The 70107-nt window shown below is 46.7% G+C and overlaps 1 protein-coding gene across 3 annotated transcripts; it reads left to right on the top strand.

The window, feature by feature from the left end:
- Positions 1-25827: 25827 nt before the first annotated feature.
- On the top strand, positions 25828-56098 carry LOC125446618 (hepatic and glial cell adhesion molecule-like). Of its 3 annotated transcripts, none has more exons than XM_048520324.2 (5): positions 25828-25968; positions 50670-51014; positions 53954-54229; positions 55310-55444; positions 55749-56098. In XM_048520324.2, the coding sequence occupies exons 1-5, from the start codon at positions 25917-25919 to the stop codon at positions 55853-55855; spliced, it is 915 nt and encodes a 304-aa protein (XP_048376281.1). In that variant the 5' UTR covers positions 25828-25916; the 3' UTR covers positions 55856-56098. The 3 variants fall into 3 exon arrangements, with proteins under 3 accessions (XP_048376281.1, XP_048376280.1, XP_048376279.1); XM_048520323.2 differs by lacking the exon at positions 25828-25968 and adding an exon at positions 46297-46560 and having other exon boundaries at positions 55313-55444; XM_048520322.2 differs by lacking the exon at positions 25828-25968 and adding an exon at positions 46297-46560.
- The last annotated feature ends 14009 nt before the right edge of the window (positions 56099-70107 follow it).

Raw genomic sequence — 70107 nt, 5'->3', positions numbered from 1 at the left:
CAGCCCATCTGTTTCAGCCCCTCTGTTTCAGACCCTCTGTTTCAGCCCCTCTGTTTCTCGCCCTCTGTTTCTTGCCATCTGTTTCAGCCCCTCTGTTTCAGCCCCTCTGTTTCAGCCCCTCTGTTTCAGACCCTCTGTTTCAGCCCCTCTGTTTCTCACCCTCTGTTTCAGCCCCTCTGTTTCAGCCCCTCTGTTTCAGGCCCTCTGTTTCAGCCCCTCTGTTTCGGCCCCTCTGTTTGAGCCCCTTGTTTCTCGCCCTCTGTTTCATCTCCTCTGTTTCAGCCCCTCTGTTTCAGCCCCTCTGTTTCAGCCCCTCTGTTCCAGCCCCTCTGTTTCTCGCCATCTGTTTCTCGCCCTCTGTTTCAGCCCCTCTGAATCAGCCACCAACTTTCAGCCCCTCTGTTTCTCGCCCTCTGTTTCAGCGCATCTGTTTCAGCCCCTCTGTTTCAACCCCTCTGTTTCAGCCCCTCTGTTTCTCGCCCTCTGTTTCAGCCCCTCTGTTTCAGCCCCTCTGTTTCAGCCCCTCTGTTTCAGCCCCTCTGCTTCTCGCCCTCTGTTTCAGCCCCTCTGTTTCAGCCCCTCTGTTTCTCGCCCTCTGTTTCAGCTCCTCTGTTTCAGCCCCTCTGTTTCAGACCCTCTGTTTCAGCCCCTCTGTTCCAGCCCCTCTGTTTCTCGCCCTCTGTTTCTCGCCCTCTGTTTCAGCCCCTCTGTTTCAGCCGCTCAGTTTCAGCCCCTTTGTTTCCCGCCCTCTGTTTCAGCGCATCTGTTTCAGCCCCTCTGTTTCAGCCCCACTGTATCAGCCCCTCTGTTTCTCGCCCTCTGTTTCAGCCCCTCTGTTTCAGCACCTCTGTTTCAGCCCCTCTGTTTCAGCCCCTCTGTTTCATCCCTTCTGCTTCTCGCCCTCTGTTTCAGCCCCTCTGTTTCAGCCCCTCTGTTTCAGCTCCTCTCCTTTAGCCCCTCTGTTTCTCGCCCTCTGTTTCTCGCCCTGTGTTTCTCGCCCTCTGTTTCTCGCCCTCTGTTTCAGCCCGTCTGTTTCAGCCCCTCTGTTTCAGCCCCTCTGTTTCAGACCCTCTGTTTCAGCCCCTCTGTTTCTCGCCCTCTGTTTCAGCCCCTCTTGTTTCAGCCCCTCTGTTTCAGCCCCTCTGTTTCAGCCCCTCTGTTTCAGCCCCTCTGTTTCTCGCCATCTGTTTCAACCCCTCTGTTTCAGCCCCACTGTTTCTCGCCCTCTGTTTCAGCCCCTCTGTTTCAACCCCTCTGTTTACGCCCCTCTGTATCAGCCCGTCTGTTTCAGCCCCTCTGTTTCAGCCCCTCTGTTTCTCGCCCTCTGTTTCAGCCCCTCAGTTTCAGCCCCTCTGTTTCAGCCCCTCTGTTTCAGCCACTCTGTTTCAGCGCATCTGTTTCAGCCCCTCTGTTTTAGCCCCTCTGTTTCTCGCCCTTTGTTTCCCGCCCTCTGTTTCTCGCCCTCGGTTTCAGCCCCACTGTTTCAGCCCCTCTGTTTCAGCCCCGCTGTTTTAGCCCCTCTGTTTCTCGACCTCTGTTTCTCGCCCTCTGTTTCTCGCCCTCTGTTTCAGCCCGTCTGTTTCAGCCCATCTGTTTCAGCCCCTCTGTTTCAGACCCTCTGTTTCAGCCCCTCTGCTTCTCGCCCTCTGTTTCTCGCCATCTGTTTCAGCCCCTCTATTTCAGCCCCTCTGTTTCTCGCCCTCTGTTTCTCGCCATCTGTTTCAGCCCCTCTGTTTCAGCCCCTCTGTTTCAGCCCCTCTGTTTAGCCCCTCTGTTCCAGCCTTTCTGTTTCTCGCCCTCTTTCAGCCCCTTTGTTTCTTGCCCTCTGTTTCAGCCCCTCTGTTTCAGCCCCTCTGTTTCAGTCCCTCTGTTTCAGCCCCTCTGTTTCGGCCCCTCTGTTTCAGCACCTTGTTTCTCGCCCTCTGTTTCAGCTCCTCTGTTTCAGCCCCTCTGTTTCAGCCCCTCTGTTTCAGCCCCTCTGTTCCAGCGCCTCTGTTTCTCACCCTCTGTTTCTCGCCCTCTGTTTCAGCCCCTCTGAATCAGCCACCAAGTTTCAGCCCCTCTGTTTCTCGCCCTCTGTTTCAGCGCATCTGTTTCAGCCCCACTGTTTAACCCCCTCTGTCTCAGCCCATCTGTTTCTCGCCCTCTGTTTCAGCCCCTCTGTTTCAGCCCCTCTGTTTCAGCCCCTCTGTTTCATCCCCTCTGCTTCTCGCCCTCTGTTTCAGCCCCTCTGTTTCAGCCCCTCTGTTTCAGCCCCTCTGTTTCTCGCCCTCTGTTTCAGCTCCTCTGTTTCAGCCCCTCTGTTTCAGACCCTCGGTTTCAGCCCCTCTGTTCCAGTCCCTCTGTTTCTCGCCCTCGTTTCTCGCCCTCTGTTTCAGCCCCTCTGTTTCAGCCCCTCTGTTTCTCGCCCTCTGTTTCAGCGCATCTGTTTCAGCCCCTCTGTTTCAGCCCCTCTGTATCTGCCCCTCTGTTACTCACCCTCTGTTTCAGCCCCTCTGTTTCAGCACCTCTGTTTCAGCCCCTCTGTTTCAGCCCCTCTGTTTCATCCCCTCTGCTTCTCGACCTCTGTTTCAGCCCCTCTGTTTCAGCCCCTCTGTTTCAGCCCCTCTGTTTTCGCCCCTCTGTTTCTCGCCCTCTGTTTCAGCCCCTCTGTTTCTGCCCCTCTGTTTCAGCCCCTCGGTTTCTCCCCCTCTGTTTCAGCCCCTCTGTTTCAGCCCCTCTGTTTCTCGCCCTCTGTTTCAGCCCCCCTGTTTCAGCCCCTCTGTTTAAGCCCCTCTGGATCAGCCCCTCTGTTTCAGCCCCTCTGTTTCAGCCCCTCTGTTTCTCGCACTCTGTTTCAGCCCCTCTGTTTCAGCCCCTCTGTTTCAGCCCCTCTGTTTCAGCCACTCTGTTTCAGCGCATCTGTTTCAGCCACTCTGTTTCAGCCCCTCTGTTTCAGCCCCTCTGTTTCTCGCCCTCTGTTTCAGCCCCTCTGTTTCAGCCCCTCTGTTTCAGCCCCTCTGTTTCAGCCCCTCTGTTTCTCGCCCTATGTTTCTCGCCCTCTGTTTCTCGCCCTGTGTTTCTCGCCCTCTGTTTCTCGCCCTCTGTTTCAGCCCCTCTTGTTCAGCACCTCTGTTTCAGCCCCTCTGTTTTAGCCCCTCTGTTTCTCGACCTCTGTTTCTCGCCCCCTGTTTCTCGCCCTCTTTTTCTCGCCCTCTGTTTCAGCCCCTCTGTTTCAGCCCCTCTGTTTCAGCCCCTATCATCCAGCCCCTCTGTTTCTCGCCCTCTGTTTCAGCCCCTCTGTTTCTTGCCCTCTGTTTCAGCCCCTCTGTTTCAGCCTCTCTGTTTCAGCCCCTCTGTTTCAGCCCCTCTGTTTCTCGCCCTCTGTTTCAGCCCCTCTGTTTCACCCCCTCTGTTTCTCGCCCTCTGTTTCTCGCCATCTGTTTCAGCCCCTCTGTTTCAGCCCCTCTGTTTCAGCCCCTCTGTTTCAGCCCCTCTGTTTCTCGCCCTCTGTTTCTCGCCATCTGTTTCAGCCCCTCTGTTTGAGCCCCTCTGTTTCAGCCCCTCTGTTTCAGCCCCTCTCATCCAGCCCCTCTGTTTCTCGCCCTCTGTTTCAGCCCCTCTGTTTCTTGCCCTCTGTTTCAGCCCCTCTGTTTCAGCCCCTGTGTTTCATCCCCTCTTATTCTCGCCCTCTGTTTCAGCCCCTCTGTTTCAGCCCCTCTGTTTCAGCCCCTCTGTTTCTCGCCCTCTGTTTCAGCCCCTCTGTTTCAGCTCCTCTGTTTCAGCCCCTCTGTTTCAGACCCTCTGTTTCAGCCCCTCTGTTCCAGCCCCTCTGTTTCTCGCCCTCTGTTTCCCGCCCTCTGTTTCAGCCCCTCTGAATCAGCCACCAAGTTTCAGCCCCTCTGTTTCTCTCCCTCTGTTTCAGCGCATCTGTTTCAGCCCCTCTGTTTCTCGCCCTATGTTTCTCGCCCTCTGTTTCTCGCCCTGTGTTTCTCGCCCTCTGTTTCTCGCCCTCTGTTTCAGCCCCTCTGTTTCAGCCCCTCTGTTTCAGCCCCTCTGTTTTAGCCCCTCTGTTTCTCGACCTCTGTTTCTCGCCCCCTGTTTCTCGCCCTCTTTTTCTCGCCCTCTGTTTCAGCCCCTCTGTTTCAGCCCCTCTGTTTCAGCCCCTCTGTTTCAGCCCCTCTGTTTCAGCCCCTCTGTTTCAGCGCATCTGTTTCAGCCCCTCTGTTCCAGCCCCTCTGTTTCTCGCCCTCTGTTTCTCGCACTCTGTTTCTCACCCTCTGTTTCTGGCCCTCTGTTTCAGCCCCTCTGTTTCAGCACCTCTGTTTCAGCCCCTCTGTTTCAGCCCCTCTGTTTCACCCCCTCTCATCCAGCCCCTCTGTTTCTCGCCCTCTGTTTCAGCCCCTCTGTTTCTTGCCCTCTGTTTCAGCCCCTCTGTTTCAGCCCCTGTGTTTCATCCCCTCTTATTCTCGCCCTCTGTTTCAGCCCCTCTGTTTCAGCCCCTCTGTTTCAGCCCCTCTGTTTCTCGCCCTCTGTTTCAGCCGCTCTGTTTCAGCTCCTCTGTTTCAGCCCTTCTGTTTCAGACCCTCTGTTTCAGCCCCTCTGTTCCAGCCCCTCTGTTTCTCGCCCTCTGTTTCCCGCCCTCTGTTTCAGCCCCTCTGAATCAGCCACCAAGTTTCAGCCCCTCTGTTTCTCGCCCTATGTTTCTCGCCCTCTGTTTCTCGCCCTGTGTTTCTCGCCCTCTGTTACTCGCCCTCTGTTTCAGCCCCTCTGTTTCAGCCCCTCTGTTTCAGCCCCTCTGTTTTAGCCCCTCTGTTTCTCGACCTCTGTTTCTCGCCCCCTGTTTCTCGCCCTCTTTTTCTCGCCCTCTGTTTCAGCCCCTCTGTTTCAGCCCCTCTCATCCAGCCCCTCTGTTTCTCACCCTCTGTTTCAGCCCCTCTGTTTCTTGCCCTCTGTTTCAGCCTCTCTGTTTCAGCCCCTCTGTTTCAGCGCATCTGTTTCAGCCCCTCTGTTTCAGCCCCTCTGTTTCAGCCCCTCTGTTTCTCGCCCTCTGTTTCAGCCCCTCTGTTTCAGCCCCTCTGTTTCAGCCCCTCTGTTTCAGCCCCTATGTTTCTCGCCCTATGTTTCTCGCCCTCTGTTTCTCGCCCTGTGTTTCTCGCCCTCTGTTTCTCGCCCTCTGTTTCAGCCCCTCTGTTTCAGCCCCTCTGTTTCAGCGCCTCTGTTTTAGCCCCTCTGTTTCTCGACCTCTGTTTCTCGCCCCCTGTTTCTCGCCCTCTTTTTATCGCCCTCTGTTTCAGCCCCTCTGTTTCAGCCCCTCTCATCCAGCCCCTCTGTTTCTCGCCCTCTGTTTCAGCCCCTCTGTTTCTTGCCCTCTGTTTCAGCCCCTCTGTTTCAGCCCCTCTGTTGCAGCCCCTCTGTTTCAGCCCCTCTGTTTCAGCCCCTCTGTTTCTCGCCCTCTGTTTCAGCCCCTCTGTTTCAGCCCCTCTGTTTCTCGCCCTCTGTTTCTCGCCATCTGTTTCAGCCCCTCTGTTTCAGCCCCTCTGTGTCAGCCCCTCTGTTTCAGCCCCTCTGTTTCTCGCCCTCTGTTTCTCGCCATCTGTTTCAGCCCCTCTGTTTCAGCCCCTCTGTTTCAGCCCCTCTCATCCAGCCCCTCTGTTTCTCGCCCTCTGTTTCAGCCCCTCTGTTTCTTGCCCTCTGTTTCAGCCCCTCTGTTTCAGCCCCTGTGTTTCATCCCCTCTTATTCTCGCCCTCTGTTTCAGCCCCTCTGTTTCAGCCCCTCTGTTTCAGCCCCTCTGTTTCTCGCCCTCTGTTTCAGCCCCTCTGTTTCAGCTCCTCTGTTTCAGCCCCTCTGTTTCAGACCCTCTGTTTCAGCCCCTCTGTTCCAGCCCCTCTGTTTCTCGCCCTCTGTTTCCCGCCCTCTATTTCAGCCCCTCTGAATCAGCCACCAAGTTTCAGCCCCTCTGTTTCTCGCCCTCTGTTTCAGCGCATCTGTTTCAGCCCCTCTGTTTCAGCCCCTCTGTTTCAGCCCCTCTGTTTCAGCACCTCTGTTTCAGCCCCTCTGTTTCAGCCCCTCTGTTTCAGCCCCTGTGTTTCATCCCCTCTTATTCTCGCCCTCTGTTTCAGCCCCTCTGTTTCAGCCCCTCTGTTTCAGCCCCTCTGTTTCTCGCCCTCTGTTTCAGCCCCTCTGTTTCAGCTCCTCTGTTTCAGCCCCTCTGTTTCAGACCTCTGTTTCAGCCCCTCTGTTCCAGCCCCTCTGTTTCTCGCCCTCTGTTTCTCGCCCTCTGTTTCAGCCCCTCTGTTTCAGCCCCTCAGTTTCAGCCCCTCTGTTTCTCGCCCTCTGTTTCAGCCCCTCTGTTTCAGCCCCTCTGTTTCAGCCCCTCTGTATCAGACACTCTGTTTCTCGCCCTCTGTTTCAGCCCCTCTGTTTCAGCACCTCTGTTTCAGCCCCTCTGTTTCAGCCCCTCTGTTTCATCCCCTCTGCTTCTCGACCTCTGTTTCAGACCCTCTGTTTCAGCCCCTCTGTTTCAGCCCCTCTGTTTTCGCCCCTCTGTTTCTCGCCCTCTGTTTCAGCCCCTCTGTTTCTGCCCCTCTGTTTCAGCCCCTCTGTTTCTCGCCCTCTGTTTCAGCCCCTCTGTTTCAGCCCCTCTGTTTCTCGCCCCTTGTTCCAGCCCCTCTGTTTCAGCCCCTCTGTTTAAGCCCCTCTGGATCAGCCCCTCTGTTTCAGCCCCTCTGTTTCAGCCCCTCTGTTTCTCGCACTCTGTTTCAGCCCCTCTGTTTCAGCCCCTCTGTTTCAGTCCCTCTGTTTCAGCCACTCTGTTTCAGCGCATCTGTTTCAGCCCCTCTGTTTCACCCCCTCTGTTTCAGCCCCTCTGTTTCAGCCCCTCTGTTTTCGCCCCTCTGTTTCTCGCCCTCTGTTTCGCGCCCTCTGTTTCAGCCCCTCTGTTTCAGCCCCTCTGTTTCAGCCCCTCTGTTTCAGCCCCTCTGTTTCTCGCCCTATGTTTCTCGCCCTCTGTTTCTCGCCCTGTGTTTCTCGCCCTCTGTTTCTCGCCCTCTGTTTCAGCCCCTCTGTTTCAGCCCCTCTGTTTCAGCCCCTCTGTTTTAGCCCCTCTGTTTCTCGACCTCTGTTTCACGCCCTCTGTTTCTCGCCCTCTGTTTCTCGCCCTCTCTTTCAGCCCGTCTGTTTCAGCCCCTCTGTTTCAGCCCCTCTGTTTCAGCCCCTCTGTTTGTCGCCCTCTGTTTCAGCCCCTCTTGTTTCAGCCCCTCTGTTTCAGCCCCTCTGTTTCTCGCCCTCTGTTTCTCGCCCTCTGTTTCTCGCCCTCTGTTTCAGCCTCTCTGTTTCAGCCCCTCTGTTTCAGCCCCTCTGTTTCAGCGCATCTGTTTCAGCACATCTGTTTCAGCCCCTCTGTTTCAGCCCCTCTGTTTCAGCCCCTCTGTTTCAGCGCATCTGTTTCAGCCCCTCTGTTTCAGCGCATCTGTTTCAGCCCCTCTGTTTCAGCCCCTCCGTTTCAGCCCCTCCGTTTCAGCCCCTCTGTTTCAGCCCCTCTGTTTCAGCCCCTCTGTTTCTCGCCCTCTGTTTCTCGCACTCTGTTTCTCACCCTCTGTTTCTGGCCCTCTGTTTCAGCCCCTCTGTTTCAGCACCTCTGTTTCAGCCGCTCTGTTTCAGCCCCTCTGTTTCTCGCCCTCTGTTTCAGCCCCTCTGTTTCAGCCCCTTTGTTTCAGCCCCTCTGTTTCAGCCCCTCTGTTACAGCCCCTCTGTTTCAGCCCCTCTGTTTCTCGCCCTCTGTTTCTCGCCCTCTGATTCAGCCCCTGTGTTTCTCGCCCTCTGTTTCAGCCCCTCTGTTTCTCGCCCTCTGTTTCAGCCCCTCTGTTTCAGCCCCTCTGTTTCAGCCCCGCTTTTTCAGCCCCTCTGTTTCTCGTCCTCTGTTTCTCGCCGTCTGTTTCAGCCCCTCTGTTTCAGCCCCTCTGTTTCAGCCCCTCTTTTTCTCGCCCTCTGTTTCAGCCCCTCTGTTTAAGCCCCTTTGTTTCTCGCCCTGTGTTTCTCGCCCTCTGTTTCAGCCCCTCTGTTTCAGCCCCTCTGCTTCAGCCCCTCTGTTTCTCGCCCTCTATTTCACTCCCTCTGTTTCAGACCCTCTGTTTCTCCCCCTCTGTTTCGCGCCCTCTGTTTCAGCGCATCTGTTTCAGCCCCTCTGTTTCAGCCCCTCTGTTTCAGCCCCACTGTTTCTCGCTCTCTGTTTCAGCTCCTCTGTTTCAGCCCCTCTTTTTCAGACCCTCTGTTTCAGCCCCTCTGTTCCAGCCCCTCTGTTTCTCGCCCTCTGTTTCTCGCCCTCTGTTTCAGCCCCTCCGAATCAGCCACCAAGTTTCAGCCCCTCTGTTTCTCGCCCTCTGTTTCAGCGCATCTGTTTCTGCCCCTCTGTTTCAGCCCCTCTGTTTCAGCCCCTCTGTTTCTCGCCCTCTGTTTCAGCCCCTCTGTTTCAGCCCCGCTGTTTCAGCCCCTCTGTTTCATCCCCTATGCTTCTCGCCCTCTGTTTCAGCCCCTCTGTTTCAGCCCCTCTGTTTCAGCCCCTCTGTTTCTCGCCCTCTGTTTCAGCTCCTCTGTTTCAGCCCCTCTGTTTCAGACCCTCTGTTTCAGCCCCTCTGTTCCAGCCCCTCTGTTTCTCGCCCTCTGTTTCTCGCCCTCTGTTTCAGCCCCTCTGTTACAGCCCCTCAGTTTCAGCCCCTCTGTTTCCCGCCCTCTGTTTCAGCGCATCTGTTTCAGCAACTCTGTTTCTCGCCCCTTGTTCCAGCCCCTCTGTTTCAGCCCCTCTGTTTAAGCCCCTCTGGATCAGCCCCTCTGTTTCAGCCCCTCTGTTTCAGCCCCTCTGTTTCTCGCACTCTGTTTCAGCCCCTCTGTTTCAGCCCCTCTGTTTCAGCCCCTCTGTTTCAGCCACTCTGTTTCAGCGCATCTGTTTCAGCCCCTCTGTTTCACCCCCTCTGTTTCAGCCCCTCTGTTTCAGCCCCTCTGTTTTCACCCCTCTGTTTCTCGCCCTCTGTTTCGCGCCCTCTGTTTCAGCCCCTCTGTTTCAGCCCCTCTGTTTCAGCCCCTCTGTTTCAGCCCCTCTGTTTCTCGCCCTATGTTTCTCGCCCTCTGTTTCTCGCCCTGTGTTTCTCGCCCTCTGTTTCTCGCCCTCTGTTTCAGCCCCTCTGTTTCAGCCCCTCTGTTTCAGCCCCTCTGTTTTAGCCCCTCTGTTTCTCGACCTCTGTTTCACGCCCTCTGTTTCTCGCCCTCTGTTTCTCGCCCTCTCTTTCAGCCCGTCTGTTTCAGCCCCTCTGTTTCAGCCCCTCTGTTTCAGCCCCTCTGTTTGTCGCCCTCTGTTTCAGCCCCTCTTGTTTCAGCCCCTCTGTTTCAGCCCCTCTGTTTCTCGCCCTCTGTTTCTCGCCCTCTGTTTCTCGCCCTCTGTTTCAGCCTCTCTGTTTCAGCCCCTCTGTTTCAGCCCCTCTGTTTCAGCGCATCTGTTTCAGCACATCTGTTTCAGCCCCTCTGTTTCAGCCCCTCTGTTTCAGCCCCTCTGTTTCAGCGCATTTGTTTCAGCCCCTCTGTTTCAGCGCATCTGTTTCAGCCCCTCTGTTTCAGCCCCTCCGTTTCAGCCCCTCCGTTTCAGCCCCTCTGTTTCAGCCCCTCTGTTTCAGCCCCTCTGTTTCTCGCCCTCTGTTTCTCGCACTCTGTTTCTCACCCTCTGTTTCTGGCCCTCTGTTTCAGCCCCTCTGTTTCAGCACCTCTGTTTCAGCCGCTCTGTTTCAGCCCCTCTGTTTCTCGCCCTCTGTTTCAGCCCCTCTGTTTCAGCCCCTTTGTTTCAGCCCCTCTGTTTCAGCCCCTCTGTTTCTCGCCCTCTGTTTCTCGCCCTCTGATTCAGCCCCTGTGTTTCTCGCCCTCTGTTTCAGCCCCTCTGTTTCTCGCCCTCTGTTTCAGCCCCTCTGTTTCAGCCCCTCTGTTTCAGCCCCGCTTTTTCAGCCCCTCTGTTTCTCGTCCTCTGTTTCTCGCCGTCTGTTTCAGCCCCTCTGTTTCAGCCCCTCTGTTTCAGCCCCTCTTTTTCTCGCCCTCTGTTTCAGCCCCTCTGTTTAAGCCCCTTTGTTTCTCGCCCTGTGTTTCTCGCCCTCTGTTTCAGCCCCTCTATTTCAGCCCCTCTACTTCAGCCCCTCTGTTTCTCGCCCTCTATTTCACTCCCTCTGTTTCAGACCCTCTGTTTCTCCCCCTCTGTTTCGCGCCCTCTGTTTCAGCGCATCTGTTTCAGCCCCCCTGTTTCAGCCCCTCTGTTTCAGCCCCACTGTTTCTCGCTCTCTGTTTCAGCTCCTCTGTTTCAGCCCCTCTTTTTCAGACCCTCTGTTTCAGCCCCTCTGTTCCAGCCCCTCTGTTTGTCGCCCTCTGTTTCTCGCCCTCTGTTTCAGCCCCTCCGAATCAGCCACCAAGTTTCAGCCCCTCTGTTTCTCGCCCTCTGTTTCAGCGCATCTGTTTCTGCCCCTCTGTTTCAGCCCCTCTGTTTCAGCCCCTCTGTTTCTCGCCCTCTGTTTCAGCCCCTCTGTTTCAGCCCCGCTGTTTCAGCCCCTCTGTTTCATCCCCTATGCTTCTCGCCCTCTGTTTCAGCCCCTCTGTTTCAGCCCCTCTGTTTCAGCCCCTCTGTTTCTCGCCCTCTGTTTCAGCTCCTCTGTTTCAGCCCCTCTGTTTCAGACCCTCTGTTTCAGCCCCTCTGTTCCAGCCCCTCTGTTTCTCGCCCTCTGTTTCTCGCCCTCTGTTTCAGCCCCTCTGTTACAGCCCCTCAGTTTCAGCCCCTCTGTTTCCCGCCCTCTGTTTCAGCGCATCTGTTTCAGCAACTCTGTTTCAGCCCCTCTGTATCAGCCCCTCTGTTTCTCGCCCTCTGTTTCACCCCCTCTGTTTCAGCACCTCTGTTTCAGCCCCTCTGTTTCAGCCCCTCTGTTTCATCCCCTCTGCTTCTCGACCTCTGTTTCAGCCCCTCTGTTTCAGCCCCTCTGTTTCAGCCCCTCTGTTTTCGCCCCTCTGTTTCTCGCCCTCTGGTTCAGCCCCTCTGTTTCTGCCCCTCTGTTTCAGCCCCTCTGTTTCTCGCCCTCTGTTTCAGCCCATCTGTTTCAGCCCCTCTGTTTCTCGCCCTCTGTTTCAGCCCCTCTGTTCAAGCCCCTCTGTTTAAGCCCCTCTGGATCAGCACCTCTGTTTCAGCCCCTCTGTTTCAGCCCCTCTGTTTCAGCCCCTCTGTTTCTCGCCCTCTGTTTCAGCCCCTCTGTTTCAGCCCCTCTGTTTCAGCCACGCTGTTTCAGCGCATCTGTTTAAGTCCCTCTGTTTCAGCCCCTCTGTTTCTCGCCCTCTGTTTCAGCCCCTCTGTTTCAGCCCCTCTGTTTCAGCCCCTCTGTTTCAGCCACTCTGTTTCTCGCCCTATGTTTCTCGCCCTCTGTTTCTCGCCCTGTGTTTCTCGCCCTCTGTTTCTCGCCCTCTGTTTCAGCCCCTCTGTTTCAGCCCCGCTGTTTCAGCCCCTCTGTTTTAACCCCTCTGTTTCTCGACGTCTGTGTCTCGCCCTCTGTTTCTCGCCCTCTGTTTCTCGCTCTCTGTTTCAGCCCGTCTGTTTCAGCCCCTCTGTTTCAGCCCCTCTGTTTCAGACACTCTGTTTCAGCCCCTCTGTTTCTCGCCCTCTGTTTCAGCCCCTCTTGTTTCAGCCCCTCTGTTTCAGCCCCTCTGTTTCGCGCCCTCTGTTTCAGCCCCTCTGTTTACGCCCCTCTGTATCAGCCCCTCTGTTTCAGCCCGTCTGTTTCAGCCCCTCTGTTTCTCGCCATCTGTTTCAACCCCTCTGTTTCAGCCCCACTGTTTCTCGCCCTCTGTTTCAGCCCCTCTGTTTCAGCCCCTCTGTTTACGCCCCTCTGTATCAGCCCCTCTGTTTCAGCCCCTCTGTTTCTCGCCCTCTGTTTCAGCCCCTCTGTTTCAGCCCCTCTGTTTCAGCCACTCTGTTTCAGCGCATCTGTTTCAGCCCCTCTGTGTCTCGCCCTCTGTTTCAGCCCCTCAGTTTCAGCCCCTCTGTTTCAGCCCCTCTGTTTCAGCCACTCTGTTTCAGCGCATCTGTTTCAGCCCCTCTGTTTCAGCCCCTCTGTTTCTCGCCCTCTGTTTCAGCCCCTCTGTTTCAGCCCCTCTGTTTCAGCCCCTCTGTTTCAGCCCCTCTGTTTCTCGCCCTATGTTTCTCGCCCTCTGTTTCTCGCCCTGAGTTTCTCGCCCTCTGTTTCTCGCCCTCGGTCAGGCCCTCTGTTTCAGCCCCTCTGTTTCAGCCCCTCCTTTTTAGCCCCTCTGTTTCTCGACCTCTGTTTCTCGCCCTCTGTTTCTCGCCCTCCGTTTCTCGCCCTCTGTTTCAGCCCGTCTGTTTCAGCCCATCTGTTTCAGCCCCTCTGTTTCAGACCCTCTGTTTCAGCCCCTCTGTTTCTCGCCCTCTGTTTCTTGCCATCTGTTTCAGCCCCTCTGTTTCAGCCCCTCTGTTTCAGCCCCTCTGTTTCAGACCCTCTGTTTCAGCCCCTCTGTTTCTCACCCTCTGTTTCAGCCCCTCTGTTTCAGCCCCTCTGTTTCAGGCCCTCTGTTTCAGCCCCTCTGTTTCGGCCCCTCTGTTTGAGCCCCTTGTTTCTCGCCCTCTGTTTCATCTCCTCTGTTTCAGCCCCTCTGATTTAGCCCCTCTGTTTCAGCCCCTCTGTTCCAGCCCCTCTGTTTCTCGCCATCTGTTTCTCGCCCTCTGTTTCAGCCCCTCTGAATGAGCCACCAACGTTCAGCCCCTCTGTTTCTCGCCCTCTGTTTCAGCGCATCTGTTTCAGCCCCTCTGTTTCAACCCCTCTGTTTCAGCCCCTCTGTTTCTCGCCCTCTGTTTCAGCCCCTCTGTTTCAGCCCCTCTGTTTCAGCCCCTCTGTTTCAGCCCCTCTGCTTCTCGCCCTCTGTTTCAGCCCCTCTGTTTCAGCCCCTCTGTTTCTCGCCCTCTGTTTCAGCTCCTCTGTTTCAGCCCCTCTGTTTCAGACCCTCTGTTTCAGCCCCTCTGTTCCAGCCCCTCTGTTTCTCGCCCTCTGTTTCTCGCCCTCTGTTTCAGCCCCTCTGTTTCAGCCGCTCAGTTTCAGCCCCTTTGTTTCCCGCCCTCTGTTTCAGCGCATCTGTTTCAGCCCCTCTGTTTCAGCCCCACTGTATCAGCCCCTCTGTTTCTCGCCCTCTGTTTCAGCCCCTCTGTTTCAGCACCTCTGTTTCAGCCCCTCTGTTTCAGCCCCTCTGTTTCATCCCTTCTGCTTCTCGACCTCTGTTTCAGCCCCTCTGTTTCAGCCCCTCTGTATCAGCCCCTCTGTTACTCGCCCTCGGTTTCAGCCCCTCTGTTTCTGCCCCTCTGTTTCAGCCCCTCTGTTTCAGCCCCTCTGTTTCTCGCCCTCTGTTTCAGCCCCTTTGTTTAAGCCCGTCTGGATCAGCCCCTCTGTTTCAGCCCCTCTGTTTCAGCCCCTCTGTTTCAGCCCCTCTGTTTCTCGCCCTCTGTTTCAGCCCCTCTGTTTCAGCCCCTCTGTTTCAGCCACTGTGTTTCAGCGCATCTGTTTCAGCCCCTCTGATCCAGCCCCTCTGTTTCTCGCCCTCTGTTTCAGCCCCTCTGTTTCAGCCCCTCTGTTTCAGCCGCTCTGTTTCAGCCCCTCTGTTTCTCCCCCAATGTTTCTCGCCCTCTGTTTCTCGCCCTGTGTTTCTCGCCCTCTGTTTCTCGCCCTCTGTTTCAGCCCCTCGGTTTCAGCCCCTCTGTTTCAGCCCCTCTGTTTTAGCCCCTCTGTTTCTTGACCTCTGTTTCTCGCCCTCTGTTTCTCGCCCTCTGTTTCTCGCCCTCTGTTTCAGCCCGTCTGTTTCAGCCCCTCTGTTTCAGCCCCTCTGTTTCAGACCCTCTGTTTCAGCCCCTCTGTTTCTCGCCCTCTGTTTCAGCCCCTCTTGTTTCAGCCCCTCTGTTTCAGCCCCTCTGTTTCTCGCCCTCTGTTTCAGCCCCTCTGTTTCAGCCCCTCTGTTTACGCCCCTCTGTATCAGCCCCTCTGTTTCAGCCCCTCTGTTTCAGCCCCTCTGTTTCTCGCCATCTGTTTCAACCCCTCTGTTTCAGCCCCACTGTTTCTCGCCCTCTGTTTCAGCCCCTCTGTTTCAGCCCCTCTGTTTACGCAACTCTGTATCAGCCCCTCTGTTTCAGCCCCTCTGTTTCAGCCCCTCAGTTTCAGCCCCTCTGTTTCAGCCCCTCTGTTTCAGCCACTCTGTTTCAGCGCATCTGTTTCAGCCCCTCTGTTTCAGCCCCTCTGTTTCAGCCCCTCTGTTTCTCGCCCTCTGTTTCAGCCCCTCTGTTTCAGCCCCTCTGCTTCAGCCCCTCTGTTTTAGCCCCTCTGTTTCTCGCCCTCTGTTTCTCGCCATCTGTTTCAGCCCCTCTGTTTCAGCCCCTCTGTTTCTCGCCCTCTGTTTCTCGCCATCTGTTTCAGCCCCTCTGTTTCAGCCCCTCTGTTTCTCGCCCTCTGTTTCAGCCCCTCTGTTCCAGCCTTTCTGTTTCTCGCCCTCTTTCAGCCCCTCTGTTTCTTGCCCTCTGTTTCAGCCGCTCTGTTTCAGCCCCTCTGTTTCAGCCCCTCTGTTTCAGCCCCTCTGTTTCAGCCCCTCTGTTTCAGCTCCTTGATTCTCGCCCTCTGTTTCAGCTCCTCTGTTTCAGCCCCTCTGTTTCAGCCCCTCTGTTTCAGCCCCTCTGTTCCAGCCCCTCTGTTTCTCACCCTCTGTTTCTCGCACTCTGTTTCAGCCCCTCTGAATCAGCCACCAAGTTTCAGCCCCTCTGTTTCTCGCCCTCTGTTTCAGCGCATCTGTTTCAGCCCCTCTGTTTCAGCCCCTCTGTTTCAGCCCCTCTGTTTCTCGCCCTCTGTTTCACCCCCTCTGTTTCAGCCCCTCTGTTTCAGCCCCTCTGTTTCAGCCCCTCTGTTTCATCCCCTCTGCTTCTCGCCCTCTGTTTCATCCCCTCTGTTTCAGCCCCTCTGTTTCTCGCCCTCTGTTTCAGCTCCTCTGTTTCAGCCCCTCTGTTTCAGACCCTCTGTTTCAGCCCCTCTGTTCCAGCCCCTCTGTTTCTCGCCCTGTGTTTCTCGCCCTCTGTTTCAGCCCCTCTGTTTCAGCCCCTCAGTTTCAGCCCCTCTGTTTCTCGCCCTCTGTTTCAGCGCATCTGTTTCAGCCCCTCTGTTTCAGCCCCTCTGTATCAGCCCCTCTGTTTCTCGACCTCTGTTTCAGCGCCTCTGTTTCAGCACCTCTGTTTCAGCCCCTCTGTTTCAGCCCCTCTGTTTCATCCCCTCTGCTTCTCGACCTCTGTTTCAGCCCCTCTGTTTCAGCCCCTCTGTTTCAGCCCCTCTGTTTTCGCCCCTCTGTTTCTCGCCCTCTGTTTCAGCCCCTCTGTTTCTGCCCCTCTGTTTCAGCCCCTCTGTTTCTCGCCCTCTGTTTCAGCCCCTCTGTTTCAGCCCCTCTGTTTCTCGCCCTCTGTTTCAGCCCCTCTGTTTCAGCCCCTCTGATTAAGCCACTCTGGATCGGCCCCTCTGTTTCAGCCCCTCTGTTTCAGCCCCTCTGTTTCTCGCACTCTGTTTCAGCCCCTCTGTTTCAGCCCCTCTGTTTCAGCCACTCTGTTTCAGCGCATCTGTTTCAGCCCCTCTGTTTCAGCCCCTCTGTTTCAGCCCCTCTGTTTCTCGCCCTCTGTTTCAGCCCCTCTGTTTCAGCCCCTCTGTTTCAGCCCCTCTGTTTCAGCCCCTCTGTTTCTTGCCCTATGTTTCTCGCCTTCTGATTCTCACCCTGTGTTTCTCGCCCTCTGTTTCTCGCCCTCTGTTTCAGCCCCTCTGTTTCAGCCCCTCTGTTTCAGCCCCTCTGTTTTAGCCCCTCTGTTTCTCGATATCTGTTTCTCGCCCTCTGTTTCTCGCCCTCTGTTTCAGCCCGTCTGTTTCAGCCCCTCTGTTTCAGCCCCTCTGTTTCAGCCCCTCTGTTTGTCGACCTCTGTTTCAGCCCCTCTTGTTTCAGCCCCTCTGTTTCAGCCCCTCTGCTTCTCGCCCTCTGTTTCTCACCCTCTGTTTCACGCCCTCTGTTTCAGCCTCTCTGTTTCAGCCCCTCTGTTTTAGCCCCTCTGTTTCTCGACCTCTGTTTCTCGCCCTCTGTTTCTCGCCCTCTGTTTCAGCCCGTCTGTTTCAGCCCATCTGTTTCAGCCCCTCTGTTTCAGACCCTCTGTTTCAGCCCCTCTGTTTCTCGCCCTCTGTTTCTCTCCATCTGTTTCAGCCCCTCTGTTTCAGCCCCTCTGTTTCTCGCCCCTCTGTTTCTCGCCATCTGTTTCAGCCCCTCTGTTTCAGCCCCTCTGTTTCAGCCCCTCTGTTTCAGCCCCACTGTTCCAGCCCCTCTGTTTCTCGCCCTCTGTTTCAGCCCCTCTGTTTCTTGCCCTCTGTTTCAGCCCCTCTGTTTCAGCCGCTCTGTTTCAGCCCCTCTGTTTCTCGCCCTCTGTTTCAGCCCCTCTGTTTCAGCCCCTTTGTTTCAGCCCCTCTGTTTCAGCCCCTCTGTTTCAGCCCCTCTGTTTCAGCCCCTCTGTTTCTCGCCCTCTGTTTCTCGCCCTCTGTTTCAGCCCCTCCGTTTCTTGCCCTCTGTTCCAGCCCCTCTGTTTCTCGCCCTCTGTTTCAGCCCCTCTGTTTCTTGCCCTCTGTTTCAGCCCCACTGTTCCAGCCCCTCTGTTTCTCGCCCTCTGTTTCAGCCCCTCTGTTTCAGCCCCTCTGTTTCGGCCCCTCTGTTTCAGCCTCTTGTTTCACGCCCTCTGATTCAGCTCCTCTGTTTCAGCCCCTCTGTTTCAGCCCCTCTGTTCCAGCCCCTCTGTTTCTCGCCCTCTGTTTCTCGCCCTCTGTTTCTGCCCCTCTGAATCAGCCACCAACTTTCAGCCCCTCTGTTTCTCGCCCTCTGTTTCAGCGCATCTTTTTCAGCCCCTCTGTTTCAGCCCCTCTGTTTCAGCCCCTCTGTTTCTCGCCCTCTGTTTCAGCCCCTCTGTTTCAGCCCCTCTGTTTCAGCCCCTCTGTTTCAGCCCCTCTGCTTCTCGCCCTCTGTTTCAGCCCCTCTGTTTCAGCCCCTCTGTTTCAGCCCCTCTGTTTCTCGCCCTCTGTTTCAGCCCCTCTGTTTCAGCTCCTCTGTTTCAGCCCCTCTGTTTCAGACCCTCTGTTTCAGCCCCTCTGTTCCAGCCCCTCTGTTTCTCGCCCTCTGTTTGTCGCCCTCTGTTTCAGCCCCTCTGTTTCAGCCCCTCAGTTTCAATCCCTCTGTTTCTCGCCCTCTGTTTCAGCGCATCTGTTTCAGCCCCTCTGTTTCAGCCCCTCTGTATCAGCCCCTCTGTTTCTCGCCCTCTGTTTCAGCCCCTCTGTTTCAGCACCTCTGTTTCAGCCCCTCTGTTTCAGCCCCTCTGTTTCATCCCCTCTGCTTCTCGACCTCTGTTTCAGCCCCTCTGTTTCAGCCCCTCTGTTTCAGCCCCTCTGTTTTCGCCCCTCTGTTTCTCGCCCTCTGTTTCAGCCCCTCTGTTTCTCGCCCTCTGTTTCAGCCCCTCTGTTTCTCGCCCTCTGTTTCTCGCCCTCTGTTTCAGCCCCTCTGTTTCTCGCCCTCTGTTTCTCGCTCTCTGTTTCAGCCCCTCTGTTTCAGCCCCTCTGTTTCTCGCCCTCTGTTTCTCGCCCTCTGTTTCAGCCCCTCTGTTTCAGCCCCTCTGTTTCATCCCCTCTTCAGCCATTCTGTTTCTCGCCCTCTGTTTCAGCCACTCTGTTTAACCCACTCTGTTTCAGTCACTCTGTTTCTGCCTCTCTGTTTCAGCCCCTCTGTTTCTCGCCCTGTTTTTCTCGCCCTCTGTTTCAGCCCCTCTGTTTCTCGCCCTCTGTTTCAGCCCCTCTGTTTCTCGCCCTCTGTTTCTCGCCCTCTGTTTCTCGCCCTCTGTTTCAGCCCCTCTGTTTCATCCCCTCTTCAGCCATTCTGTTTCTCGCCCTCTGTTTCAGCCACTCTGTTTAACCCACTCTGTTTCAGTCACTCTGTTTCAGCCTCTCTGTTTCAGCCCCTCTGTTTCTCGCCCTCTGTTTCTCGCCCTCTGTTTCGCGCCCTCTGTTTCAGCCCCTCTGTTTCTCTCCCTCTGTTTCTCGCCCTCTGTTTCAGCCCCTCTGTTTCAGCCCCTCTGTTTCTCGCCCTCTGTTTCTCGCCCTCTGTTTCAGCCCCTCTGTTTCATCCCCTCTTCAGCCATTCTGTTTCTCGCCCTCTGTTTCAGCCACTCTGTTTAACCCACTCTGTTTCAGTCACTCTGTTTCAGCCTCTCTGTTTCAGCCCCTCTGTTTCTCGCCCTCTGTTTCTCGCCCTCTGTTTCGCGCCCTCTGTTTCAGCCCCTCTGTTTCTCTCCCTCTGTTTCTCGCCCTCTGTTTCAGCCCCTCTGTTTCAGCCCCTCTGTTTCAGCCACTCTGTTTCAGCCACTCTGCTTCAGCCCCTCTGTTCCAGCCCCTCTGTTTCTCGCCCTCTGTTTGTCGCCCTCTGTTTCAGCCCCTCTGTTTCAGCCCCTCAGTTTCAATCCCTCTGTTTCTCGCCCTCTGTTTCAGCGCATCTGTTTCAGCCCCTCTGTTTCAGCCCCTCTGTATCAGCCCCTCTGTTTCTCGCCCTCTGTTTCAGCCCCTCTGTTTCAGCACCTCTGTTTCAGCCCCTCTGTTTCAGCCCCTCTGTTTCATCCCCTCTGCTTCTCGACCTCTGTTTCAGCCCCTCTGTTTCAGCCCCTCTGTTTCAGCCCCTCTGTTTTCGCCCCTCTGTTTCTCGCCCTCTGTTTCAGCCCCTCTGTTTCTCGCCCTCTGTTTCAGCCCCTCTGTTTCTCGCCCTCTGTTTCTCGCCCTCTGTTTCAGCCCCTCTGTTTCTCGCCCTCTGTTTCTCGCTCTCTGTTTCAGCCCCTCTGTTTCAGCCCCTCTGTTTCTCGCCCTCTGTTTCTCGCCCTCTGTTTCAGCCCCTCTGTTTCAGCCCCTCTGTTTCATCCCCTCTTCAGCCATTCTGTTTCTCGCCCTCTGTTTCAGCCACTCTGTTTAACCCACTCTGTTTCAGTCACTCTGTTTCTGCCTCTCTGTTTCAGCCCCTCTGTTTCTCGCCCTGTTTTTCTCGCCCTCTGTTTCAGCCCCTCTGTTTCTCGCCCTCTGTTTCAGCCCCTCTGTTTCTCGCCCTCTGTTTCTCGCCCTCTGTTTCAGCCCCTCTGTTTCAGCCCCTCTGTTTCAGCCCCTCTGTTTCTCGCCCTCTGTTTCTCGCCCTCTGTTTCAGCCCCTCTGTTTCATCCCCTCTTCAGCCATTCTGTTTCTCGCCCTCTGTTTCAGCCACTCTGTTTAACCCACTCTGTTTCAGTCACTCTGTTTCAGCCTCTCTGTTTCAGCCCCTCTGTTTCTCGCCCTCTGTTTCTCGCCCTCTGTTTCGCGCCCTCTGTTTCAGCCCCTCTGTTTCTCTCCCTCTGTTTCTCGCCCTCTGTTTCAGCCCCTCTGTTTCAGCCCCTCTGTTTCAGCCACTCTGTTTCAGCCACTCTGCTTCAGCCACTCTGTTCCAGCCCCTCTCTTTCACGCCCTCTGTTTCTCGCCGTCTGTTTCTCGTCGTATGTTTCTCGCCCTCTATTTCAGGCCCTCTGTTTCTTGCCCTCTGTTTCTCGCCCTCTGTTTCAGCCCCTCTGTTTCAGCCCCTCTGTTTCTCGCCCTCTGTTTCAGCCCCTCGTGGGTGCAGAGGAGGTTCACTAGGATGTTGCCTGGTATGGAGGGTGCTAGCTTTGAAGAGAGGTTGAGTAGATTCGGATTATTTTCATTAGAAACACAGAGTTTGAGGGGAGACCTGATTGAGGTCTACAAAATCATGAGGGGTATAGACAGGGTGGATAGCAAAAAGCTTTTTCCCAGAGTAGGGGACTCAATTACTAGGGGTCATGAGTTCAAAGTGAGAGGAGCAAAGTTAAAGGGAGATATGCATGGAAAGTTCTTTACACAGAGGGTGGTGGGCGCCTGGAACGCGTTGCCAGTGGAGGTGGTAGATGCAGACCCGTCTGTGTCTTTTAAGATATATTTGGACAGGTACATGGATGGGCAGGGAGCAAATGGACACAGACCGTTAGGAAATAGATGACAGATTAGACAGAGGATCTCGATCAGCACAGTCTTGAGGGCCGAAGGGCCTGTTCCTGTGCTGTAATATTCTTTGTTCTTTGTTCTTTGTTCCCACCACCAATGTCAGGCTAACCAGTCTATAATTTCCGGTTTCCTTTCTTGAAAAGTGGGCCAACATTAGCCACACTCAAAAACGCAGGAACTGATCCTGAATCTACAGAACATTGGAAAATAATTACCAATGCGTTCACAATTTCTAGAGCCACCTCCTTAAGTACCCTGGGATGCAGGCCATCAGGTCCCGGGGAATTATCAGCCTTCAGACCTAACAGTCTATCCAACACCATTTCCTGCCTAATATAAATACCCTTCAGTTCGTCCATTACCCTCAGTCCTTCAGCCGCTATTACATCTGGGAGATTGCTTGTGGCTTCCCTAGTGAAGACAGATCCAAAGCACCTATTCAACTCATCTGCCAGTTCTTTGTTCCCCAGAATAAATTCACCTGTTTCTGACTTCAAGGGCCCAATTTTAGTCTTAACCTTTTTTTTCTTTTCACATACCTAAAAAAGCTTTTACTATCCTCCTTTATATTTCTGGCCAGTTTTCCCTCGTACCTCATTTTTTTCACTGCGTATTGCCTTTTTAGTTATCCGCTGTTGCTCTTTAAAAGCTTCCCAGTCCTCCGGCTTCCCGCTCATCTTAGCTATGTTATACTTCTTCTCTTTTATCTTTATACAGTCCTGAACTTCCCTCGTCAGCCACGGCCGCCCCTGCCTCCCCTGAGGATCTTTCTTCCTCTTTGGAATGAACTGATCCTGCACCTTCTGCATTATATCCAGAAATACCTGCCATTGTTGTTCCACTGCCTCCCTGATAGGGTATTGAACCATTGAACTTTGGCCATCTCCTCCCTCATTGCTCCATAGTTCCCTTTATTCAACTGCAATACTGACACTTCCGATTCTCCCTTCTCCCTCTCAAACTGCAGATTAAAACTTAACATATTATGGCCACTACCTCCTAATGGCTCCTTTACTTTGAGGTCCCTAACTCTGACCCTAACCCTAACCCTAACTCTAACCCTAAACCCTAACCCAAACCCTAACCCTAACCCTAAACCAAACCCGAAACTTAAACCTACCCCTAATTCTAACCCTAACACTAACCTAAACCCAACACTAACCCTAACTCTATATCTATCCCTAAACCTGACCCTTACACTAATGTTAACCCTAACCCTAATCCTGACGCTAACCCTAACCCTATCCCATACACTAACCTCAACCCTAAACCTGAGTTGTTATTGGGATAACATCTCATTGATTTCTATACTTCTATAAATTAATGTCTTTTATCTGCCTACACATAGGTATGCAGGCACTGCTCTGAAACTTCCTTCCCAGCTAGGAATTCGGTGTAAAACTTTGTAACTCCTTATCTTCCCACACATTAGTATGCAGACACTGTCTTAAGCTTCCTGACTGAATAAAATTAGAATTAAACTGTCTCAAATAAGGTTAAGTGAGGAACATTTGTAAAGGTGTGAGACTTCTGAAGCATGTAACTTCTGTCGCTGACAAAGGGGCCAGGGCACTGACTTTGTTCTAGCCAGACACACTGGCAACTTGAAATCAGAATCTGTCCCGATAACAACTTGAAATCGCCTCCTGCCATTTGCAGCCACTTCACTAGCAATCGATACTATATCCTGGTCTTTTATGCTCTTGATGGAATAATTGTTTGGTATCCTGTCTTTGTCTGTTGTAGTAATTGTTTTGTGTATCATGTCATTGTGAGATGTGAAATTGTTTTATGTATCATGTACTTCGTAAAGTATGAAAAGCGGGGACTGCCGGCTGCTCGGGGAGAATTACTTGCAAGAATCTGCACTCTGTGCCGGGTTAAGTACAATGATTCTCCACAGCATGTATTTGCTTGGTAATAAAAGGATTTGTGTTTTTCTAAATAGGTCAGTGTCTTGTTATTGCATCAAGTCTGTGAGGGTCTCCAAAAACGAACTTGACAACCCGAACACAATATTACAAGTGTGGCCTAAATAAAATTCCATAAAGCTGCAGCTTAACTTACCCATCGTTATACCCAATGCCCCTTCCAATGAAGGCAAGCATGCCCCAGGTTGTTTTTACAAACTTATCTCCCTGCACTGCCACCTTAAATGATCTGCGGACCTGCACACCCAGATACCTCTGCATACCAGTATCCCTGAGGCTGCTGCCATTCACTGTATAATATTCACTTGAACTTGACCTTGCAATCTTGCCAGCTCTGAAGCCCGTGCCAGTCACCTGGTGTGCCTGGAACACAAGTTTTTTCCCTTCCAGAGGGTACACATTTGTTTGGGTTTAATTCCATCTGCCATTTTTCTGCCCATGCCTCCAACTGATCAACATGCTGGTGTATCCTGTGGCAACATTCCTCACTATCTGCAACTTATAGGAAGGATGTGGAAGCTTTGGAAAGGGTGCGGAGGAGATTTACTAGGATGTTGCCTGGTATGGAGGGAAGTCTTACGAGGAAAGGCTGAGGGACTTGAGGTTGTTTTCATCAGAGAGAAGAAGGTTGAAAGGTGACTTAATTGAAACATATAAAATAATCAGAGGGTTAGATAGGGTGGATAGGGAGAGCCTTTTTCCTAGGATGGTGACGGCGAGCACAAGGGGGCATAGCTTTAAATTGAGGGGTGAAAGTTATAGGGCAGATGTCAGAGGTAGTTTCTTTACTCAGAGAGTAGTAAGGGAATGGAACGATTTGCCTGCAATGGTAGTAGATTTGCCAACTTTAGGTACATTTAAGTCGTCATTGGACAAGCATATGGACGTATTTGGAATAGTGTAGGTTAGATGGGCTTGAGATCGGTATGACAGGTCGGAACAACATCGAGGGCCGAAGGGCCTGTACTGTGCTGTAATGTTCTATGTTCCATTACTCTTTGTATCGATGATTGGCATCCAGAGCGAATTCTGTTAAAGACAGAGTCTGCAAGCACTGTTACAGCTGCACCAGTAACAACCTCCATTAGAACTAGGTGATCACTTAACTAAATGCTTATTTTGATTAGCTATGACTTGGTTGATGCTAAGCAATCTAACTGTTCCAAACCAGATGTAAGTGGGCTTTCCAGGGTATGTACTCTTGGATACCAGCCTGTGAATTCTCCTAGTCAGTCTAGGCCCAGTGAGATTCTTTTGCTGTCTTGAGTCCCATATGTTGGCAACAACTGCATTGGTTTGCCAGCCTGGATCCTGAAGAAAATGTTAACTGTTTGGCTGAGGCTTTGCGTAGGATTTTGCTGTGGGCTGGCATAGAGTCCCTCTGTTCAGGATATGTCCTGAGTGAAGGAATGTAAATGCTTTCACTCAAGTGGTGTCCCCCAAGCTCAGTCAACCCTGTGAAGGTATACACTTCCACCAGCATAGCCTGTAACTCATATGATCCACTTGCTGCATCTTCTAATGACAAAGTCAGTTGTAGTCCCTGTTTGAAGTCCATTTGGGCTTCAGCTGGTGGCACTCCTGCATGGTTACATCTTTAATCCCATGCACCAAACAGTCTCTCAACATCTCATTTAGGGTTAAGCCAAATTCACTCATCAAAATTCCTGACATGCATTCGCTTGGTTCTCGAAATGCTGAGTAAAACTGATCATGTCTCAGAATTAGAGGATTTTTTTTGTGTCATAATATTCCTTAAATAAATCTGTCAACACTTGAAAGGTTTTATTATCTGGTGCCTCAGGGAAGGTTAGCCTCTTGTTAACCAAAAGAACTGCAGATCCACAAGTTGTCAGAGAACCTTTCCCAAGGAAAGGGAATTGAAAACTAAAGGGCAGAGGTTTAAGGTGAGAGGGGAAAGATTTAAGCAGGACCTGAGGGGCAATTTCTTCTCGCAGAGTGGTGAGTACATGGAATGTGCTGCCAGAGGGACTGGTTGCGTCAGGTACAATAGCAGCATTTAAAAAACATTTGAATCGGTATAAGGAGGGGAAGGGTTTAGAGGGATAGGGAGCAATTTCAGGTAATTGGAACTAATTAGCAGAGTGCGCACCATGGTCAACATGGGCCAAGGGGCCTATTTTCATGCTGCATTACTCTATAACACTAGTTACTTGTTGCCTTTCATCTGCTCCAATGTCATTTGCCCAGAAGAAGTAATGCATTCTTTCCAGAGGCTGGGCGCTGCCTTCGACAGCAGGATCAAATGAGTCAAGCTTCTCAAGTAATGGGATGATGCCAGAAATGTTTATCCCAACTCAAAGGTGACAGTTGTGAGTGAATTTCTTCAGAATTGCATTTTTTTTCTCTCATCGCCACTGAAATAACCCCACAGAGGCTGGTATCTTGTGACCAAGTCACCCTTTATTTACAGATGCTTAGCACTTGATACCAGCCTGACTTCCTCGGAGACAGCTTTCAGAGTGAACAGTACCTGACACTCCTCTATATATCTATCACCCATGGCTCCCTGATTAGACCAGATTAACAGCCCCAATCAGGAACTCATATTCTATGATGTCTACCTGGCTGACTTCGTTACAATCACTGCAATGGCCATAAAGTTGACACTGCGGAAAAATTGATCATTTTCTGGAGACTGGGCACTATCCGAGTTTGACCACATAGAACGTAGAACATAGAACATAGAACATAGAGCAATACAGTGCAGAACAGGCCCTTCGGCCCTCGATGTTGTGCCAACCTGTGAACTAATCTAAGGCCCTCCCCCTACACTATCCGATCATCATCCATATGCTTATCCAAGGGCTGTTTAAATGCCCCTAATGTGGCTGAGTTAACTGCATTGGCAGGCAGGGCGTTCCACGCCCTTACCACTCTCTGAGTAAAGAACCTGCCTCTGACATATGTCTCAAGTCTATCACCCCTCAATTTGTAGCTATGCCCCCTCGTACAAGCTGAAGTCATCATCCTCGGAAAAAGACTCTCACTGTCCACCCTATCTAATCCTCTGATCATTTTGTTTAAAATTGTGTGATTCTATTATGGAATTCCAATTGTTAGGACTGCCTTAGGTTATTGAAGTCCTTAGACAATCCAATGGATTAGGAAAAGTGGAAGTAAATCTATAATGCTGAGAAATGGAAAGGATTAGCAAGAGAGAAGTGTGAGCAATAGAGAGGGGTGGAAGGAGAAACAAAGGAAGTGAGGGCAAGAGGAAGAGGGTAAAGCAAAGAGGGAATGAAGGAAAGGAGGAAAGAGTGAGAGTGGCAGGTGAAAGCATTGCTTTCAGACTATAACAAAAGAGAAAGTGATTAAATGAGAGAAAAGCAAGAGCGAGACAGAGAGCGAAGGAGAGTGAATGTGAACAAGAGAGAGGGAGAGTTAGGCTTAGACTGTGAAAGAGGGACAGAATAGGAGGGAGTGAATGTGAAAGAGAGAGGAAGGGAAAATAAATGCTAACAAGAATGGATGAGAAGACAACGGGAGAAGAGAGAGAAACTGAGTTGGAGTGATCAGGAGGATACAGAAAGCAGATGTGAGACTGTGGTTGGAAGAGTAAATGAAAGAGAAAGATGATGAGTTGGAGAGAGACAGAGTAAACAGGAAAATAAAATTGCTCAAGAATTGAAGAAGAAGTGAGAGAGGAAATGGGAGAAACCAACACAGGGGGAAAAATGCAAGACATGAGATTGCTTACCCACAAACATGACCTCATGACTAACATCTGATCTTCCTCCCAATTGCGCTTTGAGTAATTTACTTTGTTCTTCACAAATGACGGGTGTGTTGGCATTTTATCGCTAATAGTTATTTCAAGAAGTGAGAATTGTTGAGGAAGAAATGACTTTGCTGCTGATTGCTACAGTGCTGCAGATTTTGCAAATATTAACAGGTAAGATGGGCTTTAAATATTCTACATTGTTAACAATTAGAAGACTTGATGGAGGGTGACTCCTTTGTTACAGAGTCATAGAGGCATACAGCATGGAAACTTTTTGTTCAACTTGTCCATGCTGACAATATTCCCAAATTAACTAGTCCTACTTGTTTGTATTTGGCTCATATCCCTTCTATTTATTTACTTATCCAAATATCTTTTAAATGTTATAACTGCTGTTGCATTCACCACTTCCTCTGGCAGTTCATCCCATGTACAAACCACTCTCTGTGTAAAAAAGGTTGCCCCTCATGTTCTTTTTAAAACTTTCTCCTCTCACTTTAAAAGTATGGCACTTGTTTTGAACTCCACCACCATTAGGAAAAGCCCCTTTCTATTCACCTTATCTATGGCCCTGATCATTAACTTTTGTTTTGAATTCTGAACACCACATTTTAAGTATGTGACAATCCTTGCCACTGCATGGAATAGAGAGCCCAGATTGGTTCCAGAGAGAGTCAGTTTTGATGACAAAGTTAGGGTGGAAAAGCTGAGAATATCCTCAGAGAAAAGCGACTGATGGAGATTGACAGAGGGGTCTTGACATGATTATGATGGGTTCAAACAAGTGACAAGGAAAAACCTTTTCTCTTTAGTTGGCAGTAGAAGGACTTGTGTTTCGGGGCTTGAGCAGGAGAAGGTGAGGACAGCAATTTGAAAGTAGGGAGTAGATACATATGGATGTCGATCCACAGGAGCTCACGGAGTGGAGGCAATCAATCATATCAAGTTGAATCTAAATTGGCATATGAGAATGGGAGAGTTGGCCTGACTGGAATTTTTCCAAGGATAGCAAGTACACAGTTTTGTGAAGGGTACGTCATGCCTCACAAACCTTATTGAGTTCTTTGAGAAGGTGACCAAACAGGTGGATGAGGGTAAAGCGGTTGATGTGGTGTATATGGATTTCAGTAAAGCATTTGATAAGGTTCCCCATGGTAGGCTATTGCAGAAAATACAGAGTCATGGGAATGAGGGTGATATAGCAATTTGGATCAGAAATTGGCTAGCTGTAAGAAGACAGAGGGTGGTGGTTGATGGGAAATGTTCATTCTGGAGTTCAGATGCTAGTGGTGAACCGCAAGGGTCGGTGTTGGGCCTACTGCTGTTTGTTATTTCAATAAATGACCTGGATGAGGGAGTAGAAGGATGGGTTAGTAAATTTGCAGATGACAATAAAGTCGGTGGAGTTGTTGATAGTGTGGAAGAATGTTGCAGGTTACAGAGGGAAATGAATAAGCTGCAGAGCTGTGATGAGAGGTGACAAATGGAGTTTAATGCAGAAAAGTGCGAAGTGATTCACTTTGGACAGCATAACAGGAATACAGAGCACTGGGTTAATGGTAAGATTCTTGGTAGTGTGGACGAGCAGAGAGATCTGGGTATCCATGTGCACAGATCCCTGAACGTTGTCACCCAGGTTGATAGGGTTGTTAAGAAAGTGTGCAGTGTGTTAGGTTTTATTGGTAGAGGGATTGCGTTTCGGAGCCATGAGGTCATGTTGCAGCTGTACAAAACTCTGGTGCGGCCGCACTTGGACTATTGCGTACAGTTCTGGTCGCCGCATTATAGGAAGGATGTGGAGGCATTGGAAAGGGTGCAGAGGAGATTTACCAGGATGTTGCTTGATGTGGAGCGAAGGTCTTATGGGGAATGGCTGAGGGGCTTGAGGCTGTTTTCGTTGGAGAGAAGAAGGTTAAGAGGTGACTTAATAGAGACATACAAGATGATCAGAGGATTAGGTAGGGTGGACAGTGAGAGCCTTTTTCCTCAGATGGAGATGCCTAGCATGAGGGGGCATAGCTTTAAATTGAGGGGTGATAGATATAGGACAGATGTCAGAGGTAGATTCTTTACTCAGTGAGTACTAAGGGTGTGGAATGCCCTACCTGCAACAGTAGTAGATTCGCCAACTTTAAGGGTACTTAAATGGTCACTGGATAAACACATGGATGATAATGGAATAGTATATGTTAGATGGGCTTCAGATTGGTTTCACAGGTCGGTGCAATATCGAGGGCCAAAAGGCCTGTTCTGCACAGTAATGTTCTATGTTCTGTGGTCACTCAATGGGCTGACTGACCTCTCTAAGTGTGAGATTTGTACAAGGAACAAAGAAAATTACAGCACAGGAATAGGCCCTTCAGCCATCCAAGCCTGTGTCGATCCAGATCCTGTAACTGAACCTGTCTCCTATTTCCAAGGACCTGTATCCCTCTGCTCCCTGCCCATTCACGTTTCTGTCTAGATACATCTTGAATGATGCTATCATGCCTGCCCCTACCTTCTCTGCTGGCAACATGTTCCAGACACCTCCCCCACCCTCTGCGTAAAAAACTTTCCACACATATCTCCCTTAAACTTTACCCCTCTCACCTTGAAATCATGACCCCCAGTAATTCAGTACCCCACTCTGGGAAAAATCTTATTACTATCTATCTTGTCTATACTTCTCATGATTTTGTAGACCTCAATCAGCCCCCCCACCTCCCTCAACCTCTGTCTTTCTAATGTAAATAATCCTAATCTACTCAACCTCTCTTCATAGCTAGCACCCTCCATACCAGGCAACATCCTGGGAAACCTCCTCTGCACCCACTCCAAAGCGTCCACATCCTTTTGGTAATGTGGCGACCAGAACTGTACACTGTACTCCAAATGTGGCCGAACCAAAGTCCTATGCAACTGCAACATGACCTGCCAACTCTTGTACTCAATACCCCGTCCAATGAAGGAAAGCATACTGTATGCCTTCTTGGCCACCCTATTGACCTGCGTTGCCACCTTCAGGGGCCTGAACACGCAGATCTCTCTGTGCATCAATTTTCCCTTGGACTTTTCCGTTTACTGTATAGTTCGCTCTTGAATTGGATCTTCCAAAATGCATCACCTCGCATTTGCCTGGATTGAAGTCCATCTGCCATTTATCTGCCCAACTCTCCAGTCTATCTATATTCTGCTGCATTCTCCGACAGTCCCTTTCACTATGTGCTACTCCACCAATCTTAGTGTCATCTGCAAACTTGCTGATCAGACCACCTACACCTTCCTCCAAATCATTTACGTATATCACAAACAACAGTGGTCCCAGCACAGATCCTTGTGGAACACCACCGGTCATCATTCTCCATTTTGAGAAACTCCCTTCCACTACAACTCTCTGTCTCCTGTTGCCCACACAGTTCTCTATCCATCCAGCTGGTACACCCTGGACCCCATGCAACTTCACTTTCTCCATCAGCCTGCCATGGGGAACCTTATCAAACACCTTACTTTGCTTGTTTTTATTTAAATTGCAGCTTTTAATTCTAGATTTGTACTCAGTCTGGGAGAGGAAAGTTTTTGTTGCTCCTGTCATGGAGTGATAACTGGAATATTTCAGTCGTGTACATTCCTTACCTGCTGCCAGTTACTAACTTGTACACTGAAAGCATGCATTGAAATAGCTACTGGATGATCTTTGGGTCTTGGTTCTTTCGCTCCCTCTTCTGTCTCTCCTTCTGCCTTGCCATCTCACTCTTGTTCCCTCCTTCTTTCTTTCCCTATCTTGGAATCATAGAACCATACCGTACAGAAGGGAACATTTAGCCGATCAAACCTGCCAAAAATATTTTGGTAGCTGGTACCTACATTCGCCCCACTTGCACACACTAGGCTCACAAACACTTTCACTCTCTTTTACTGCCTCTTACTCATCCATGTTCCTTCTTTCTTTCCCTCTTTCTCTCCAAGCATTTTTCCCTCTTTCTCTTTCATCTTTGCTCCCTCTCTCTTTCATTCTCTCTTCCTCTTTCTCACATCTTTCTCTCCTTTCCTCAGAACTTGATGTTGTTAATTCTATCTTGTTTGCTGTCTTTCTTGGCGTTTTCTTCTCTTTTTGTCCTTCCCTACTTTCCAAAGCCTTCCTTTGAATGAACATTTACATTTTTTGTAGGAAAGCTGATGTTTTAAAAATAAACCCAACTGAAGTGATCAGGACTTCCTCCAAGGCTGTAAGAATGTTGGGGGGAGGCAGGTTAACTCAAGGAGTTAGGGTCTGGAACATACTGTCTGAGAGTGTGGGGGGTGAAGCAGATTCTCTTGAAACATTGAAAGGGACTTTGATAGTTGTTCAAAAATGAATTACATGGATGGCAGGGGTATTCCTGGGCAAAAGGTGACACTCAGTAAATTTCTCATTTGGAGAGCTACTCAGTCATGGCGGGGGTGGAATGTCCCCTTTCTGGTCCTAAAGAATTATATGATTCTGGAGAGAAAGTCAGTCTGTCGTGTGTAAAGAACGAGAATTTGTATTACGCAATGGGGAACTCTGGCCATGTGGCACTGAGAGCAACTTTCAATTTCACTCATTCCCTGGGGTTTTACTCTGTAGGAAAGTTGAACGGAGAATGTTGAAGGTTCATTCCAATCTGACAGGTCTGTGAGCGCTTCTCTTACTCAATCAGAAACTGTCAGACCAGCCAGAGAGTCATTTGCCTGTAAAACAGATAATTTACTTTTCAACCTCAATGTTAAAGATTTCCCGGTAAACTCATAAATTTGTATGTTGATGAGGAACAACAGAAAACCATTCAGCCCCAAACATGAGCTTCCCAATCATTTCAATGATGGCTCATCTGTCCCTTGGCCTTTTTGTTTAAATCCTACAATGTTCTTAGCACATGTCACTGGATCCTGAAAGATCCAATTGCAACTCCAACATCAGCAGCATGTTGGGGTGAATAAAGCATTTCTAAAAGTCATTTTTAATTCATTTGGCTAAAGTTAAGCAGCCAGCAATTCACACAGATTGGATTGGCTGTATCGGGTTCCCTTTTGTTGTAAATTAGTGAGTATCACACTTAAACAGCCTTGAAAAGCTCGGCAGGCCTGGCAGCATCTGTGGAGAGAAATCAGAGTTAATGTTTCGGACCCAGTGACCCTTCCTCAGAACTGTTTATTCTGAATTCTCCAAGAACAAGACAGAATTGTCCTCAATTTTTTTCTGCCTGAACACCCTTTAATCAGTTTTATATTCACTCAGAAGATATAGGCAATGCATTTATTACCTACCCCTTGTGAATGTGGTGGTGAGCTGCCATCCTGAATTGCTGTAGTCTGTAGCAAATAGATCCACAATACTATTAGCAGGTCTGGCAGCATCTGTGGAGGAGAAAACAGAGTTAATGTTTCGGGTCCGGTGACCCTTCCTCAGAAGCTTTTCCAACGAATTTGTTTTTGTTCTTGATTTAGAGCATCTGCAGTCCTTTTTGTTTTTATGCTATTAGGAATGGTGATTAACGGTAGGCAATTAGGGATGGGTAGTAATGCTGGCCAGTCAGTGATACCCATATCTTTGAATGATTTTTTTTAAAAGCTTGCTAAGCTATTTTCTGTGTCTATGTGCTAACCTTCTGTGTTTCATAAATATGATATCCAAATCCTATAATATTTCTGCAATGTCTCAACATTTTGACATTTCTTTTTTCTCTGCCAGAATGTTCAATTTCATATTTTTGCAAGCGCTGTTTTTTCATCTTTAACCACTCTTGAGGCCCCAGCACTGTTTCCTTTGACACACCACTCATGACATTCTTCCAGCTTGAAAAAGATTCATTGCTTCCTCCTCTCAACTTCCTGTTAGCCAGCCAATCCTCTCCAGACCAATTTGATACTCTATTACACTTCAAGCTTTTATTTTCCACAATAACTTTCCATGTGGCACCTTATCAAATGCCTTTTGGAAATCTGAATGCCATGCATTGACTGATTGCCCAATACATGTATCAAATGTTACTTCCTCTAAAAGCTCTAATAAATTGGCCAGAAATATTGGATCTTCAAAGCGTATGGGCACCTGATTGAAACACTTAAACTCCTAACGGGTTTTGATGGGAGGGATCTGGGCAGAATGTTTTCATATTTGGGGGAACATTGAATGAGGCCTCACTTTTTTTTAAAATCACAGGCCACCAACTTGAAACAGAGATGAGGTGACTTTTCTTTTTATCTCAGAAAGGGTTATGAGTCTTTGGAGCTCTCTCCTTGAAAAGGTGTGAAAGTGGAGACCATAAGTACTCTTAAGGCCATGGTGGATAAAATTCTTGCTAGGGTAGGCAGGAATATGGATTTGAGATTACAATCAGGTCACCCATGATATTATTGAATGATAGAGCTGACTGGAAGGGCTGAATGACCTTCTCTGACTCCTTGTCTGTTATATCCATTTGCCACACAACGAACTCAGTGATGATCCATTCTAGTCACTGTTCCAAAACTAAATGCTTAGCCCTGCTTCTGCTTTGACCCCAAAGTAAATCCATTAATTTGTTCAGATGGAGGGAAATCCTGTGTCCTATCATGATGGTAACTAGGCAGAACTCAGCAACAGTGCTGCTCTCATCGAGTTTAACACCAGTTGTGGATTCTGTAAAATCCCACTTGACTAGGAATTTAGAGTGATGACCATATTTATTTCACACTCAGTCGCTGTGGCTTCAATGACTCCTATCCAGAACCTGATAGAATGTTTAGGGAAATAATATCCACCTGTCAATTATGTACATCGTGCTAATAAATACAGGTTGAAGAAACACCTCAAGGACTGGACTGAGGCATCCTGAACAGACAAACCTATACTGAAACCCTTTTGTTTTGACAAATGCAAATGTGACTGTTCACGCAAAGTCTGTATCATGCTTATTATGACAATATGAAGTACTCATCATCCAATCATTGCTGACATAACTGGCAATGAAATGAAATTAAAATTCATGCACAACTGCCATAGGGTTAGGGTTTGATTGTGTGGTAAGTAAAAGGTATATGCTCACATCAAGTGAAGCTCAAAGATTGACTAAGGAACTGCTGTGTAACTCAATTCCAGCACGAATGCAATCCACATTTTAAAAAGTGAAAGCATAGTGACAGAGTAAATATGTGAAAAGCGCCTTTATTTTCAATTTGTTTAGACTTTACAATGACCTGAGCTTGTATGGTCAAATATCTGACAAAATGTATGCACTAGCTGTGGAAAATTCATTGATTTAGTGATGAAAGTTGTCTTACTTACAGGTGTACATTAATATTATTTCTGGATTACAGGTTTTAAAACATTGGCATTTGGAGCTAATTACTTTTCTGAGGACCAGAACAAAAGATCAGGAAAACTCTTCCTGAACAGTGACTGAATGACAGAATGTGTCAGAGAGCGGAGACCCTCTGGAATGTTAAGAGAATACAATTTTTACTGAGCTGATTTGTGACAAGTACAGCAAACATTAGCTTATCTCCATTTCAGGGTATTCAAGTATTCAAGTATTCAAACACTCAAATATTGATCCTAATGTAGAAAACCCAGTGATGGAAAGATTTCAGGGCAGTTCTTAGGAGACCTGCCTTGGGGCAGAAACAAATAGTTTCTCATCAAAAAAGACACTTTAGAACAGTTCAGGAAAAGTGCAGCAACCCTGGGTGTCAAATGTTTGCTTGTGAAAATTTCAAGCCCTCAGTATTTAAATCAAATTCTGTGGGTTATGACGAGGTGAGAAAGTCTAACCTTGCACGTCTGTAAATATTCATGTAAGAAGACATCACAGTTCGTAGGAAAGAACTAGGCAGAATCAGTTAAGTTGAATTTAAAGTTTTGACAGTAGAGAGATTATTTCTCTGGATTTGAGTCTCTGCGATGGCAAACATTGGGAAATGGGATGAGACTTTGCTTTGCTACGTGATTTAAGATCTTTCAAACTCTGCTCTGCATTTAGACAGACTCATTTCTTTTTCTATAGTTGTGATGTTAAAGAAACTCTGCAGAATTGGTGACTAGGTTTCAGCCGTCTATCAACATGTTAACTAAAACAATAAAAAGATATTTGATATATTAAGCCAGGTTTTATTCTGGGATCTGACTTGTCCTGCAGCAACATCAGCTGGGCCATCACAATCTTTTCCTCCTCGTTCACATGACGAACCTACCATTGTTGCCAATGCTGTCAGGCAGTGTGAAATCCCAGAGCATTTCCACAGCTGTTTGATGAGGGAAAAGACAGTTGAGTGAATGTCTCGGTGTTTACAGTTATCAGAGATAGTTATCCTTTTCTCCTGTTGATATATTTTCTTCACTTTCCAAGTACATGCTTCAAAATTGTAGCAGTCATGCAGTGAGTTTCGTTCGTATTGTACTGTATAGATAATGTCTTGACAGTTACAAAGCAATGCGGTTCCTGAGGCATTGTCATCATAAGAAGTAGCAGGAACGAAAGCAGAATTTGCTGGGAAAGTTCACCAGATCTGGTAGCATCTGTGAAGACAAAAAACAATCACAGTTAATGTCTTGGGTCCAGTGACATTCCTCAGAACCCCTTTTGAAGGAGGGTCACCGGACCCGAGACATTAAGTGTGATTTTTTTTTTCTTCACGGGTGTTGCCAGATCTGCTGAGCTTTTCCAGCAACTTCTGTTTTTGTTCCTGATTCACAGCATCCGCAGATCTTGCAGTTTTTATAAGATGCGGCAGCTTTCCTATACCAGCACAGACTTAGCTGTGAGCAATTTCTTGTTTCAATTTCCACCTTCACACTTTTCATCTTGAAGCTAGATCTAGTCAAAGCCTGGAAACTATCAAATTTCATCCCTGTGAAACATGTCTCATGGGGTTTTCTCTTTCAGGACGAAAATGAGACCAGTGTAGCCATAGTTTCAGGAAGCAGTGTGCCTTCTTCTGAGATACTATGCCATAATAAAATCAAGTTAATGTGGATGCTGGAAATGAGAATGTTGGAAAAACTCAGCAGGTCTGGCAACATCTGTGAAGAGAGAAACAGAGCTAACATTGAGTTCAGTATAAATGTTCTTCAGAACTATAAGGAAGTCTAAAGAAGGGTCACACCAAACTCAAAATGTTCACTTTGATCCAAAATGTTCTATGATTGTTTGGCGTGATTATATGCCTAGTGTGTTTGGGTTCAGCTAGTCCCGTATTATTATAGACAATAGACAATAGGCTCTGGAGTTGGCCATTCGGCCCTTCAAGCCAGCACCACCATTCATTATGACCATGGCTGATCATCCACAATCAGTATCCTGTTCCTGCCTTATCCCCATAACTCTTGATTCCACTTATTAATCTGGGATTTCAGTTTATTGCACGCACTCTTTTCTATTCAATGTCTTTTTCTGTTCATGGAAATGGTTAACAACCTTAACACAACTGGAGGTTTGTGTTTTATTACAATTTCAATTTTTGAGGGAAAAGCTAGCAGGTCTGGCAGCATCTGTGAAGAGACAATCAGATTTAACATTACAGGTCCGGTGACCCTTCCTCAGGGCCTGAAACGTTAACTCTGATTCACTCTTCACAGATGCTGCCAAACTTGCTGAGCTTTTCCAGAAACTCCTGTTTTTGTTCCTGATTTACAGCATCTGCAGTTCTTCTGGTTTTTATTTCAACTTTAGAGAGAGTATGCAGAAGGTCCAACAGGATAAGGGAGGCAATGATACTGGGAAAGTGGTTAAACTAACAGTGGAGCATTATTTTGCAAGCAGTAATCATAACTCCGTTAGCTTCAGCAGGAGAGGACAAGAGTGGGCCTGAACTCAAAGTTCTTAACCAGGAGAAGACTGGTTTTAATAAGATCAGATGTGATTTGGCCAGAGTGGAGAGGGAGCAAATACTTTCAGATAAATCTGTCAGAAATCATACCACATCAGGTTGTAGCCCAACAGGTTTATCTGAAATCACAAGCTGACAATAAAGGATATTCTATTCTGATCTATTCCACCTGACGAAGGAACAGTGTTCCGAAAGCTTGTGATTGCAAATAAACCTGTTTGACAATAACCTGGTGTCATGTGACTTCTGATTTTGTTCCCCCAAGTCTGACCCTGGCACCTCCACATCATTTGTATGTCAGAGCAATGGGATACAATCAAGAACGAAATAGGAAGAATATATAATCAACATATCCCCAAAGAAATAAAGTGTGTGATGACAGAAACCAGCAAACCCTGAAGGTTGAGGAATACACAGGATTGGATAAAAATAAAACAAAGGGAGGTTTATGGCAGAAACAGCAGAAGCCCTAGAGGAGTACAGGATGTGTAAGGGGGAGCTTAAAAATGAAATTAGCAGCAAGTGGAAGGCAATGGTCTAGTGCTATTATCTCTGAACTGTTAATCCAGAGACTCAGGCCCAAATGGTCTGGGGACCTGGATTCGAATCCCACCACTGCAGATGGTGGAATTTGAATTCAAGAAAAATCTTGAATTAGGCATCTAATGATAAATATGAAACTGTTGCTGATTGTCACGAAAAATCTATCTGGTTCACTGATGTCCTTTACGGAAAGAAACTGCCATCCTTACCTGGTCTAGCCTACATGTGATTCAAGATCCACAGCAACTTGGTTGACGTTTAACTGCCTTCTGGGCAATAAATATTGCCTGACCAATGACACCCTCATCCTATGAAAAAAAAGGAGGGAAGAATGTAAACAAGGAACTAGTAGAGCTAAATGGAGCCACAAAATATCCTTGAAAAGTAGAAATAAGGAAAATCCCAAAGAATTTATACATAAATTAGAAGCAAGAGGGTAGCTAGGGAAAGCACAGGCCTGTTTAAGGATAAAGGAGAGAAACTACATATGGAGCTTGAGGAAGTGTGTGAGGTCATTAATGAGTACTTTGCATTTGTATTCACCAAGGAGAAGGACGAAAATGATGGCAAGATTAGGGAGGAATATATTGATATTTTAGAGCATGACAACAATAAGAAGAAGGAGGAGATGCTTGCTGTCTTGCAAAACATTGAGGTCGAAAAGTCCCCAGATCTTGATGGTATCTATGGGGGGATACTGAGGGAGTAGGGGAGCAAATTGCTGAGGCCCTGACAGAGATGTTTATGACCTCTCACCACAGGCAAAGTCCCAGATGACTGGATTATTGCCAACATTGTTCCTTTGCTCAATAAGGACTACTAGGATAATCCAGTAAGCCTCTCATCATTGGTAGGGAAATTATTGGAGAAGATTTTTATGGACACCATTTACTTGCATTTGGAGAAGAATGGACTGATTGGAGATGAGCAACGTGGTTTTGTTCAGGGGAATTCTTGTTTCAAAAACTGGGTTGAATTTCTTGACGAAGATAAGCAGGTCAGGCAGCATCTGTGGAGGAGAAAAAAAGAGTTAACGTTTCATGCCCGGTGAACCTCCCTCAGAAGTGACCCGAAATGTTAACTCTGTTTTCTCCTTCACAGATGCTGCCAGACCTGCTGAGCTTTTCCAGCAACTTTGTTTTTGTTCCTGATTTACAGCATCTGCAGTTCTTTTGGTTCTTCATGAGAAAGGTGATTGATAAGCATAGGTATGTGGATGTTGTCTACATGGACTTTACTAAAGCATTTCATTATGCCCCTCATGGCAGGCAGGTTCAGAAGATAAAGTCACATGTGATCCAAGCTGAATTGATAAGATTGTACAAAATTGGCTTCATCATAAAAGACAGAGGGTAGCTGTGGAGTGGTATTTTTCTGACTAGAAGTCTGTGATCAGTGGTGTTCCACAATGATCAGTGCTGGGATCACTCTTGCTTGTGATTTAATGACTTGATATAAATGATATAAATCTAAGTGACTTGATTAGTAAATTTACAGATGGCATGAAAACTGATGGAGTTGTAGGCAATGAGGAAGATTATCAATTGAAACAGCGGGATATAAATGAGTTGGAAAGTTGGATGGAGAAAAGGCAGGTGGAATTTAATCTGGACAAGTATGAAGTGAAATATTCTGGGAAATCAGATGTAAGAGGAGAGCATCAGAGATAATGGGAACTGCAGATGCTGGAGAATCCGAGATAACAAAGTGTAGAGCTGGATGAACACAGCAGGTCAAGCAGCATCTTAGGAGCACAAAGGATGAAGGGTGTCTGCCTGAAACATCAGCTTTTGTGCTCCTAAGATGTTGCTTGGCCTACTGTGTTCATCCAGTTTCACACTTCGTTATGTAAGAGGAGAGTATACAGTAAACCCTTAGGAGCATTAATGAAGAGAGGGATTTTGGGATCCAAATCCATAGCTCTCTGAAAATGGCAACATAAGTGGGTGAGGTGATAAAGAAGGCGTACAGCATGCTTTCCTTCATCTGTTGGGCTATTAACTTTAAAAATCACTCAGTCATATGCAGCTGTATAAAGCTTCAGTCAGGGCTTTTTTGGAGATTTGTGTGCAGTTCTTGCCTGAAGGATGTGGAAGCTTTGGAGAGGCTGAAAAGGAAACTTCCCAGGATATTGCCCAAATTGGGGTGTATTAGTTGTAAGGATAGTTTGGACACACCGGAATTATTTTCACTTGAGTATCAGTGTCTGAGGGGTAACCTGATTCAGATACATAAAATACACGAGAAGCATGAATAGGCTGGCTGTTTGAAGTATTTTGCTCAGAGTTGAAATGTCACATAGTGGGGCCTAGGTTTAAGGTGAGAAGGGGAAAGTTTAAAGGGACTATCAAGGTAGCCGTTTTTTACAACACGCGCTGGTAGGTAAAAACTGAAAGAATTGCTGATGCTCTAAATCAGGTTCCCCATGGTAGGCTCATTCAGAAGGTCAGGAGGAATGGGATACAGCCGAACTTAGCTGCTTGGATACAGAATTGGCTGGCCAACAGAAGACAGCGAGTGGTAGTAGAAGGAAAATATTCTGCCTGGAAGTCAGTGGTGAGTGGTGTTCCACAGGGCTCTGTCCTTGGGCCTCTACTGTTTGTAATTTTTATTAATGACTTGGATGAGGGGATTGAAGGATGGGTCAGCAAGTTTGCAGACGACACAAAGGTCGGAGGTGTCGTTGACAGTGTAGAGGGCTGTTGTAGGCTGCAGCGGGACATTGACAGGATGCAGAGATGGGCTGAGAGGTGGCAGATGGAGTTCAACCTGGATAAATGCGAGGTGATGCATTTTGGAAGGTCGAATTTGAAAGTTGAGTACAGGATTAAGGATAGGATTCTTGGCAGCGTGGAGGAACAGAGGGATCTTGGTGTGCAGATACATAGATCCCTTAAAATGGCCACCCAAGTGGACAGGGTTGTTAAGAAAGCATATGGTGTTTTGGCTTTCATTAACAGGGGGATTGAGTTTAAGAGTCGTGAGATCTTGTTGCAGCTCTATAAAACTTTGGTTAGACCGCACTTGGAATACTGCGTCCAGTTCTGGGCGCCCTATTATAGGAAAGATGTGGATGCTTTGGAGAGGGTTCAGAGGAGGTTTACCAGGATGCTGCCTGGACTGGAGGGTTTATCTTATGAAGAGAGGTTGACTGAGCTCTGTCTCTTTTCATTGGAGAAAAGGAGGAGGAGAGGGGACCTAATTGAGGTATACAAGATAATGAGAGGCATAGATAGAGTTGATAGCCAGAGACTATTTCCCAGGGCAGAAATGGCTAGCACGAGGGGTCATAGTTTTAAGCTGGTTGGTGGAAAGTATAGAGGGGATGTCAGAGGCAGGTTCTTTACACAGAGAGTTGTGAGAGCATGGAATGCGTTGCCAGCAGCAGTTGTGGAAGCAAGGTCATTGGGGTCATTTAAGAGACTGCTGGACATGTATATGGTCACAGAAATTTGAGGGTGCATACATGAGGATCAATGGTCGGCACAACATTGTGGGCTGAAGGGCCTGTTCTGTGCTGTACTGTTCTATGTTCTATGTTCTATGTTCTAAAACAAAAACCGAGGTTGCTGGAAAAGCTCAGCAGGTCTGGCAGCATCTGCCAAGGAAATAAGAGTTAATGCTTTGGGTCCAGTGACCCTTTCCCAGAATTGATGGTGGCTTGGATAACGTCGGTTTATGTGCAGAAAATAGGGAGGAGGACGGGGTAATGAGTAAACAGTACAATAAAGGATAGAGCCCAAACAGAGAGAGGTGCAGCCAGATAGACAAAGGAGTTGATAATGATCCAGCTGGGAGGGCGAATAGCTGCTAATGGGAACTGTTAGTGATTATCAATAGACAATAGGTGCTGGAGTAGGCCATTCAGCCCTTTGAGCCTGCACCATCATTCATTATGACCATGGCTGATCATCCACAATCAGTCTCCTGTTCCTGCCTTATCCCCATAACCCTTGGTTCCACCATATTTTGTAACAATTTAACAATAGATGATGTGAAATGGTAGACTGTGTGATAACTAGGTCTGGTTTGTGAGGTAGGGGGTTGGAGCATGGGAGAGTTTTAGACCCTAAAATTATTGAAGTTGTTATTGAATCCAAAGGGCTGCAGGTTCCCCAAGTGGAAAATGGGGTGTTGTTCTTCCAGCTTGTACTGAGCTTTGCTGCAACACTGCAGTAAGCCAGAAACAGAGATATTGGCCAGGGAACGGTGGTGTATTAAAGTGGCAGGCAACTGGAAGTTCAAGGTCTTTTTTGCAAGCAGAACATAGATGTTCTGTGAAGCGGTCACCCAGTCTACACTTCATTTCCCCAGTGTAGAGGAGACCACACTGTGAGCAGCGAATGCAGGAGACTGGATTCTGGGAAGTGCAGGTGAAGTGTTGCCTCATCTGAAAGGTATGTTTGGGATCTTGGATACTGGGGAGGGAGGGGGTAAATGGGCAGGTGTTGCACCTTCGTCGGTTACAGGGGAAGGTGCCGTGGGGCTGTAGGGAAGTGTGGACCAGTGTGTCCTGGAGGGAACAGTCCCTGTGGAAGGCAGACAAGGGAGAAGAGGCTCTCTGATGAAGGGTCTAGGCCCGAAACGTCAGCTTTTGTGCTCCTGAGATGCTGCTTGGCCTGCTGTGTTCATCCAGCCTCACATTTTGTTGTCTAAGGGAGAGGAGGGTAATATGTGTCTGGTGATGGCATCTCGCTGAGATGGCAGAAATGGCATCTGATGATCTTCTGGATGTGGATGCTGGTGGGATGATAGGTCAGGATAAGGGGAACCCTATCGCTGTTGCGGGTGGGAAGAGAAGGGATGAGGGCAGAAGTACAGACCCAGTTTAGGGTCCTGTCGACCACGGAGCTAAGGAATCCTCAGTTGAGGAAGAAGGTGGACATTTCAGAGGCTTCCTTGACGAAGTTAGCACCATCTGAATATGTGACGGAGGCAGAGAAACTGAGAGAATGGGATGGAGTCTTTACATGAAGTGAGGTTATGAAAGCAGCAAACCCCAAAACAGAGGACAGATGAGAAATTGCCCCTAACGACACAGTGCATTCTGGCAACAGCATTTGCGGTTTGATGGTGGACCCAAGCTTACATTTCGTTTCCTGTTTTCTCGGTATTCGGCTTTGTTTTTCTGATTGACTATGGGTTTATATTCAGTCAGAAATGTATTTGTGGGTGTAGCGACAGAGTCTAAAACCACAAAGGAGCATTGAACAGGAACTGATAGCACTGTGGCCTAGAGTCAGTTCCAAATGTCAACTCCACAGACGGAGAGAAGACCCTCCACTACAGAAAATCTCCTGTAGATCAGAAAGGGACAGGAGTCACATGGAGACCAGAGGGGGATGGCAGTCACATAGACAGCAGTCAGGGACAGCAGTTACCTGTGGACCAGAGTTGGACTGGAGTCACATATAAACAAGAGAGGGGAGAGAGTCACATATAGGTCAGATTAGACAGGAGTCACATGGAGACAAAAAAGGGGCAAATATCACATACAGATCCTGAGGGCTTAGGGTCAGGGAATGACAGAAGGGAACGGGAGTCATAAGTCAAGAATAGACGAGAGTGTGATTGGAGTCAAGTGTGGGCCAGAGCCAAGAGCCACATGTAGAGCAGAGACTATCACGACTTACATGTAGACCAGGGAGAGACAGGAGTCATACGTTGAATAGGGAGGGACAAGAGTCAAATATAATTCAGATTTGGACAGGTATCACAGGAAGTCAGAGAAGGATGAGAGTCACCTATACAGCAGGAAGGAATAGGATCAAATGAAGACCATAGTGGAACAAGAGTCTCACATTGAGCAGGGAAGGTCAGGAGTTACATGTAGAGGCGAGAGGGTCTGGAGCCACATGTAGACTAAAGAGGTTATGGGTCATGTGTAGAGAAGGGAAAGACAGGAGTCACATGTAGACAGGGGATGGAAGGACATTGCATATAGTTGAGTTAAGAGTGGGAGTGAAATGCAGACCAAAGTGGGGCAGGAGTCACTTTTAGATGAGAGATGGACAGGAGTTATAAGTGAACTCAAGAGAGGGATGAGAGTCAAATAGATTCGAGTTGAAAAGGAATCATGATTTCACCTATAGGGCCGAGTCAGACAAGTATCACATGAGGTCAAGAGAGGGATAGGAGTCACCTGTACCGCGGCGAAGAATGAGAGTCAAATATAGATCAGAATGGGAGAGGATACACGTGTGGAATAAAAGGGAGTCAGGATTCTTGCATAAACCGGAGAGATCCAGGAATCACATTTCTACAAGAGGAATGTGAATCACATATTCATCAGATTTGGAAGGAGTAACATGGAGTTAGGAGAGGGTGGAAGTCACCTGTAGAGTAGAATTGGACTGGAATCACGGAGATGTTTGGAGACAGTCTGGAGTCATATATAGACAAGAGAGGGAAGAGAGTAATGTATAGTTCAGAACAGGAGTCATTTGGAGATACAACACAGATTAATGTCATGTAGAGACTGAGAGGGATCGAGGGTCAAGGAGGGAGAGAGATGAATTGGAGTCATGAGTTAAGAATAGATTGGAGTGGGATTGGAGTCACATGTGGGAGTTTTATCTCAACCAGAGAGGGACTGTGTCATGTGTAGACCTGAATGGGACAGGAGTTACATATAGACCAGAGATGGATGCGAGGCCTTTAGAGATCAGAACTGGACAGGAGGCATATATGGATGAGAGGACAGGAGATATGTTTTGAACAGCTGGGGGCAGGAGTCAGACATAGTCTTGAGATGAACAGGAGTGATGATTTGACTGAATAAAACAGTCAAGAATAGATCAGAGAGGGGCAGGAGTCACATATATTTGAGTGTTGGACAGGTGTCACATGAAGTCAGGAGAGGGACGGGAGTCATCTGTACATCACGGAGGAATGAGATCATATGTAAACCATGGTAGGGCAGGAGTTACGTGTAGAGCACAGTGAGACAGAAGCTACATTTACAGCAGTGACGAATAGGCAACATGTGTAGATCAAAATTGGATAGGAGTTGTGTGTGAACAAGAGAGCAATGTGAGACACATGTGGAACAAATGGGGCAGGAGTAAGATGTGGATTTGAAATGGACTGGAGTCCATTTGACTGAAGAAATTCAGCAGTCAAGAATAGATCAGAGAAGAGCAGGAGTTACATGTATATCAGAGAAGGACAGGAGTTACATATGTAAGAGAGAAGGCCCTGAGTCACCATATAGATCAGATTTGGAAGCATTCACATGAAGAAACTTGCAGACCAGAGTTAGGCAGGGGCCACGTATAGTCTGTAGACAGTCCAAAATCGCATATAAAGGAAAGGGAGTCACATGGAGACACAAGTCAGATGAATTTCATGTATAGCCTGAGAGGGATAGAGGGTCAGAGAGGGGCAGAGAGGAATTAGAGCCACGAGTCAAGAATAGATCAGAGTGGAATTGCAGTCACGTGTGGGCCAGAGAGAGACAAAAACCATAAGCAAAGCAGGGAGGGATGGGAGTCACATGTAGAGCAGAGAGGGACAGGAGTTATGTGTAGACTAGGGAGGATCAGGTGTCACTGGTGGGGTAGTCAGGGACAGGAGGTACATGTAGAGTAGAGTAGGGCATGATCTCTTGTACAGTAGAGAGGGATAGAAGTTATGTACAAACCAGTGTGGGACAGAAATCACGTGCAGGACAATGTGGGACAGGAGTCATGTATAGATGAGAGATGGACGGGAGGCATGTGCAGGCTCAGCTGGGACCAAAGTAACATATGGACCAAGTGAGATGAGAGTCACACACAAACCAGAGAGTAATGGGAGTCAATATTAAAGGGGATGTTGGCTCATAAATTTTAGATAAACGATGCAAAAAGATAATGGACAATCTGACTGAGAATAATTCATTCAAGGGAAGCAAACAGAGAAAGAATGAATCTGGGCCAGTCAGAGTGGAGTCAAAGGTTCGGGGTAAAATACATTAACATAAGAATGTGGGTTACCTTCAAAAAGATGTTTTAGGAAAAGTCAAAGTGCATTCCTTCAAAAAGGGAAAGATCAGAAAAACAGATCCATAGGCCGATGGATGACAGAGGGCAGAAAAAATAAGAGAAAGAAGAACAAGTGTCAGGAAGGCTGAAAGCGATGGTGTAAAAGCATGTAAGAAAAGCAAAGGGGAATGTGAGAAGTGACTGGCAACTAACATCGAAAGAATGTTATAGCCACGTAAGTAGTGAAAGAAATGTGAAAGAGGGTAGGGTTAATTAAGAACCAACAAGAGTGTTACACATAGAGGTAGGGTTGATGTCTGAGATCATCAATGAATTCTTTGCAGCTGTCTTTATCAAGGAAGATGTCATCCATGGCATGACAAAAAAGGCAGAGATTCATGCATTGAGACCTTCTGCACAAAGGAAGTAGTGAAAAGTGATAATATCACTGGACTAGCAGTCCAAAGCTCTCAACTAACATTCTGGGCACATGGCGGATCATTGGTAAAATCTGCAACAAAAAGCTGGCCTAACAATGACTATGCAACCAATGGAAACTGTCATTGAAAAATAAATTTACTTCACTGCTGCCCTTTAGAGAAGGAAATCTGCCGTGCTCACCTAGTTTGGCCTACACAGCACTCTCAACCCTAAGCAATAGGGGGTCTCTCGACTCAGCCCCATGTCTGACAAGTAAATAAAAGCAGGACCGATAGCACAAGAGCAAGAAGTTTATGTAGAGCTCAATCAGCCTCCACTGGGACATTGTGTGCAGATCTGGGCAACACAACTCATTAACAATGTGGAGCAAGAGTTGACAAGAGTTCAGAAAAGATTCATGACATAAGTCCCACAAATGAGGAAGCTAGGTTCTGCAGATAAGCTAGAGAAGCTGGGATTGGTTCTTCATGTAGGAGCAAGTTACTGCAGACACTGGAATCTGAGTTGAAAACAACAAATGCTGAGATCACAGCAGGTCAAACAGGCTGGAGGGAGAGCAAGCTATCATTTCAAGTCTAGATGCCTCTTCATCAGAGCTGAAGTGAAGTGTAGGGGCAAGGTGGTGCTATAGTTGGAGGAATGGCAGAGTGGGTGTAGTGGGGTGTAGGGTGATGGGGGAGAAAAGGTGTTAATAGTTCAGATTAAGTGACCAGAATGTGCAGCAGGCAGAGCAACGGTGTGTCTAACTGCCAGACATATGAAGGAGAGTACACAGCGACAGAGAATGTGACAAGTAAAGCCAAAGGAAAGGGAAGGAATGGTTCACAATTTGAAGATGTTTAATCCAATATTAAATCCAGAAGGCAGCTTGGTTGTGATTCACTGGAGTACAGCAGCATGCCCAAGACAGACACATATGTATCTCCACCACTACTCTACACCCACCATCCACCAAACTGTAGCATTAATGCTGCCACCTTCCCCCCACATTTTTCTTCAGCTCTGATGAAGAGTCACCTAGACTCAAAACATTAGCTAACATTCTCTCCGTGCATGCTGCCCGAGCCACTGTAATCTCCAGTATTTGTTATTTTCAGTTTTGGCGTTTTATGAATGAGGCTTAACGGCAATTTGAAGAAAGACTTCAAAACAATGAGAGGCCTGGACACAGTCGATGAGGCAAAAATATTCCCACTTGGAAAAGAATAGAGAAGAAAGGATAACAAAGTTAAAGTGATTAGAGTTAGATGCAAACATCTTTGAGGAATAAAATATGACTCAAACAGTAGGTATTCAGTGTGTCTGGAACGTCCTGTCTGAGAGTGTGGGGAAGGCAGATTCACTTGAGGGATTAGGGCCTGGAACGCGCTGTCTGAGAGTGTGGGGGGTGAAGTAGATTCTCTTGAAGCATTCAAAGGGACTTGGATAATTGTTCAAAAATGAATTACTGGGATAGTTGCGGGGGGAGGGTGCGGTGTGAGGATGACCCTGAGCAGAAGGTGGGGCAATGGCATTCAGTAAATTTCTCATTTGGAGAGCAGCTCAGTCATGACGGGGGTGGAATGTCCCCTTTCTGGTCCTAAAGAATTATATGATTCAGGAGAGAAAGTCAGTCTGTCGTGTGTAAAGAACGAGAATTTGTATTACGCAACGGGGAACTCTGACCATGTGGCACTGAGAGCAACTTTCAATTTCACTCATTCCCTGTGGTTTTACTCTGTAGGAAAGTTGAACGGAGAATGTTGAAGGTTCATTCCAATCTGGCAGACCTGTGAGTGCTTCTCTTACTCAATCAGAAACTGTTAGCCCAGCCAGAGAGTCATTTGCCTGTTAAACTGGTGGTCCCAACGCCAGATGAGTCGAGATGTTGAGCCCTAAATAGTAATCTTAGGTGGTGTGAGAATTGAAATCATTCTGCGTTGTCAACACACCAGCAGCCAAATGAGCTGTGAGATTGCAGCCTGCGATGAGACACTTTTGTCAGATGAGAAGCTACTGTCTGACTCTGGTAGGTTTCAGGAAGCTCAATTATTTATGTGATTTCACATGATATTATTATTTGTGAGTTTGCCTTGAACTAAAACATACCGCTCTACTTATAGAAACATAGAAAATAGGAGCAGGAGTAGGCCTGTCATCTCCTCAAGCCTGTTCTACCCCAGTCAATTTGATCATGATTGGCCACATAATGCGTTACCCTGTTCCCATTTTCTCTCCTTACCCATTAATTCATTTAGATCTAAGAACTATGTCTACATTGTTTCAAAAATTTTGCATTTTTTTTGCCTCAATAATCTCCTGTGGCAAAGGAAGCCACAGGCTCACCAGCCTCTGGATGAAGATATTTCTCCTCATCTCTGTCGTACATAGCTTACCCTGTATCTTAGACTGTGACCCCCACTTCTGGGCTCCTTGGTCACTGGGAACATTCTTCCTGTATATACGCCTGTATAGTCCTGTTATAATTTAATAGGTTTTTTTATGAGAACACTCCTCAATTTTCTAAACTCCTGTGAATATAATCCTAACTGATCCAGTCCCTCCCCATCCATCAGTCCTGCCATCCCAGTAATCAGTCTGGTATACCTTCACGGTACCCCTCCACCACTAGAACATCCTTCCTTAGGTAAGGAGACCAAAACTGCAAACAATATTCCAGGCACAGTCTCACCGAGGCCACCAACATATTCTGCTTCTGCACTTTAATCCTCTGGCTATGAATACATACTTATCTGCTTTCTTCACTGCCAGCAGCACTTGCTTCCTTTCAGAAGAACCTCAGAAGATGAGAACCAGAAGAAAGAGATGCCCCACCATTAATTGAGATTATAAGTGATTTACTTGAAACTATTTCCCAGCAGCATCATGTTTATCTGAATGTAAAAACCTATCAATTCCAGTTTCGAATTTACCCAAACATTTACCTTTCCCTACCCTCTGAGGGAGGGAACACAGAATGTTAGCAAAATAGGGAGACAACACAATGAGTTAAAGGAGCCAGAAACAAAAGGGGAGTTCAGTTCAGAGAAATTGGGAACTGCCGACGCTGGAGAATCCACGTAAACAAAGTGTGGAGCTGGACGAACACAGCAGGACAAGCAGCATCTCAGGAGCACAAAAGCTGACGTTTCGGGTCCAGACCCTTCATCAGAGTTCAGTTCTGTTGAGTTTCAAAGGAGTAAGGTGAGGCCAAATGGCTTCCAATTTAATTCCAAGAGTATTAAAAGTAAGATGGATGAGCTAAGGGTGTGGATTGATGTGAAATTGTGATGCTGTTGCCATCATGGAGAATTGGTTGAGGGAGAAACAGGACTGGGGTTTCAGATCTTCAGCCAAGACAAGTAAAGAGTGTCAAAGACAAAGTGGTGACACATCATTGAACAAGCATATGGACGTACATGGAATAGTGTAGGTTAGATGGGCTTCAGATCGGTATGACAGGTCGGCACAACATCGAGGGCCGAAGGGCCTGTACTGTGCTGTAATGTTCTGTGTTCTATCTTCCATTAATCAAGAAGTCAGTTATTGCAGAAAGGAAGGCGAGGAATTTTAAATGGGGTTAGAGTTTTGGAATAAAAAGAGGGCAGTCACACAACTGGGGTTGTATTATAAACCCTCAAAAAGCTATTGGGCAATACATGAGTCAAACTGAAGATGATTCATTGAGGTGTGTAGGAACAGAAACTGGATAAGTATATTCAAGAATTTCAATTTCCCAATATCAATTGGAATAGTCATAGGGGAAAGGGATTAGAGGGAGTGGGTTCCCTGGAATGTATTCAGCAGAACTTTTTGTATCAATACGGAAAACGTTGTACAAGAATAGTGCACGTCTGGATCTAATTCTGGGGAATGAAGCCAGGCCAGTGTTGGAGGTAATAGACTGGGGAGTGTTCTAGTGATAGTGATCACAAACACTGTACAACATAAATTTGTTATGGAATGGGAAAAAATTGGTCTGCTGAAAAAGGCTTTGGACTGAGGGAAGGAAGATTTTCTTAAAATAAGGCAGGATCTGGCCAAAGTAGACTGCAAACAGCGACTTGAGAGTAAATCTACAACAGAACAGTTGCAGGGAGGGGCAATGTTTGATTTGGAATTGGGAGAGTACAGGCCAAACATTTTCCCTTCGGACTGAGATATAGGAGCAACAAGCCAGAGCACCCCAGAAGTACTACCTGGTAACCGGAAAAGAATGAATCTATTCCTGCTCAGTTTCTTTTCACCATTAACCAGTTCACAATCCATGTCAGCTTATTTCTCCATCCCATGGGCTTTAGTTTCATTTAGCCATCTTTTGTGTGTGACCTCAATAAAAGCCTTTTAAATCCTAAATCTGTCACAACCACAGGTTCCCCCTCATTATTTTTGTTAGTTAAACACTCAGTAAAAACGCTGATGGATCATAAATCCTGCCTCATAACTTCTTCCAATTTCTTCACTGTATCTTGCATACGTCTATTTACGTACCTGGTATATTTTCCATTACATCACTATTTCATTTTTATATCTGTATGTCGGTGAATGCCAGTAGATTGTTTCCTAAATTGATGAATTGAGAACACTAGAGCACATTTCACTGTGTTTGTAGTTTTTGTCTAACCAACCCTTTCACTGATGTTATTTCACCTCCTGGAGCAGGGGACACTTGAACTTGGATCCTATGGTCAGGAGTTTAGGAACACAACCATTAAAGCTCCTTGGTCAGCATTTGTAACTGATTGGCTGTCTAGGCCATTTTAGGGGGCAGGGAAGACTCAACCCCATTGCAGTGGACCTGGAGTGACATGTAGGCCAGACCAGGGCAGGATGGCAGATTTGCTTCCTTCAAAGTGATGATGGTGTCTGATGGGTTGCCATGACTGGAGTGGGTCAAGGAGACAAGATTCAGGTAGATGAGACAATGATGGTTGGGAGGGGGGTTTGGGTGCAGTGGAGGGGGGAGTACGTGGGTCAGGAGTTGCGACAGGGCGCAATCGGCAAAACAATTTGAAAGAACAAGAAGAGTTTAGCAGAGATTAAGGAGCCGAGACAAGGGTAGGGCCCCTTAGGTGTGTTGGGGAATGACTGGGGATGACGGAGTCCCTGCACCTGGGTCAACGTGATGAGGTATGGGGAAGGGGATGTGAGCACCTGGAGAACAAGAGGTGAGGCCATCACCGATCATCCAGCTGCTACTGGTCCCTCTCCCCTCTTCCGTCCCCTGACCCCACATCCACTTCTCCAAACCTCCCCCCCCCCCAACTCTCTCTCTCTTTCCATATATATATATATATATATCTCCACTCCTGCCTTTACCACCTTCAACCCCTCCCACTCCTCTCCCCTTTCCCTCTCTTCTCACTCCCCTCCTACTCCCTGCCCTCTTCCTTCTTCCCTCCACTCCCCCGCTTCTCCTTCCCCTGCCTCCTCCCATGCCTTCTCTCTCCCATCCCCTCCCCACTGTCTCCACCATCCTGACCTAAAATAATCTTTGTCACCCATCACAACTTTAAACAGCTCCCCCTTCATTTTTGACTATTCACGCATCCATCATCACGCACTTACCTTTCTGCCAAAGAGGTCCTGAGCAAGAACTGTCCAGTAGGATGGCTCAGTGGCTACCATTGCAGCCTCACAGTGTCTAGGACCTGGGCTTGATCCCAGTCTTGGGTGAAAATCTGTGTGGAGTTTGCACATTCTCTCTGTGTCTGTGTGGGTTTCAATTGACTGTTCTGTTTTCCTCCCACAGTCCAAAGATGTGCAGGTCAGGTGGATTAGCCATAGGAAATTGTCCATAATTTCCAACGATCTGCGGCCTAGGTGAATTAATCATGGAAAATGTGGGATTATGGGAGTAAATAGGGTGGGAGGCTCTTTGGAAGGTTTGTCAAGGCTCAATGAGCCGTATAGACCTATCTGCACTGTCAGGGTCCAATGAGTACTGCAGCTAGTGCTGTAATAAGGGAATTCTGCTTCTCTCTTTAGGAATTTCTGTTTACTTAATTCTGAACAACGTAGCTTATATTGGAAAATTTAGGTCAGATTTTAACTATTCCTGAAAGAAGAGAAGTTTTGAGAAATGACTGTTCTATATATTGTGTTTTTACTTTGTGAATACTTTTCTTTCTTTTGAAGGGAGAAGGTTAGTGCTGGCAGTTTCCCAGCAGAAAACAATACATGGAACAATTTCTGAATCAGTGCTACTACCCATGAAGCAAAATATCAGTCACCCAAATGAAGTGTTTAGTTTGGAGTGGAGAGTAATTCAGAACAAGACAGTAAGATCTATCCTCATATTTTCACCCCGTTCCCCCATCCCATATGTCTCAGAATCTTTTAAAAACCGAGTGAATTTCTCCCACTCCAAGTCTGAATTATTGCTGAAAAATATCCAGCTGAGTGATGAAGGGATATATGAACTCGAAGTAACGACATCAGATGGAAAATCTACAAAATATGCTGTCATGTTAACGGTTAATGGTAAATTCATTTCACTTCTTTGAATAATCTCAATGGTTGACTCATATTGGAAATATACCACATTTGTAAATTTCTGAGCTGTTGGCAAAGAGTTTATGGTGATAAGTGGGCAGGATAGACAGACCACTCAGAATGGCAAAACTGTGATAGCATTAAGAGAGATCATTCAGCCCCACATCATATCTGTGTTTGTCACCAACAAGAGTAACTTATGTCTTGTCATTCCTCTCTTCTCTCATGGTGTGGTGTGTTTTCTCTCTCACAACCCACTGGTGAAATTCTGCTGATACTCAAACCCAATACTTCTGGGATCATTTCAAATCTTCACCCAGAGAGTGGCAAGCCTGTAACATTCTCTGGCACAGAAAGAGTTTGAGCCAAAACATTAAGGATTTAGAAACAAGAACAGAAATTGGTAGAACAGCTGAGCAGGTCTGGCAGCATCTATGGAGAGAAATCAGAGTAACTTTTTGGGTCGAGTGACCCTTTCTGAGAACTCAACCTGAAATGTTAACTCTGATTTGTCTCCACAGATGCTGTCAGACCTGCTAAGCTCTTCCGGCAATTTCTGTTTGTGTTTCTGCTTTACAGCATCCACTGTTTATCTGTTTTTTATGTTATGAAGGATTCGGATATGTTCTCAGGGTTAAAAGGATCAAAGGTTTGGGAAGAAAGCAGGTTGGTGATCAGTTATGATCATATTGAAAAATGGAGCTGGCTCAAGCGGCCGAATGGCTCCTGCACCTGCTTACTATGTTTCTATAACTGGAAATGTTAACTCTGTTTCTCTCACCACAGATGTTGCCAGACATGGTTAAGTTTCTCCAGCAATGCCTGTGTTTATTACCACAGAGATCACAGGGATGAGTAATCGGGCTTCCATTATTTATGGTCTAACTTAATGACCTAAAGTCATAGAATCATTCAGCATGGAAACAAAACCTTTAGTCCAACTTGTCCAAGTCTGCCAGATATCCGAAACTGAACTAATCCCATTTCTCTGTGTTTGGCCTGTTTAACTCTAAACCATTTCTATTCTTGTGCCTGTCCAAATGCCTTTTAAATGTCTTTTAAATGTTGTAACTGTACCTGTATCGACCACTTCCTCTGGCAGTTTATTCCACTTATGCACAGCCCTGTGAGAAAATGCTGCCTAGCAGATCCCTTTTAATTTTTTCTCCTCTCAGCTTAAAACTATGCTCTCTAGTTTTTAATTCCCCTACCCAATGGGAAAAACCTTTGCCATTCACACTATAGATACCCCTCATGATTTTATAAATCTCTACAGTTGTGGAGGTTGGTGAGGCGTCTTCTGGAGCTCTGTGTCCAGTTCTGGTCTGCCTGTTATAGGAAGGACAGTGGCCTTCCAAAATGGCCCTATTAATGTCCCATGCAGCAAAAGCATGATGTTGTCAACTCCTATGCTCAATGGTCTAAACAATGAAGGCAGCACACCAAAGACCTTATTTACCACACCGAGCCACTTGTTCTCTCTGTTAGACAACACTTCCCAGGGCTCTACCATTAGCTGCCTAAATTCTGCCTGGTTTGTTTTACCATTGAATGAAGGAACTGATTGTATTGTTGACAAATTTGCCAACAGTTTTAAGGAAAATAAATTGTGAGGAGGAAACAAAGTGCCTGAAATGGGTTAAACAATCATCTGTTGGTATTGGAATATTGCTGAAAAGTGAGAAACGTTGTTAAAGATTTTTGTATTGCACTTCCCTGAGGTGTGTCAGATAGTAGGATTGCCACTGGACAAGTATTCCGAGGACCCACGCTAATGTTTTGGTGAACATAGCTACAAATTTCAAGATCTGAAACCCTGAGATCAATCTTGTGCTGTTGGTGACTCTTCATGAACATGGGTTCACATGGCTCACGAAAGCATCCTCAAATCTCCACATGTTACAAGATGTGCAGAGATAGTAGGAACTGCAGATGCTGGAGAATCTGAGATAACAAGGTGTAGAGCTGGATGAACTCAGCAGGCCAAGCAGCATCATAGGAGCAGGCCTAGGCCCTTTGGCTAAGCTGTTCAGTCACGCCTTAAATGCCTAAGTTACTTCACTTATTTTATCTTTCATCACATTCATTTACTTTAACTGACTTTAAAAGTAACTCTGGTGCTATTGACCATAGACTGGAGTTTAGTAGAAAGTCGCAATACCTCACCCTTAGTCACAAATCATCTCCCTCCTTATGCCTATTAATTCTCCCAAAGCTCTTTTAGAAATTCCTGTTGTTCAAAATCACTGGAGTTGTAACAACAGCCAATAACTCTGAAATTTCTTGGCATGGCATTCGGACATTTTATCAAAACTCTTGTCCAGCAGCCCAAGACACAACTTCCATCACAAGTCACCATCAGTCATTGTTCCTCTATCACTCCTTTCCAATCCAACTGGACACTTACTGACCATACCTGGTAGCCAAACAGTCCCTCAAAGAACTTCAACCTGCCCAGAGATTATTGGTGGTTAGTCCAGTTTAGGAACAAAATTCTTGTCACTTGTCGATAAGTTTCAGAATTCACCAGACATCATCTGTCAGTCTCTTTATGACTCCCTCACTGTAGCCAAGATTCATTATCTTAAGCTCTATGGGCCTCTGAGAGAGGCTGGCTTCATCAGTGTCTAGACTGCAATTGGTTATTCCTGCAAATTGGGATCATTTAACTCTAAAAATTAACTGTCAGGCCAAAAAGATTTGGCAGTAATTGTAATCTCACTTTCCAGTCAAAAATTCTGCAGAATCAGAATAAATTATTTCCTACTGACTGGAATGAAGGTGAATGTCACTGGGTTAACAGTCATAAATCTTTAGTTCTTATTTGGGTGGCTTCATTTCTAGAGTTGGTGTTTGCCAGGTTGAGGTAGTTTGGAATATTCTGCTCCTTACACTTCTGAATTAAACCTTTGACTTCACATTCACAGTTGCTGTCTCTATTCCACGTATTGAGGTCTTTCCTGAGGTTCCTCAGATGGGGGACAATGTCACTCTGCAATGCTCCGTTCTAGAGGGGAACTTGGTCCAGTACAGCTGGTACAGATGTGAACAATCTCTGTATGATGGTAAAAATTATCGTCTGTCCCACAACAATCGCTCCTTGACTCTACTGAACATACAGGAAAGTGAAGTTGGCACTTACAGATGCCAGGCAAGGAACCACATCAGTGTCAAACACAGAGACTTTGTGCTTCAGATATGTAGTAAGTATATTTCCTGAATCATTCAGATCTGATCGATCTTAGCAAGTCAAAATATTGTGGTTCTTCCGTCATCCTCAAAGCATCAAGCAATATTTAGTGCAATCATAAACATCTTCCTTCATACTTTATTCAATAAATGACATGGGTAACGAAAGAGTGTGAATAGGATTTAAGAAATCTACAAAAGTGATAGAGATGGGTTCAGTGAGCAGGCAAAGATCTGGAAAATGGACTACAATGTGTGAAAGTGTCAAATTATCCATTCTGGCAGAAGAGTAAAGAAGAAGCATATTATCTAAATGGTGAGAGATTGTAAGGTTCTGAGAGTCAAAGGGATCTGAGTATTCCAGTTAAAGAAACACAGAAAGTTAGTGCGCAGGTACAGTGAGTAATCGAAAAAGATCATAAAATGTAAGGGGAACTGATAGAGGAAATAGAAAGGTAATGCTTCAGCTATATGGGGTAATGGTGAGACGGTGTCTACACAGATACTGTGGACAGCAGCGGTTTTCAACTAGTCATAAATTGAGTAGGAGAACCCATAACTTGGTAGCCAGGCAATCACATACCTTGGAAAGTCCACCTACATCTGGTCTGGAACAGTTTAATTGCTTAGCAACATCCAAATCAGAACCAATCAATGTGGTTAAATGGTCACACGCTTCTAATGGCGTTTGATACCTGGTGTAGCCGTTTCAGCGATTGTAGAACAGACTTAAACAAAATTTGCTCTGGACTCCAACCCTTACGTATGTGCAAGACGACAGCTAGATTGAGAATTTATACCAGGGAAACTTCACAGATTAAGGGAACAACTTTTGTTCCAGTCTGTTATGACAAGTTACCACCGACTGTCGTAAAAGGCTCAAGCCCAAGGTTGGGGTGATGAAATTGGTTGAGAAACATTCAACTAGATTGACTCAACGTTTTTTGATTAGAAAACAGCTGCCTGAGGGAAGTCCAGATTAGAACTGGACAGAGTAGCCAAGGTGAAGTGTTCATTCAGCAGAGGCTAACATCCTGCTTTGCTGGATTCTCCTGCTTCCTAGGCAGTGCTTAATGTTATGTTCTTCTATTCAGCAGCATCAACATCAGTCATTGCACGCTATGTGTACATTGGTTATGGAGGTTACCCTGGATACATTGGGTACATCCTCATCCTTGTGCTATGTTACCAGTGGATAAAAGAATTGCAGAAAAGGCCCAAGGACAATGGTATGTATGTAGCCAGAAATAAGACACCAGCACAATACAAATCAAACACAGATATTGTTTGGTCTTGTTTGTAGCTAGAATCAAATACAACTGCAAAGGTGGATAGAACAAACAGAGGTGATGGAATTGGGTCAGTCAGTAATGTGCTAACAGACACTGTGTTAGAGATTGGGATCAATCACTGTAATTATGCCTAGTATTTATGTAACTTTTAATTCTGTGAGTCACTGTGTGCATTGTATTAACATGGGTTCTTCTGTTCTTTCATTATATGCCATTAATCTTTGTCAATTTTATGTGCCAGATGCAATTTATGAAAACAGTAAACCAGTAAAGCAGAAGCTTTCAGTCACGCGGTCAGCAGAAACCAAGATGTGCAACATGCGAATGAGCAACAGATGGGGCAGATAAAGCCTGGTGAATCTGTACGGTGCCACATCGACAGTCTGTATGAACAATACAACAGCAGAATACTGCAGCTTCTGGAGATCTGTAATGAAAACAGAAAGTGCAGCAGAAATTCAAAGTAAAAACATTATAAAACTGTAAGATATCAGAGCTGAAGTAGGTCATTCAGCCATTCAATGATACCATGGTTGATCTCAATCCATTGTCCTGCTGTTTGCGCAATATATTTTATTCTGATTTTTCTGATGAAGGGTCTAGGACCGAAACGTCAGCTTTTGTGCTCCTAAGATGCTGCCTGGCCTGCTGTGTTCATCCAGCTCCACACTTTGTTGTCTTGGATTCTCCAGCATCTGCAGTTCCCAATATCTCTCATCACATTTTATTCCCTTCCTGATAACAATCTGTTTCTCTCAGTGTTGAATAAACTTAAGGTCCCAACTTTGGCAGTCCCCTGCAGTAAAGCATTCCGCAGACTCACTACTGTTTGAAAAGATATCTAACTCGTCTGTATGAAATGGGTGGCCCTTTATTTTGAAATGATGTCCTCTGGACCTAGACTCTCTCCACATCTCCCCTGTCAAGTCGCTTCAGAACCTTGTATGTTTCAATAAGTTCACTTCTCATTCTTCTAACTCCAATCAGTACTGGCCTAACCTACTCAATGTCTCCTCATCAGTCAGTCCATGCCTTCAGTTCAACAACTTTAGAAGTCTGTCTTCCATTTTGTTCGCCCTTCGGAAATGAACTGCTTCTGAGTGTTTGGTTTCCTTGGTTTTGCTTTCAGCTGAGTTAACTCATAACTTGTAATTAACACCCACTAATCAATCTAGACCGAACATTCTTCTCCGTAACCATGACCACTTCCTTTACCTTTCCTCCTGTTACTTCTGTAATATTTTATCTGGCTTGCCTTCTTATCTTCTCTGATCTTTCCTCCTGTTCCACTTACCCCTTGCTACATTTTTCTACCATATAAAACCCATCATTTTTCTACATCTCTTCGGTTTTGAAGGAGATTTGTTTTGAATTCAAAACATTAATTCTGTTTCTGTCTCCACAGATGCTGTTGAATTTCTCTAGCATTTTCTGCAATATATCTGCTAACAATGTGCTAATTGAGATGTTGATGTTTAATTCATTACATTCACCATGTGTTAGTGAGTGTGCTACAATGATTGGGAAATAGTTAGGAATTTAACTTCCCAGTGCTATGATTAGTGTAACCACACTTGATTGTTTATTTGTTAACACTGAACCAAGTAACTTCTACACAAAGACATAAACTAAACTGTTCCAATTAATACAACAGCTAAAAACAAAAGATTTGAAAAATACAAGGGTATTTGAAAATGTTTTTGTATCTGACTGCGACTGGATTTCACGCTCAAATGTGGAAACCACTCTGACTCTGGATTTATAAATGTCAAAATAATTTTCCTTTTTCTCATTTTTGTAATCCCATCTCTGTGATTCTGAAATAACAAAGTGTGGAGTTGGATGAACACAGCAGGCCAAGCAGCATCCTAGGAGCACAAAAGCTGACATTTCAGGCCTAGATCCTTCATCGTAAAATTCGATTATTGTCTGTGTAATACTTTGTTGGACCATATGACTGGAAACCAAGTCACTGAGACCTTCTGCTGTTCCCAGCCTTTATAAAGAAGCATGTGGAGGATGAATGTTCAACCCATTGTCACATTTCTTTTGAAAAGCATTTCCACTAGCTCCACTTCTTTACTTTTCCCACACATCCCTTTTCAATTTCCCACAGGTCTTCAGGTAATAAATTCCATCTTTGCCAAATTGAAGTGCATTTGCTGAAGAATCTACTCAACCTCTTTATCTACCTTTATCAATGACTAAAATAGTCCCATCTACACTTCTGAAAACATCATTTAACCTTCAATCAGTGGCCAAATGAGAAATGTGGTTTGGCCTTCGTCCTTTAGTTAATGAATACAGTAAATAATTTGTGTTGATAGAGTTTGGTGGGTGACACCATTTGTCACTTTCTGGTAATTCAATACATACTTACTAATAAATAGAAACTGAAAGAACTGCTGATGCTGTAAATCAGGAACAAAAACAGAAGTTGCTAGAAAAGCTCAGCAAGTCTGCCAGCATCTGTGAAGGAAAATGTTCAGGAGAAGGGTCACCAGACCCAAAACATTAACTCTGATTTCTCTTCACAGATGCTGTGCGACCTGCTGAGATTTTCCAGCAACTTGTTTTTTGTTACATATTCATTACTAATACTTTCTGTCTCCTGTTAGTCAGCCAATCTCTTAAATAACTCATACATAGAGTCCGACAGCACAGAGACAGGCCCTTTGGCCCAAACTTATCCATGCCAACCAAAATGTCCATCCGCACTATTTCCCTGCACTTGGACAACATCCTTCTAAACCTTTCCTATCCATATAGTCACCCAAAGCCTTTTAAATATTGTTAATGTATCCACCTCAACCACTTCCACTGGCAGATCATTCCACATGCATACCACCCTCTGTGTAAAAGTTTCCCCTCAGGTTCCCATGTATTCTTTCCCCTCTTACCTTAAACTGATCTTTCTAGTCCTCGATTCCCCAACACTGCGAAAAAGACTCAGGGCATTCACCCTATCCATGCCTCTCATGATCTTAAACACTTCTATAAGATCCCTCCCTCAGTCTCCTATGCCCTAAAGAAAAAAGTCTCAGTTTGACCAACCTCTCCCTATAACCCAATCCCTTGAGTCTTGGCAACATTCTTGTAAATTTCTTCTGCAGTCTTTCCAGTTTAATAACATGCTTCCTCTTGGAAGGTGACCAAAGCTAAACACAATACACTAAGTGAGGCCTCACCAACATCCTCTACAACTGCAACGTAACTTTGCAACTTCTATACTCAATGCCCTGACTGATAAAGGCCAGTGTGCCAAAACCCTTCTTCACTGCCATGTACCAGGACTCCAAGATCCCTCTCTTCCAGTATACTACTTAAGGCCCTGCCATTCACCACGAAACTCCTACCTGGATTTGATTTTCCAAATGTGACACCACACACTGGTCTATATTAATTTCCATTTGCCATTTCTCGACCGACTTCCCCAGCTGGAGAAGATCCTGCTGCAATTTCTGATAACCTTCCTCACCATCCACGATACCACCTATTTGAGCGTCATCCATCAACTTACTAATCATGCCTTCTATAATCTCATCCTAGTCATTGGTATAGATAACAAGCAGCAATGAGCCCAGCACCAATCCCTGATGCACACCACTCGTCACAGGCTTCTAGTCAAGCGAGCGTCCTTCACTATTACCCTCTGTTTTCTACCTTCAAGCCAATTGTGTATCCAGTTTGCCAGCTGTCCCTGGATTCCACGTGATCTAACCTTCCAGAGCAGCCTACCATGTAGAACCTTATCAAAGGCCTTCCTGAAATCCATATCAACTACGTCCACTGTCCTGCGCTTCATCAAAGAACTCTAACAAATTTGTGAGGCATGATCTCCCATACACAAATCCACGCTGACTACACTTATTCAAACCCTGTCTTTCCAAATGCATGTATATCTTATTCCTCAGAATATCCTCAAGTAATTTACCTACCACAGATATTAGACTTACTGGGCTACAATTCCCATGCTTTTCTTCGCAGCCCTTCTTGTCTAAGGGGACAACATTTGCTATCCTCTAGATTTCCAGGACCTCACCCATGGCTAATGATGATGTAAATATATCAGCCAGGGCTTCTCCAATTTCTTCCCTCGCCTCTTGCAAGGTTCGTGCATATATCTGGTTAGGACAAGGAGATTTATTCACCTTCTTACATTCTAATAATTCCAACACCTCCTGTACTGTGATGTGGGCCGTGCAATACATTTCCAATTTTTTAACTCACAAAACCCCTTAGATGTACTTCACAGGACGTTTTCCAGTAGTCCACATGCGGACAATCTACAGACAATCCCGTGTCCATTCACTGAGCCATTGAAATTACAAATCAGAGGTAACATTCCCATCCAACCATAGGACTGCTCTCACATGAGGGAGAGAAACCGGTGATAGTTTAACCTGAAGGTCTCCACGGCTCAGGTGAGGTTGAGAATGAGGGCCCTTCTGGTAAATTTAGCCAGTGTGGGAATTGAATCCAAGCTGCTCGCATCACTCCACATTAGAGAGCAGGAATAGCACCAGCTGGGCTAACTAACTCCTGCGCTGGCCCCACATAAAAGGTTGGTTAACAAAATTCTGACTCAAGAGAGATTTGCAAACAAAATTAAGGAAACGTGGAAATGGTTCTCTTCCAAACTCGAGGCTGACAATCAGTGGTGTTCCCAAAGGTCAGTGCTGGGAGCAAGGTGTTTTTATTTCTCACAAAATGAGGGGAAATCTCAAGATTTGCTGATGATGCCACCAGAGAGCAATAGCAATAAGCAAAATTATACTAATGGAGAACAGGGACATATTTGAGTGCCAAAAGGGCAGGCGAGTGGCAAATGGAATTTTAAACCTTTTACCAGATATGGGTGCTGCCAGCATTTATTGTCTATCTCTAATTGCCCTTGAGAAGGTGGCATTTAGTTCCCTTCTTGAAATGTTGCAAAAGAAGAGTGTCCCACCTCAGCTGCTCTGTTTCTCAGAAATGTCTGTCTCTGGATTGGCTGTTGTGCCTGCAGGGCACCTCTGACTGTATTGTTGAACTGTGTCTGGAAGTTTGCTCAGTGACACTGCACCTGAGGAAAATACAGGGGCTAAAATCCACAGGACATTTTGCTCATGTTTAGTATCAGTTAGACTGGCAGCTGTTTGAAAATTCCACACTTATCCCTTTTGTTTGTCTTCAAGAATTAAGAGTTAATGAGCGAAAGTGTTCATGCTCTTGAAGTGAATCTCTACGAGAGAAATCTGTTATTTCCATTTTATCTTGTGTGTGTGTGTGTGTGTGTGTGTGTGTGTGTGTGTGTTTGTGTGTGTGTGTGTGTGTCTGTGTCTTTCTGTCTCTGTGTGTGTGTGTGTTTGTCTGTGTCTTTCTGTGTGTGTGTGTGTGTGTGTGTGTGTGTGTGTGTGTGTGTTTGTGTGTGTGTGTGTGTGTGTGTGTGTGTGTCTGTGTCTTTCTGTCTCTGTGTGTGTGTGTGTTTGTCTGTGTCTTTCTGTGTGTGTGTGTGTGTGTGTGTGTGTGTGTGTGTGTGTGTGTGTGTGTTTGTGGGTGGATATGTGTTTTGGCTAATTTAGCAGATTAAACATTTATATTTTCATATTATAAATTAAGAGTCTTCACCAGATTTGTATTGCCATTCGATATATTGTGTTTTATAATAAATCAATCATATTGAAATGACTGAAAAACACCGTTAATGTATCGATTGGCTTTAAATCAAATACACTGAGTGATCGGCCTGTCCACTGTGTTTAGGTTAAAGGAGGACGTAGAGGAGGATTGGTCTGACAGACAGAACAGTGGCAAATAGAATTGAACACTGAAAACTGGGGTGAGGTAATGCACTTTGGAAAAAGGGACAAGATAAGGGAGGACTAAGAGAGAACATAGAAAAGTACAGCACAGTGCAGGCCCTTCGGCCCGCGATGTTGTGCAGTGGAATAATCCTAATCCAAAAATAAAATAACCTAACCTACATTCCCCTCAATTCACTGCTGTCCACGTGCATGTCCAGCAGTTGCTTAAATGCCACTAATGACTCCGCTTCCACGATGACCACTGGCAAAGTATTCCATGTGCTGACAACTCTGTGGGTGAAGAACCTCCCTCTGACGTCTCCTCTATATCTTCCTCCTAACACCTTAAAACTATGACCCCTCGTGGCAGTCAATCCTGCTCTGGGAAAAAGTCTCTGGCTATCGACTCTATCCATGCCTCTCATTACCTTGTACACCTCGATCAGGTCACCTCTCTTCCTCCTTCTCTCCAGAGAGAAAAGTCCAAGCTCAATCAACCTCTCCTCGTAAGACAAGCCCTCCAGTCCAGGCAACATCCTGGTAAACCTCCTTTGCACCCTCTCCAAAGCCTCCACATCCTTCCTATAATAGGGCGACCAGAACTGGACACAATATTCCAAGTGTGGTCTCACCAGGGTTTTGTAGAGCTGCAGCATAGCCTCGCGGCTCTTAAACTCGATCCCCCTATTAATGAAAACTGGGACGTTGGATGCCTTCAAGGCAGAGATTGACAAATTCTTGATCTCAGAAGGAATCAAGGGCTATGGGGAGAGTGCAGAGAAGTGGAGTTGAAATGCCCATCAGCCATGATTTAAATGGCGGAGTGGAATCGATGGGCCAAATGGCCTTACTTCCACTCCTATGTCTTATAGTCTTATGGTCTAAAACACCATATGCTTTCTTAACAAACTTATCCACTTGGGTGGCAACTTTGAGGGAGCTATGCACTTGAACACCAGAATCCCGCTGTTCCTCCACACTGCCGAGAATCCTGCCTTTAGTCCTATATTCAGCATTTAAGTTCGACCTTTCAAAATGCATCACTTCGCATTTATCCAGGTTGAACTCTATCTGCCATTTCGCAGCCCAGCTCTGCATTCTGTCAATGTTTCGCTGAAGCCTGCAATAGCCCTCTATACTATCAACGAAACCTCCAACCTTTGTGTCATCAGCAAACATACTAACCCACCCCTCAACCTCCTCATCCAAGTCATTTATAAAAACTACAAAGAGCAGAGGCCCAAGAACAGAGTCCTGCGGGACACCACTCAGCACTGACCTCCAGGTAGAATACTTACCATCTACAAACACTCTCTGCCTCCTGTCAGCCAACCAATTCTGAATCCAGACAGCCAAATCACCCTGTATCCCATGCCTCCTGACTTTATGAATGAGCCTGCCATGGGGAACCTTATCAAATGCCTTGCTGAAGTCCATGTACACCACATCCACTGCTTGACCCTCGTCAACCTGTCTCGTGACTTCCTCAAAGAACTCAATAAGATTTGTAAGACATGATCTGCCCCTCACAAAGCCATGCTGACTCCCTTTAATCACACTATGCTTTTCCAAATAGTCATAAATCCTATCCCTCAGAATTCTTTCCAAAACCTTGCTGACCACAGACGTAAGACTGACTGGTCTGTAATTTCCAGGGAATTCCCTATTCTCTTTCTTGAAAAGAGGAACAACATTTGCCTCCCTCCAATCTTCCAGTACGACCCCCGTGGAGAGTGAGGAAGCAAAGATCTTCGCCAGCGGCTCAGCAACCTCCTTTCTCGCTTCCCGGAGCAACCTGGGATAAATCTGGTCTGGCCCTGGGGACTTATCAATCTTAATGCTCGCTAAAATTTCCAGCACATCAACTTCCTCAATCTCGATCTGTTCAAGCCTGTTTTCCTGCTCCTCAAAGTTCTCATTCACAACAAGGTCCCTTCCGTTAGTGAAAACCGAAGCAAAAAACTCATTTAGGGCTTCCCCTATCTGCTCAGACTCCACGCTCAAGTTCCCTATGCTGTCCCTGATCGGCCCTACCTTCTCCCTGATCATTCTCATATTCCTCACGTATGAGTAAAATGCCTTTGGGTTCTCCCTAATCCTTCCTGCCAAGCCTTTTTCATGCCCACTCCTGGCCCTCTTCCGTTCACTTTTGAGCTCCTTCTGAGCAAGCCTGTAATCCTCTAAAGCTGTGTTAGATCCTTGCCTCCCTCACCTTACATAAGCTGCCTTTTTTTTGACGAGAAGCACCTCTGTTCCCGTCATCCAAGGCTCCCTAATCTTAACCCTTCTTACCTGTCTCAGAGGAACAAATTTATGCATCACTCGCAACAACTGCCCCTTAAACAGTGTCCACATGTCTGTTGTCCCCTTTCTGTGGAACAATTGCTCCCAATCTGTACTTCCCAACTCCAGTCTGATAGCTTCCTTCGTTTCCTTTTCCCCAGTTAAATATCTTCCCCTGGTAACTGCTCCTTTCCCTCTCCTTGGCTATGGTAAATGTGAGACTGTTGTGGTCACTGTCACCAAAGTGTTCTCCCACCATGAGATCTGACACCTGTCCTGGCTCATTGCCGAGCACCAAATCCAAAATGGCCTCCCCCCTCATCGGCCTGTCCACATACTGAGTAAGGAAACCCTCCTGAACACACCTGACAAAAATGGCTCCATCTGCACTAAGGAGGTTCCAATCTACATTGGGAAAGTTGAAGTCACCCATAACAACAACCCTGCTACGTTTGCACTTTTCAACAATCTGCCGGCCTATGAGTTCTTCGATCTCCCAACTGCTATTTGGGGGTCTGTAGAAAACCCCCAATGAGGTGACTGCTCCCTTGCTGTTCCTAACTTCCACCCATACTGACTCAGTCGATAAACCCTCCTCGGCAACTTCAGTTGATGAGTCCTCATCAGAAGTTCTTTCAGCCGCCGTTAGACTGTCCTTGACCAACAAAGCCACACCTCCCCCTCTTTTACCACCTTCCCTGACCTTAATGAAAGATCTAAACCCTGGAACCTGCAACATCCATTCCTGACCCTGCTCTATCTATGTCTCCGAAATGGCCACAACATCGAAGTCCCAGGTACCTATCCAAGCTGCAAGCTCACCTGCCTTATTCCGGATACTCTTGGCATTAAAGTAGACACACCTCAATCCAGCTTGCTGTCTGCCAGCACACTCCTGTGACAGTGAGGTCCTGTCTATGTCCTCCCTACGCTCATCCTCCTGTGTACTAGGACTACACCTCAGTTTCCCATCCACCTTCTGAGCTAATTTAAATCCACCTGAACAGCACTAGCAAATTTCCCACCCAGGATATTAGTGCCCCTCTGGTTCAAGTGGAGACCGTCCTGTTTGTAGAGGTCCCACCTTCCCCAGAATGAGCCCCAATTGTCCATGTACCTGAAGCCCTCCCTCCTGCACCATCCCTGCAGCCAAGTATTCAGCTGAAATCTCTCCCTGTTCTTTGCCTCGCTATCACGTGGCACGGGTAACAAACCAGAGTTAACCACTCTGTTTGTTCTAGCTCTCAACTTCCACCCCAGCTCCCTGAAATCCTGCCAAACATCCCTATCCCTCTTTCTACCTATGTCGTTGGTGCCTATGTGGACCTTGACTTGGGGCTCATCACCCTCTCCCTTCAGGACCCCAAAGACACGATCCGAGACACCACGGACCCTGGCACCTGGGAGGCAACACACCAACCGTGAGTCTCTTTCATTCTCGGCAAAACTTCTATCCGTCACTGTAACTATTGAGTCCCCAGTGACTATCACTCTCTTCCTATCCCCCCTTCCCTTCTGTGCAAGAGGGACAGACTCTGTGCCAGAGACCAGCACCCTACTGCATGCCCCTGGTAAGTTGTCCCCCCCAACAGTATCCAAAATGGTATACTTGTTTTTCAGGGCAACGACCACAGGGGATCCCTGCACTATCTGCTTTTTCCCCCCTTCTAACAGTTACCCAGCTTTCTTCACACTTTGGAGTAACTACTTCCCTGTAACTCTTGTCTATCACTGACTGCCTCCTAAATGATCCGAAGTTCATCCAGCTCCTGCTCCAGTTCCCTAACGCGGTCTTGGAGGAGCAAGAGTTGGGTGCACTTCCTGCAGACATATTTGGATGGGACACTAATGGCATCCCTCACCTCATACATCATGCAGGAGGAACATTCCTCTACCTGCACTGCCATCCCTGCTAATCCCCCAAACAGAAAGTAAAAAAACAGAGAAGCTTACCTTGATTTGTCCCTTGTGTATGAGTGTAGAGGAGGTGGATGGTTGGGAGGCCCTACAAGGGTAGGGTCTCGGGTTTACACAACGATCACTTATTTAGCTGAGGGATGAAAAAAAAGTCCCTCCCTTCCCAGAAACCTCTGCTCCCGCTCGTGCTGCTGCTTCACAAACAAATGGAAGTCTCCAACGGCTAACACTGGCTACCACTGGCTACCATGTGCTCACAACTCTCTGGGTGAAGAACCTCCCTCTGATGTCTCCTCTATATCTTCCTCCTAACACCTTAAAACTATGACCCCTCGTGGCAGTCAATCCTGCTCTGGGAAAAAGTCTCTGGCTATCGGCTCTATCCATGCCTCTCATTACCTTGTACACCTCGATCAGGTCACCTCTCTTCCTCCTCTCTACACAGAGAAAAGTCCGAGCTCAGTCAACCTCTCCTCGTAAGACAAGCCCTCCAGTCCAGGCAGCATCCTGGTAAACCTCCTTTGCACCCTCTCCAAAGCCTCCACATCTTTCCTATAATAGGGCGACCAGAACTGGACACAATATTCCAAGTGTGGTCTCACCAGGGTTTTGTAGACCTGCAGCATAACCTCACGGCTCTTAAACTCGATTTCCCTGTTAATGAAAGCCAAAACACCATATGCTTTATTAACAACCTTATCTACCTGGGTGGCAACTTTGAGGGTGCTATGCACTTGAACACCAAGATCCCGCTGTTCCTCCACACTGCCGAGAATCCTGCCTTTAATCCTAAATTCAGCATTTAAGTTCGACCTTCCAAAATGCATCACTTCGCATTTATCCAGGTTGAACTCTATCTGCCATTTCTCAGCCCAGCTCTGCATTCTGTCAATGTCTCGCTGAAGCCTGCAATAGCCCTCGATATTATCAATGGCACCTCCAACCTTTGTTTCATCAGCAAACATACTAACCCACCCCTCAACCTCCTCGTCCAAGTCATTTATAAAAACTACAAAGAGCAGAGGCCCAAGAACAGAGCCCTGCGGGACACCACTCAGCACTGACCTTCAGGCAGAATACTTACCATCTACAAACACTCTCTGCCTCCTGTCAGCCAACCAATTCTGAATCCAGACAGCCAAATCACCCTGTATCCCATGCCTCCTGACTTTATGAATAAGCCTGCCATGGGGAACCTTATCAAATGCCTTGCTGAAGTCCATGTACGCCACATCCACTGCTCGACCCTCATCAACCTGTCTCGTGACCTCCTCAAAGAACTCAATAAGATTTGTAAGGCATGACCTGCTCCTCACAAAGCCATGCTGACTCCCTTTAATCACGCTATGCTCTTCCAAATAGTCATAAATCCTATCCCTCAGAATTCTTTCCAAAACCTCGCTGACCACAGACCTAAGACTGACTGGTCTGTAATTTCCAGGGATTTCCCTATTCCACTTCTTGAAAAGAGGAACCACATTTGCCTCTCTCCAGTCTTCCGGTATGACTCCCATGGAGAGTGAGGAAGCAAAGATCTTCGCCAGCGACTTAGCAACCTCCTTTCTCGCTTCCCGGAGCAACCTAGGATAAATCTAGTCTGGCTCTGGGGACTTATCAATCTTAATGTTTGTCAAAATTTCCAGCACATCAACTTCCTCAATCTCAATCCGTTCAAGCCTGTTTCCCTGCTCCTCAAAGTTCTCATTCACAACAAGGAATTAGAAGACACTACCAAGAATAGAGGAACTGACGGATCTTGGGGTATTTGCGTACAAATCCATAAAAGTAACAGGACACATTAGTCGGGTGGTTATGAAAGCTTGCGGGACGCTTGTCTTTATGAGACATGGCATAGATTATAAGAGGATGGAGCTCGTGTGCAGCTGTATAGAACTCTGGTTAGACAATAACGGAGTACTCCGCGGTAGTATGGCACCACGCTATAAAAAGAGCATCAATGCACTACAAAAAGTGTGAAAGATGATGATAAATATTCGACACTGAATGACGTTACAATGATCAACTTTGTAATATTGTTCATCATTCCAATAAAGATGAAGTTTATGAGAATGTAGAATAATGTTGGATTGATGAGCAATATTAGAATGATAAACTGTATTACAATAATGAACTAAATTAGAATGATGAACAATATTTGCATGTAGAATTGTATTAGAATGATGGGCAATATTCAGATGACTAACTTTATTGGAATGATAAGCTCTATTTGAATGATGAACAATGTCAACATCCAATTGCACATCCTTCTCCTTTTAGCCACATACTGCTGTCCTGAACTATTGCTGAGGTGCAATATCTGTTCTGGAATTCCTGTTTACAGCTCACTCATAACACAAGAAATTTCTTTAATGAAAACATATTGTTTTTCATAACATCTTCATCTTCTTGTAACTTTTATAATTTTGCTTGTCCTACTCATCAAGTTTATGCCAGTGGACAGTGAGAATGCAAAGATCATTGCTAAAGGGGTAGCAATCGCTTCCCTCATGTCCTATAGCAACCTTGGGTATATCCCATCTGGCCCACGGGACTTATCTATCCTCATGTTTTTCAAGATTTCCAGCACATCCTCCTTCCTAACAACAACCTGTTTGTGCATATGTTTCATGCTGTCCTCACAAATGTGAAGGTCCCTCTCACTGATGAACAATGAAGCAATGTTTCCATTAAGGACCTCCTCTACCTGCTCTGCCTCTGAACACAAGTTCCCTCCACTGTCCCTGATTGTCCCTACCCTCACTCTGGCCATCCTGTTGCTCCTCACGCAAGCATAGAGAGTCTTGGGGTTTTCCTTGATCCTATCCTCCAAGGTTTTCTTATACACTCTTCTAGTTTTGAAAAGAAAGCACGGGTACCCAATGAACACAGTCCGCCGATTTCTCAGCAATAGATCCAAACAAACAGACAAAACGGGCTCAGAAACCATAACCACTCTCCCCTACATCAAAGACACTTCCGAAATGACTGCCAGACTACTCGGACCTCTTGGCATCAGGGTACCCCACAAACCCACCAACACACTAAAACAGCAGCTAATGAACTTAAAAGACCCTATACAGACAACAAATAAAACAAACGTCATCTACAAAATGCCTTGCAAGAACTGTGACAAACACTACATTGGACAAACTGGCAGAAAGCTAGCCACCAGGATACATGAACATCAACTAGCCACAAAACGACATGACCCACTATCACTCGTATCCTTACATACAGATGAGGAAGGACACCACTTTGATTGGGACAACACATCCATCCTAGGACAAGCCAAACAGAGACACGCACGAGAATTCCTAGAAGCATGGCATTCCCACTGGAACTCCATCAACAAACACATTGATTTGGAGCCCATCTACCATCCCCTGAGAAAAAGAATAGGAAATGACATCACCAACGCAGGAAATGACATCACCAACCCAAGGAAACCTAACCAGATAAATAGAAAGCGGGACATAACACCAGCGCTTCGTCGGAGGCTCACTGATGATGTTACCTAGAATGGTGATGAAACGTCTGAAAACTAACCTTCCAGCTCAGCGAGCAAACTCACACCCAGAAACTCTTCTAGCTCTCCTGAGTCTATATTTCAGTTCCAGCCTGGCCACCTTGCAGAGGAGAAATTTCTTCTCTCAGAGGGAAGTGAATCTGTAGATTTCTGTACAGAGGACAGGCTGTCATAGTTGGTTTGATAACTCTATTCAAGGTTGAGATAGACTGATTTTTAATTAATAAGGGAATCATAGATTTTGGGGGAAAGGCAGGAAAGTGGAGTTGAAGATTATCAATCAGTCATGGAGTCACAGAGTCATTCAGCAAGGAAGAGAGCCTTTGGCCAGTGATCAGCAGGACACTGCAGTGATCAGTGCTAGGATCCCAGCTATTCAAATCCAATCAAGAAGGCTGCTGGCTCACGAAGTAAGCTTTTGTAAGGAAGGATGTGGAAGCTTTAGAGAGGATGGAGAGGACATTTACCAGGATGCTTCCTGGAATGGAGGGCAGATCTTAGGAGGAAAAGTGAGGGAGGAATGTGGGCTTCCTTCATTGGAGCGAGGAAGGATGAGAGGTGACTTGATAGAGGTTTACAAAATGCTGAGAGGCATAGATAGAGTGGACAGTCAAAGACTTTTTCTCAGGGCGGAAATGACTATTATGAGGGGGCATAATTTTAAAGTGATTGGAGGAAGGTATAGGGGAGATGTCAGAGGTAAGTTCTTTACAATGAGAGTGGTGGGTGTGTGGAATGCGCTGCTGGCAGTGGTAGTGGAGTCAGATACATTAGAGACTTTTAAGCCACTCTTGGTAGGCACATGGAGGATAGTAAAATGCAGGGTATGTAGGGTAGTTTATCTTGCTAGGATAATAGGTCGGCGCAACATTGTGGTCCAAAGGGCCTGTACTGTGCAGTGCTTAACTGTGTTCTATGTTCTATATTAATATTAATGATGAGGCAACGAAATGAAATATTTTCAAATTTGCAGACAACACAGTTAGGTGGGAGGGTGAGCTGTGAGTAGGAAGCAAAAATGCTTCAGTGTAATTTGGACAAGCTGAGTCAGTGGGCAAATACAAGGCAGCTGCAGTATAATGTGGTTA

The sequence above is a fragment of the Stegostoma tigrinum genome, chromosome 34 (assembly GCF_030684315.1).
Source record: "Stegostoma tigrinum isolate sSteTig4 chromosome 34, sSteTig4.hap1, whole genome shotgun sequence".
Taxonomy (NCBI): domain Eukaryota; kingdom Metazoa; phylum Chordata; class Chondrichthyes; order Orectolobiformes; family Stegostomatidae; genus Stegostoma; species Stegostoma tigrinum.
The sequence above is the reverse complement of the archived record's forward strand: the minus strand, read 5'-3'. Positions and strand labels throughout refer to the sequence as shown.

Coding starts and splice junctions, on each gene's coding strand:
- LOC125446618 (XM_048520322.2), top strand. CDS start 46,494: ATGAGCTGTGAGATTGCAGCCTGCGATGAGACACTTTTGTCAGATGAG. Junction 46,561..50,669: donor GAAGCTACTGTCTGACTCTG/GTAGGTTTCAGG, acceptor TTTCTTTTGAAG/GGAGAAGGTTAGTGCTGGCA. Junction 55,445..55,748: donor GAAAAGGCCCAAGGACAATG/GTATGTATGTAG, acceptor TTTATGTGCCAG/ATGCAATTTATGAAAACAGT.